The sequence below is a fragment of the Vicia villosa genome, linkage group LG7 (genome assembly GCF_029867415.1).
Source record: "Vicia villosa cultivar HV-30 ecotype Madison, WI linkage group LG7, Vvil1.0, whole genome shotgun sequence".
In the NCBI taxonomy this organism is placed as follows: domain Eukaryota; kingdom Viridiplantae; phylum Streptophyta; class Magnoliopsida; order Fabales; family Fabaceae; genus Vicia; species Vicia villosa.
In genome coordinates this window covers 103,367,987-103,428,934 of record NC_081186.1, presented here as the reverse complement: position 1 = coordinate 103,428,934, position 60,948 = coordinate 103,367,987, and the positions used below count along the sequence as shown (strand labels likewise).

Here is a 60,948-nt window from a genome sequence, read left to right as displayed (position 1 = left end):
CAGTTTCCGACGGGCACAGAACCAATCTCCGAAATCGATCGTATAAGCTCGCCTCAACCCTTTTCTCTGTTTCGACCTTACCCGCAAACCGACTAAATCCGACCCGCTTCCAGAATCTTCCATCGGATCGGACGGATTCCGTCGGGTGGTTGATTTATGTCCACCCCTAGATAGGATGTACGAATTCGAAAAATTAAACAACATCGAGAAGGAAGCGAATAAGGAAAAGTCAAAATTGGAACCACCAATAGATTTAGCCGGCAACAGTTCTTTTGATGTATTTTCTAGTTTCAAAGTGTAATATATACACTCTTTAACATTGCAATATAATCATTTTTTGTCAAGTATTAGTTTATGTGTTTATGCTTCTACTTATATTGCTACAACATTCTGTTTTGTTAAAAAAAATAACAAGGAAACTTCCGTAGATGTATCTACGGAAGACTCTAATTTTGAAAATTATGGGTTTTTTTCCGTAGGTACATCTACGGAAGCAAAATATTTGTGATCATTCTGTGGATATACCTACGGAACATTCTGTGACAGAGATTGTGTGCTACATAGTCACTAAGGGCTTCTATAAAGTTTGGGTTTCTAGGGTTGTATTACACACAAACATTACACACAAACACAAAAATGACATCCTCTAGGCCATGCTCATGGTAGCGAACATCATCTAAGCGTCCCGCTCCTGAACCAATTATTTTCAAAAGTGATGGACATGTTATTTTATCTCCTCTCAAATCCCCGGTACCGATGAAATTTTGGCATATCCATTCCTTGAACCAACTTAAAAGGGGTATGATGTTTTGGTTATAGGGGGAGTACAAAACTGGCGAAGTCATCAGAATGATTCATAGGCTTAGAACAAATACCTTGCTTGAGACCAGAGAAATGAAACATTGGTGGGATGAGGTGGAAAACGACACTGATGTCATTTAAATGATGCATGGATTAGATGATATCGTTTTGACTGTTGTAATTTCTTAAATTTCTCTATTTTCTATTAGAAATTTCGATGTAATACCGATTTTAATCAATGAATGTTTCTTTTATCGTTACAAATGTTGTTGTTCTGGTTTTCTGGGTCTGGGTTGATTCCGTGGATGCATCTATGGAAGTTTTCCATTTGTGCATCTACAAAACATTTTTACGTAAATGTAAAAAAATATGCTTCCGGAGATGCATATACGGAAGCTGGAGGGCGTTTTTGCCAATTCAGAGGTGCGTGAGAGATGTATAAGGTGAGATTAGATATACTCTACAAAATAACTAAAAATCAACAAATATTAACCAAAAAATTAAATCAAGGCACCTTAGAAATAATTGCAATACGAATAATTAAATTAATAGAAATGATGATGTGTCTTTTTTTAAATATGTGGCATTATTGATATGACATATTTATTTCCACCTAATTAATCATATTTTCCATGTCATTTAAATATATTTGTTTAATCTAAATTTATTAATTATATTTTCCATAACATTTAAAGATATTTTTCTTTATGAAGGAAGTCAACCAACATACTTGAAACAATTTAAAAGATGCAAGCTATGAGGTTGATAAAGGATTGCCAAAGCTTTCAGATAAAACTTCAGACATCAACAAAGGTTATTTAGACAAAGGCAAACACACAAACTATAGCAAAAGCCTAATGACATCTCAAGCAAGGTGTCAACATAATGAATACATCATACACATGCTTAGGGAAGTTATCCCTATTTAGTAAGTGAGTGCAACTTTTGTAAAAACAAAAGTTCTTTCTTTATATAGGTAGTTGGCTATAAGCACACACACATTTAAAACCTTTTTATTAAATTTTTTGAAAAGAATAAGCCTTGAGAAGTATGTATAGAAGTTTCTTAGAAAGTGATGGGAACATTCAAAAAGCCAGAAGGATTATTTTGACGGGATCTAATCGATTATCACAAAGTGTCAATCAATTAGGTTGTCGCGCATTTGAGGATAAAAGCAGTTTGAATGTACCCAAATGATTAACAACGACTACATATCACTTCTTACCTATTTTAGAAATCATAGCTATTACATTTAAATGATTACTCATTTTTTATTTAATGATTTTTCCTTTTTTGGAGGATTTGAATCCTATAGATAGAGGTCTCATTCCCCGGTTCCAATCATCCAAAATACGAAATATGTATTGACACATACACTTTCTCTTTTTAAGTTTTAATTTTCACTTTCTCTCACTAGCTCTCATAGCCAAATGTTTTTGTGAGGAAATATCTTTTCTAAGTGAGATGTTTATGTAATTTTGAATGGGTAGCAATGTATGAAGTTCTTCAAGGTTGTTATTGATGCACATTGATGAACATAATCCATTTTTAGGGAAAAATCATGTGGTTCGAAGCTAAACCCGTTAAAATCTTTGGTTGGGGATTGTGTGATTAGTTCCCATGTTCATCGAGGTTGAAGATTATTAACATTGATGTTCTTACCTTAAGGCTATTATAAAGCCTTATTTATTCAAAGATTGAATATCATCAATATTGATGAACTTACCAATATGTTAATGGTTAGCTCGTTTTAAAACCATAGGTTAGAAGACCAACTGTTAAAATCTCAAGAGGTTAATAGTTATCCTTTTAAACTATATTTAATTCAAATATTTTGCGGAGATAAGTTTAATCACTTCAATCTACAGTTGAGAAGGAAACTTGACCACTTTAGTATCACCAATGGAGAACACACAAACAATGATATTCTCCATCTTGTATTATCATGATTGTAGGACAACCACCATATCCTTGTATGCGGGTGTTCATGAGCTTCACCTACTAAAAGCTATCAAGTATATAATGGAAACTCTCAAGAATAGTTCTTGGGGAGAGGAGTAGGTCCTTTTGATTTGATTGAACCTTTTACCTTAACCTTTTACTTCCGTACTTTAGTTTTTGAAATATTTTGTCGCTAAGTTAAAGAAAAACCTTTTTGAAACTCTGATAGATCTTAGGTTTTAGAAAATGTTATCAAACTATGATTTTAATCTGGATTTTTTTTTTCAAAACCATGTTTTTCTGAACCACATAATTCACCATCTCTTGTGTGAAGTCTTAAGTCAAACATTAATGTCAAGTGTCTTGAAACTTTAATTATCCAACATTGATGGAGCGTCAACCAGGGAGCCAACTGGTGTGGCAGTTATAGTTTAGAAAATTCACTAGAACAAATCCACGAGCTTAGGATCACTTGAAAGCATGCCTAAAATCTTGAGAAGCACAGTCGTTCGGGTTTCGTCGATAAAGCCATAAAGAGTTTCAGGACTTAACAAATTCTCTAAAATCTAAGTGTCAAACAGAGATGACGTCGATGATACATTTGACAGTTATTTTCAAGAGTTCTTAGGAAAGCTAGAAGCGGTTATTCCAACGTGGGTTGCAAACAAGCATGAGATTGTGGGTGACACGTGTATGCGTTAGTGAGATCTTGAAGAATGAACGTGGGATGAAACTCAACAGTCTCATAGTTCTTAGAACCATCATCGACGATTACTTGCAAATAAAATAAATAGTAGATTCATACTCTGTAACAAGGGTCGCAAAATTCCATACATTATCTCCACACAATTGGAGTACCCGAGTCAAAGAGCTAAATAGTTTGCAAGAAATATGTATGTGTTTGCGTCCAGTCTTTTCATTGTTTTCTTGTTTCCTTAAATGAAGCATTTATTTTTTCCGTGTTGAGTTTCACATTTGTTTGTTATTACTACACTTTATCTCCTATTCTCCTTGCCGTTTATCAAAACTTGTCTTCATCCAAAATTTGTCTTTACGGCGTCGTTGTACGAACTGTTGCATTTAATTCACACGCACATGTTTTCATATAAATTATTTGAAGAAATTGCTTTAGAGATTTTCGAGTTAATCTTAATAACTTTATCAAACTCGTGACTGGTTACCAAAAACACTTGTAAATAGGGTGTCACACTTGGTGAGTGACGTGTAACCAACTGTTTCCGGTGAGAACTGATTGTGGCTACTCTTCCTATCCGTAACTGGGAAGACTCTACCTTAGCCGCCCTAACATGAACCCTCGTTGCCTCTCTATCGGTGGTCATAGAAGTAATAAATCCATCCTTTCCCTTGATCCTCATTGAAAAATTCAAAAAAATTAATGAACTACTGGCAATTTCAAAAATTACAATACCTTATTACTAATACCGATAATTTCAAAATGTCTAGTCCCGCGTTAAAATTTTACATTGTCGGCATTTTTAAAATTATGATATAAATGCATGAACTTATACCCACAATGATAAAATTCTTGATAAATATTCATGTATTTATACTTTTTTTTCAAAATTTCCGATATAAATGTATGATAACTATGATATTTTACCACGCATTTCGAAAATGCCGATAAAAATAAGAATTTTTAATTTTTATGAAAATACATATTTGAGGTATAAAATTTCTGGTAATACAATTTTTTTTAAATATCAAAGTTTTCGGTTTTGTGAAAAATAATACTCCATCCGTTTCAAAATGAGTGTCATTTTTGTAAATAAAATTTATTTTAAAATGAATGTTATTCCCACTTTTCAATGTAAAAATGATTAAGATTTTTTCAATTACTAGTATGTATACCCGTGCGAGGCACGGAATAAAACTTTTTATGCTAAAAAAATTACTATGTAATTATTTACGGTTTACAAATGAAGATATGATAACATAAAAGTTAGTGGATAAGCTATTAGTAGTACATATGAAATACTCCCTCTGTCCCAAAATAAGTGTCACATTTACTTTTTAGATTCATTGAATATTTAATGTATCTGGTCTCTATACAGACTAGATACATTAAATATTCAATGAACCTAAAAAGTAAATGTGACACTTATTTTGGGACGGAGGGAGTACATAATTTAACTATTTAACAATGATTATATATATATATATATATATATATATATATATATATATATATATATATATATATATATATATATATATATATATATATATATATATATATATATATATATATATATATATATATATAATTTCTATTGTAAAAAAAAAATTGATTGTACTGGAAATGATTGAACCATTATAAATAAGTGTACCAAAAAAATTAGGTGTATAATTTTTTTTAAATACTTGAGTATTTTGAGTTGAACAAATACTAAAAATAACTAATTGATTTAATAAAAATAACTAAAATCTAGCTATAGATTATAGTGTAAAAATGACAAATATAATAGAATTAGACTGGAACAAATACTTATAATCCAATATGCATCTGCTGCTTATCAGATAATGAATTATTTAACATTAAATAAAAAAATTAGCTGAGCACACTAATTATTTATAACTCATTTAATTCCAACTCATAAAATTAGCTGATAAAAAAACAATCAGATTTTAACTTATTTAGTACATAATCTCATTTTTTAAGTATACTTTGATATTTGAAAAAAAAATTCAAAACTATTTATTCCCAATTTTAGATCCCAGCTCTAAAGAACAATGTGTAGTAATCCAATACGAGCTTAAAAGGTGTAACCATATATTGATTCACATGAAACAATAGAATACAACTAACAAAGATAATGAATTTGTATTCTATATTCTGTAACTTAAAAGTTATTTTTGATTACTAAGTATTGTGTATTAATATTAGAGGGTGTATCTTAAGTGATTTGCAATTAGTTTCTTAAATTAAATACCAATTTTGTTGAACAATGTGATAGAAAACTAAATCTATTATGCAAAACATGAAAATAACTGTAAGAACCTAAATTGTAATAAACATGAAAATATATATTCATATAAGGAACATAATATTTGATTTGTAAAAGTTGAATTTCCCTTATACAATGAATTTGATAAAAAAATTTGGATCAACCGTTAAATTTCCCTTATACAATTAATTTGATAAACTTTTTGTCATAACATATAAATAATTATATAATTTTTAAAGCGAATTTATGATATTATAATACAAATTTTATATGTATTATTTTATTTAATTTTAATTGAAAATCCATATTTGAGGTATATACTAAAATTTTTAATTTTGTGAAAAATAATACTCCATCCGTTTCAAAATGAGTATCATTTTAGTGAATAAAATTTATTTTAAAATGAATCTTATTCCCACTTTTCAATGTAAAAATACTATTTTTTTAATTATGTCATTTAACTTTTACAATATTTCTACACATTTGAAAGGTTAATTTAGATAATTTCTAACTAGACCCCATGGATCTCTCACGCACGTACGAATTGAAAAAATTATCCTCCGTAGATGCATCTCCGGAAACACATTTTTTTTTGTTTAACGTTTTGTTCCGTAAATGCACATACGAATACTTCTATAGATGCATTTACGAAAGGATTTGATGTTATAATTCGTACCACACCCTTCTCCTCCCCATTCTTCACTTTTCTCTTCTTCAACTCTCATACTCTCTCAATCTCAAAAATCAAATTTCCCCAAAACTTGTTTTCTTTCTCTCGAGTTCGGCCGATAACGTCCACATCTACTATCAACACATTCTATCGAGTTCAAAACTCAATTTAATCGGTAAGTTTTCGACTTTTCGAGTTATTTAAGAGTATTTGTAATATAGAGTTAGAATTCGATTTTTAGGTGTAGCAATGTTTATATTGTTTTAGAAATATAGTTTAGAGACAATGGGGGTGATGTTTGATGTGCTAAATAACGTTCAAGCCACCAAAATGAGGGATTTTTAACTCTCTGCAATAGTGACCCGACGCCATTATTGGGTTTTGGAGGTTTCAGAAACTTCCGTAGATGTAACTATAAAATATAGAAAATTCATTTTTTTTTGTTTTTCTAATTTAATTATATCTAATTCTACTTTATTTGTATTACGCAGACATTATGGCCGACCAGGAGGATTGCACAGCATGCATCAACAACAAAACTTAAGTTCCATATTCAAACAAAACAAGACCTCTAAAAAAGCTTAGCCAACTTCAACAGTAAAACATAACTTCTTTGGCGTTATCCAAGATAACTGAACTCTCCCGGAGCATAGTCGACAAACATTACCATATGTTGTATGATGAAATTAGATATAATGCTGATCAACTACAAAGTTTTACTAATAACTTATTCTAAACGTAATTTAAAATAACTAAAACTTTGTAGCTGTTCTGCACTGAATCTATTTTCAACATACAATCCATTATGTTAGCTAGACTTTTTTGGGGGCCTTATTTTGTTTGATTATGGATTAGAACTATTAGTCTCGCCGCTCTCAGTTTGAGACACTTTTGATGTCTGTATTTTTATTAAATTGATGTAATTTTATTTTTATTATGTTTGACATTATTTGTAAGATTTATAAGATGTTTTATTTTCGTGTACTATATATACCATTACATTTACATTACATTATTATGATATATTATGGAAAAATAATGATTCTTAACTGTTTTAAGCAAATGACTACACCATTAGAAGCGGAATTTCACCACGAACTTGATTCTATACCAAGTTTTTAAAATATATCAGCAATTCTTATGTAAGTTCAACTACGAAATACTCTTTTTGGACATGTTCTGTAGATGTACTTACGGAAGAATTGCTAAACTGAAATTTATTGTATTATCCCACAGTTTACTATGGTTTTTTACGCTTTCGTAGATACATCTACGAAAAAACTAAATTTTTTTGATAAAAATATACTTCCAAATATAAATATACGAAAACAGAGAACATAAATAAAAATTCTCGAAGTGACTGAGAGAATCAATGGATGCATTTAGAAATTATCTTAATTTATTACTCCCTCCGTCTCATAATAAATGTCCTATTTGAGCAATGTGCGGTTTTTAAGAAAATGATTGGATGTGTTGGTTTTAGTAAAAAAGTTAATGTCATTTACTAGAATACCCCTATTAATAGTAGTTGAATAACATGAAAGTTACTAAATAGGGGTATAATAGTGGAAAAATAATAATGATTGATGCATTGAAATTGTAAATGGACAATTAATTTGAGACAAGAAGAAAATGCAAATGGGACACTTATTATGAGACGGAGGGAGTAAATTAAAAGTCTTACGACTAGACACAGAAAAAAAGAATTGAAAAAAAAAGAAAAACAAAATTGAAAAGAAAAAAAACAACATAGTGCTTCTGGATGATCATCACAATCCCCATCGTATCACTCATCAATTACATTTTGATTTCAAAGACACCAAAAAAAACATCATCGAAATCACAAGCCTTGTCCCCTTGTTTTGTTCCACACACAAACCTTAACCTCTCCAATTCCCTTCAATAACGCTTTGCAATTTCCTCTATCTGATCTCTCTCCAACATAGCGACAGAGATAGATAAAGAGGAAGAGAACGATGCTTAAAACTTCAGTTTTTCAAGTTTATCACTTTCTTTCAAATTCTCAAGGTATTTCACCTCTATTATGAAATTAACCTTCTGGGTCTTGTGCAAACTTAGTTATTATTTGTAGTTCATTGAAAAAAAAACATTTTTCTTCCATTACCTCTGGTTTTGTGTATTGCTGAAAAGTATGGATTTTTTGTTGCTGTGCCTTTGGGTGTAAATTATTGTTAATTGAATTTAGGGTTGATGGAAGTTTTGAGAGATTTTTGTTAAGTTTGCAATGTTTTCTGAGCACTGAAATTACATTTGGGTTTGAATGAATGAAAATTGGCTCTCACAATGCTACTGTTTTGAATTTATACTAGTGTGATAGGTTTGTTTTTTGTTTCTTGTGTGGTTAGAAATTAGTCTAACTAAATTAAGCTAAGAAATGCTATGAAGCTGACCTGTCTTAGCGGTTATCACGTATATAACACTTATACTTCAGATTGATGGCTTATCTGATCAGATGTCACATGTGACGGTGTTAGTGCTTCATAGTTTTTCCACAAACTTGTTAATGAGTTTTTCTTATTATTATTATTATTATTTGTTAACTCTAAAAGATGTAAGTTGATTAATTGTTGTATTGGTATTGATAGAAAGCGGATAATTTTAGATTTGTGGAGAGGGTTGTGATGCTGAATGTTGCAGCGAACCACTGGAGTAGGGATGAATTCTGCAATGGATGATATGAATTTGATTCAGCAAGCACAGAGGCATCACTTGGTTGTGAGGGAGATTGGTGAAGAGATTGATTTAGAAATTGGACCTGGGGAAGATGATCCTTCATTTGGCAATGCAACACTAATTGGTGCACCGTTGCGCGAATCTTCTGCAGAAGATCATGGTGAGAGCAAGCAGATGATGGTGGTTTCTCAGCTTTCTAATGACGTTCAAGACCTGTCTCAGACTCAACAGGTGAAAAGGAAGAAAAAGGTTGTTAAAAGATGGAGAGAGGAATGGGCAGACACTTACAAATGGGCCTATGTCGATGTCAAAGATGGGACACCCAGGATTTTCTGCTCTGTCTGCAGGGAATTTGGCAGGAAGCATCGAAGAAATCCTTATGGGAATGAGGGAAGTCGTAATATGCAGATGAGTGCGCTCGAGGAACACAATAATAGTTTGCTTCATAAAGAGGCTCTTCGTCTTCAATCGGCCTCCAAAGATAAAATTATGGCTGACAAGCCTGTATATGTAAAAGGTTGGCCATCTCCGCATACTACTATATTAACTGACATGTGCTAATATTGTTTTCAGTTTCATTAAAAACATTATCATACCTCTATGCCTATTTTCATTTCTTCTTGATTGAATTTCTGTTTTACACTTTAAAGAATAAATTTCTCGATGCTTAAATGTGCACTATTTGTTTTCTTGATAAAAAATGCTTGCATTCTTTTGGGTATTGCCTGACAAATTCCATAATTGAAGCCGTAATGTCAAAAACAGCGGGATCAATTCTTGAAGCCACGCTAAAAAGGGATCCTCATGAGGTTGAGTTCATTCAGGCAGTCCAGGAGGTAGTTCAAGCTCTTGAGAGAGTCATTGGGAAAAATTCTCAGTGAGTTTTGTTCAAATGGTTATTATTAACCTTATGTTTTCAAACTGTATTTTAAATTAATAATATCATTAATATTCCCATGTTTCAGTTATGTTAACATCATGGAGCGATTGTTGGAACCTGAACGAATGATTATTTTTCGAGTTCCATGGGTGGATGATAGGGGTGAGACACACGTTAATAGGGGGTTTCGAGTACAATTTAACCAGTCAATGGGTCCATGCAGGGGTGGCATTCGATTTCATCCGTCAGTGAATTTAAGTATTACCAAATTCCTTGGCTTTGAGCAGGTAATTACTAATAGCTTTGGTACTTCCTATTATTTTTACATCAATTTTATACAAGACTTCTTCTCTGCAGACGTTAAAGAATGCTCTATCACCTTACAAATTAGGAGGAGCAGCTGGTGGAAGTGATTTTGATCCAAAAGGCAAAAGTGAGAATGAGGTGAGTTATGAGTTTAATCTCATCTTGTGTAGTTTTATAAATTATAATTACTAAATATTAATTTGATATGGTGGCAGATTATGCGATTTTGCCAGAGTTTCATGTGTGAGATGTACCATTACCTTGGTCCTGACAAGGTAATTGAAACTTGAAAGTACAATTTTCCTTTATCTTTTTACCTATTCACGTTGAAGGCCCGTTCATCATATTATTCTTGCTTGGATGTATATTAGGACCTTCCGTCGGAGGAGATGGGCGTTGGTACTCGTGAGATGGGGTATCTTTTTGGACAGTATAGACGTCTAGTTGGTCATTTTCAGGTAATTAAAGCATTATTATATAGCAACTAACGATTTTCAGATGGTCACATTGTTATCCACGATACGGTGGAAAAAATTCAGGCATATTGGTATTCAAAGTCCACGAAAAAATATTTACTTTTGGGGGAATAAGAAAGTGATTATCTGGACTTTGAGTAGTTTCTAAAAATAGTTTGAATAGGAAGGTGATAATATTTTGGATTGAATTTTATCTCAGGAGTAACTTCATCAAAGAAGAAGGAACAATGAAATCCTTAGAAAGAGAGCAATTGACTTTTAAAACTCTCTTGAAATGTCTATGAATAGTGTGTCCAATGAGTGTTGAAAACGATCAACCGCAAATCTAATATGTTTCGTCTGTCAATGATGAGTAGAAATATGGCAAGCCGCTCTTGACAAATCAACAACCTAGAGTCTTCAAAATTTTCCTTTCTTTTAACAACTTGCAAAATTTAATAAACTGAGATGATCATTTGAAATGTGTCTAAACAATTTTTTCAATCTTGAAGTCCTCTAAATTGAGGTTTTGACGCCTAACTAAATTACAAACATCAATTGCACAACTTCAACTCTCGACCCCTCCTCCATCAATTGCACAACGTCAACTCTTGACCCCTCCTCCATCTATTACACAACTGAACCATTGACTATATAGTCAATTGCAACTGAGTAAACTTACGAAATATAATAAACCCAGAAAACACCGCCACACCTAAAAATTGCAATTGATAGATAAAAAGAGAAACAAACCAGAGAACTTGAAATCAAAGAACGGTGGGAACTGGAATGTTATGGAACATGTGCACAAAAGGAGGATTCGGGTCGATGGTGCTTGAGCGAAAGCGCAAGGGACGGCAAAGAATTAGGGACAGTAGCACGAGGAACAGGGAGGATGACCAGAAGCATTCACTGGGTTATAATGATAAGAAAATTCCTTGAATGGACGCGTTCAGTTGGAATAGAAAGATAGCGAATATTGGTATGCGTGAAATTTGAAACAGGAAACTTAAAATCTATATATATTTTTTGGGTTTAATGTAAAAGCTGATTTGAAATTGAGTAAAACACTATTTCAACTAGACCTTGCAACTATATTATGTTTCTTGCTCTACCATGATATCAAATTACATCCTATAAGGATGCAATACTACGAAGTGGACCTTCTACCTGCCTGTGGACCTGTGGACCCTTTATTTATCGGTGAACCTGTCCAATTAGCATAGGAATAAATAACCCACAACAAGAGTGTTATTATCCTTGTTTTATAAAGTAATCCTTTACCCAGTGCCCTCTTATATCCTTAAGAATGTGAAACACAACGTTCCAACTTTCACCACTTTGAGCATTTAAAAATTGACTAACCTTGCTAACAGCAAAAGTAATATTTGATCTGGTCACTGGGAGGTAATTAAGTTTGCCAACCAGATGTCGATATCTACTAGGAGTCTAATGCATTAATAAGAGTTAGTGTTTATTCTTCCATATCATAAACCTAATCACAATTCTCTGTCTTCATTCTTTCTCCTCCTTCATTCCTTATCTAAAGTCGTGTAGCTTCAACAAAAACATCAATAAATGTAAACCATAATGGCCAAAGGTATAAACAATTACTCCCTACATTCCAGTATGCGTGTCATCCTAGGTTATGCCACACAAATTGAGGAGAAGCTATAAATGAAAGAAATGGAACAAACTCTACTAAATCAACCTTATTATGCATTAGTGTATTCGCTATTATCATAAATACAAGGTGGTGAGTGGTTCACCTAGTACTAACTAGATGGTAAAATTAGAAAATCGTAATTTGTAATTACTATTATATTGAAAACTTAAAAATACTCTTTACTTTAGGACAAATTATTTTTGTGAATGTGATACTCATAATGGGATTGAGGAAGTATATAACTTGGATACATCTTACATTTCCAATACTTTGTATTTTTGTTATTATTTTTAGCATCTAATTCTAATCTGGTTTTTGTAGATATCTTAATTTTTTGAATTCAAATTTTAATTTTAATCATATAGCTGACTCTACTTTGTAGGATAAAGTCTGGTTGTCGTTGTAGATTTCTTAATTTTTTTTTTCCATATGCTATCTTTGCCTTTATGTACTTGGGTTATTGCTCTGCTATAAAGAAATGAATGTGCATATTATGCACATTACATATCGTGTATAGTACATTGGAACATATCTAATATGTTTAGAAACATGATATTTTGAGATACTGATTATGCTGGCATTTATTGAAGAAAGAAAAACTTTAATTGTCGGGTAATTTTCATACGCATACCTTACTTCTGCAGGGAACTTTTACAGGGCCAAGAATATTTTGGTCTGGCTCCAGTCTTCGACCTGAAGCTACTGGCTATGGGCTGGTAATTTCAACTTTTAACTGCTTCTTGTGGAAATGAGACGTGTAAATGAGTATATCTGTATGTGTATAAAATGTACTCCATGGTAGACTTTCATTTTCTTTCTCTTTTTTCTTTGATCGTTTTGTGGCAGGTCCTTTAAGTTTCCACGAGCCTGCATTTCTATATGCTAACTTTTCATTTCAGAATAAAGAGCGTACGACATGCATGTCTATTCTGACCAAGAATGTCACCACAAAGTTTTTTCTTAATCTGTTGTTTCGAGATTAAATTTATCAAATTTTTCATGCATCTGCAGGTTTTCTTTGCCCAACTCATGCTAGCTGACATGAATAAAGAACTCAAAGGATTAAGGTTTCTTTTTTAATTTAGACAATTTTATAAAGAAACTCGGAAGCTCCCGTTTTCCATATTTTTCTTTTTTTGGATTTTAGATTCTTTTTAAACCAGTTATCTAGTGTGAAATTTGATGTCTCCTAAATTTATTTCACATATTCGTGAATTGTGATCTTCGAATGCTCTTCTAATTTATAATTTCCTGCAGATGTGTAGTGAGTGGTTCTGGAAAGATTGCACTGCATGTTTTAGAGAAGCTAATTGCATATGGTGCTCTTCCCATTTCAGTATCAGGTAATTTTTCTTTCCTTTTTTGGATATATGAAAGTTATCGTTTTCTATCAATAACATTATTCATCATCATTAAGAATAGTTGTAAATAAATATAAGATTGTTAGTGACATCTTTTCAGAGAATGTGCATTTTTTTAACTAAAGCATTTATCAGATTCTAGGGGATATTTGGTTGATGAAGATGGATTTGACTACATGAAAGTACAATTTTTGAGAGACATCAAAGCTCAGCATAGAAGTTTGCGGTTCGTATCATTTCTGTCATTCATTTATGTTTCATGCGGGCAGTTATATATGATTTTATGGTCCTTCATAAATTGGCATATGTAGAGACTATTCAAAGACCTATGCTCGGTCCAAATATTATGATGAAGCAAAACCCTGGGTTGAAAGATATGATCTTGCATTTGCTTGTGCTACACAGAATGAGATTGATCAAGCTGATGCCATCAATTTGGTTAATTCAGGATGTCGCATACTAATAGAAGGTAGTTAGTAGTTATATTTATGAGATGTGATATGTATTCCGCTTTTTCTTTCTCGTCTTTCCACTAATGAAATCTACTTATAATTTGAATTCTAGGTTCAAACATGCCCTGTACCCCTGATGCAGTTCAAGTTCTGAGGAAAGCTAATGTTCTTGTTGCTCCTGCAATGGCTGCTGGTGCTGGAGGGGTGAGATGTTTGCTTAATTTTTCATGTGTAAATTGCACACATTCCTACTTTGTTTTTTTGCAATACACCTCTCACGCGTAACACTATTGAGCTTGGTGCGTGGATATGAATGGTGGTCGTCCTGGTTGATAATTGTCATTTCTAATTTTATTCTGTCTATTCTTACCACACATCCAATGCAACGTCTTCATCTCTGCTATTGTGCTACACTCTATTCTTGTATTGATTCTTAACCGCCCAACATTTTGTCTCGTACAACATCGCAGATCTTACCACAGTCCGATAAAATTTTCCCTTCAGCTTGAGCGATTCCTTTGTGTCAAATCCCTGAAATCCTCCATTTCAGCCACCTAGATTGAATTTGATAGTTTACATTCCCTTGTATTTCTCCATCGTTTTGTATTACTATAACTGATCCAAGATATTTAAACTGGCCCAAGATATTTAAACTGCGTGACTTGATAGGATAAATGGTCTCCAACTTTCAAGTCTAGGTTAAACACTTCTCTGTTTGCTGAACTTAAATTCCATATACTCCGTCTTACTTTTGATTAGGTGAGAATCATGTGTTTCTAAACCTCTTTTCATAATATATATAACTTCAAATTAAAATCATAATAACTAGTTTATTCCAGATTGATTAACATCATTTAGCTAATTTTCTGTTCAGTTAATAGCCTTAAGCGCGACATTTGGAAATTGAATAAACCTTTCTTGATCGTTTGTTCTCCTTGTTTGTAGGTTGTGGCTGGAGAACTTGAATTGAATCACGAGTGCAGTTTAATGAACTGGTCCCCCGAGGACTTTGAATCTAAATTACAGGTAGCTATCAAACCTCAAAAGTTTTCCTTTTAAGGTTGATAGGTTTGAGGTTATTGAGCATCAAATACTTTCTTCTTTTTTTCCTTTCTACTCAAATTAAATGAAACTTATTAGCTTCTGAACCCAAAACCTACCAACGCAGCGATTCTACCTTTCCTCAATGTGCAAATAAACAATATTATGTCAACTTCTACTGCTTTTTCTTTTGGCAGGAAGCAATGAAACAGACATATCAAAGAGCTATAAAAGCTGCAACTGATTTCGGTTACCAAAAGGAAAGCCCCGAGTAAGTGCTGTTTTTCAATAGAGCATAAAACCAATGAAAGCTCAGCTCCAACGATTAGTAGCTTTTCTTAAAACATATTCATGTTTTAATAATCACTCAATTTAATTGTCAGGGCTTTGGTACATGGAGCAGTTATCTCTGCCTTTCTTACTATTGCTCAAGCCATGACTGATCAAGGCTGTGTATGATAAACAAATTTGGATGCATCATGATGCTGTTATTTATCACCAAAGGTCAATGACACTATGTCACTAACTGAGAAATCATATTTTGTTGTATAATTTGTAATATAAAAATTGATTATGAAAAGGGTGAATCAAAATTTAGAGAACAAATTTGACAGTTTATCAATCCACTCCACTATATCCTCAAAAAATTCTACCGGAAGTTCACGGTAGTATATTTATTGAAAGTACGCATCTGGGAAATCCCCTGCGTTTTAGAGAGTGGATTGAGAAAATCTTGAGAAATTTGTACTGTACAATATTGTCGAGAAAAGGGAGAAATTGTCATTTTGTTGTTTAAACCATGGGTAAAGATTTGGATGTTGAGATTGAAAATAAAGTATTAGCATTTGAACATTATTGTTGTTGTTCAAAGTATCTCTTTTGAAGTTCTATCAATGATATATGTTATATATTTCAATGGTCATCTCCTTTCTCAAAATATGCAACCTTTTAATATTGCCATGAAAGTGTAAGGTGAATTGTGTAGTTTTTATATAATCCTCCTGAAAGTAGAGATGATTATGGATCTACTTATCAAAGTAGTTGTTGTTTAGGTTGCATAATGTTAGTAACAGGCCGTTTGTATGAAAGGGAAAAGGGAGAAGATTAGGTATTAGGTATGTTGGTTGGTTTGGGAGAGACTAGGCTCTCTACAATTCTTTCTTTTTTTACCAACTCTATAATTCTTAAAGGTTGGTTTATTTGTTAATCGTTGATTATAAATAATTTGTACTTTGGTATCGGTTCCTATAAAATGTATCAGAGCAGTTCTAATATGAAATAAGAAAATCGTAATAGGGGGAAATGGACACGCTACACAATTTGACGACGGTAAAGATGCTTATTGGTGATTGATTTGTATTGAGAAGCATTTTGATGTAGGGGAAACATCGGAAAGTGAGAGGTTGCTCGAGGGAGTGAAATTGAAAAGCAACAAGTGGCAAAAGCAAACTTTTGCAAATTTCATGGTAACAACGAACACTTTGATGAACATGGCGTGAGGATGGTGTTTGAATCAATGACAAGATTATCTAGAACAACTACCGGTGAGAGATGGGTTTCACTCAAGTTGGACACCCTAGCGCCACTGTCGTTGAAGCTGCCAGATACAAATGGGTCTTTGATGAAGGATGGATTGTCCTCTAGGTTGATTGAATCAATGTTGTTAATGCCTATTGCTGTTATGCTATGTTTTTAGGTTAAACAGACCACTCAAAACAAAGTGTATGTTTTTGGTATGTGATCTGACTTGATTAGAGTGGATCGTCACGGCTGGCTGAATCTGACTTGAAGGACAGAATTGGGGGGTACCTGCATGGTCCTCCGATGCCAAAGTAAGTAGCTATCAGAGAAAGGGGCAAACACAGGTTAGGAAGAAAGAATGAATACCTAACCCTCTAGTGAAAGAGGGTATTTATAGCCCACAATGTTGGGCCAAGATATCCTATTTGGGCCTACCTTGATTGGAGGTCCACATGCTAGGAATCTGTCAGAACTCCCTATGTTAGGGCTGAGTCAGCAGGCGACTCACGTTCTGGGTGAGCATGGCGTAGGGTTCGGAGGAGATTGACTGAATCCTTCGATGTGGTTTGACCACGTGGTCTTCGCGTGTATCGCTTTGTAACGGCTAGCGAGTTTGTGGGCCAAGTGAATTGGGCCGATTCGGCCAACCATGGATCTGGGTCTACTCTGCCCCAAAGTCAGCGAAATGGGTCTGCTCGGCCCAGTCCAGAACAGTATGGTTCCTATTGCGTGGTTCCTTGTTATTGGAGACTCTCAATATAATGGGAATTGTGAGGGTATAAGTCCGTGTTTTGTAAAATTATCTTATTATTTTACATGCTATAAAAACTTTGTCGTTGTGAGTGTAGACTCCCAATGTATGGGGGTTGCTTCTGACAAAGTAGACATCCTTGCTATTGAATACATTCAGGGACAGAGACAGAGCTAGAAAATTTGAATAGTGAAGTAATATTATATATATTTATGATTTTTTTAAAATTATTTTCAAATTAAAAAATATAATATGTATTTAAAATAGTTTATTAATATATATATATATATATATATATATATATATATATATATATATATATATATATATATATATATATATATATATATATATATATATATATATATATATATATATATATATATATATATATATATAATTGTACATATATGATTTAAAAATTAAACTAGTAAAAAAAAAAGTAAAATAGAAAAATATGTTATTAATGGTATGTTTAGTCTAAAAGTTAAATGAAAAAAAACAAAAAGAAAATTGGAGATATAATATGACTTTAATGGTTGCATATACGTACCTTACAGTTTTGCTTTATCTTATCCATATATGTTTTGCATTATTACAGTCATACACGGTCGCATATGACCAAATTGAAATACATAGGAGAATAATACATATAAAAAGTTAAGGGGGCACATGCTTACGTTGACAGCGTGGCTCCGTCCCTGGATACATCTTGTATTTGGATGTTGCATATGTTTTTATAAAAATTCGTAATTAAAATAGAATCAGTCATAAGATTTCACATTTAAGGATAGATGATTCAAAAAGAAAAATTAATCGATTTTATAGTTATATTTCCCAATCATCAACTTAGTTTTAGTTCTTACAAATTACCCCAAGTTATCGTTACTCATTCATTGCATTGAACTCACAAGTGCAACTATTTGTTCTCGTACAAGGTTAATATAATCCTTATAAATGTGATAGCTTAATTTGTTACAATATATAAATATAATTTTTGTTAGCACAATTATTATGACTTCTGCTTTTAGTCCAACAACCACAACACGAACTACATGTTCCTCTAAAGGAATTATATGCTCTTTATATTGTGGTGGACGTTATTCATGTGATGGAAGAGACAATTAAGCATTGATGGAACTAGTTGGTGCATGAGAAGTATGAATGAGGTTCAAAGATGGATAATCAATGAGAGTCCATTTCTTAAAAAAAAAACACAACTCTATCTTTTTGGGTCAGCCTATCGGATCGACCAAACAGTCTTTCGGACTGACCCATTTAAAATAAAATTTTAAAATAATTTTAATTAATTTTAGAGAAAAAATATTGTGTTAAGGTATAATTGCATAAGATTATTTCACTTGAAAAAGAAAAGTTAAAGAGGATGAATATATTTTTTAAGATGATATGGTTAAAAAAATACTTATGAGATAAAAAGAAATTTTAATAATTATTAGAGATAATATCCCGTTTCTCTTTATAAATCTTAATGGGGTTCGTATATATAGATGTTGATTTGATAAATATTTTAAATATCACTTAATTAAGTTTATTATTACTCTTTACTTATAGTAGTATTATGTATCTTTTATCCATTACATCATTTTTATAAATTTAAAAATATAATATTGAAATAAAGTACTGACTTGCTCATCAGACCACATAATTTATTAGTAACTGGGTCGGACTCATTTTTAGCTGCCCATGAAATAATCGGACCGACCTATTTCAGCCTCTTTATATGTTTTGGCCTCCCGGATTGAAGCGGAGTAGACTGGACCGACCCATTTGAGAGTTCTAAACAAAAGGATGGTCACATGACACGCCTTCTAAAATCATGTGTATTGGTCGTTAAGAATAGAATCTCTAGTTGAGGTTGGAACAGAAACAAACTTGTGAATAGAAAGAAGGTAAATTCTGGTAGAGAAATCATGTTGGAGCAAACTTTAACACGAAGGTGATGTGTGCCTTGACATAAGTTTGTTTGTTAAAATTAGGGTAAAGGTGGTTTCAAAGTTCATAAGCATGAGAACAACCAACATTGAGCATAAGGATTTCATTGGATAAGGTTAGTTAAAGGCAAAAATGAAACATCTTGAATTTGTGATGGATACATCGAACTTAATCTTTTGATGTCATAAATAGAAGCTTCGCTTAATATCTCTTAAATTTTTTAAAAATACTAATGATGGTAAGAAAAACATTACAACTTCAGCTATTTTTTCCTTAATTAAATAGGACCTTTTATTTGTTATAAATTATATAACACTATAATTTTTTTTTTTAAATTGAAACAAACAGGCTGTATTTGATTTCTTTAACTTTAACTGATTTTAAAACTAGTTAATTTTTCTAACTAGCTTTGATGATGGGATATCATCAAATTTAAATTCTCAACACCCCTACCAATTAGCAGGGTCTATCTTTATATTTAGTTTAAAAAAAAATATAAATCCCAAGTCTATTAAAGGTCCGTTTGTTTATGATTTCTTTTTAAAATAATTTTTATATTGTTATATAATTTTGTGTAAAACATTTATAAAGAAAATTTTCATAAATCTTCAAATGAAAATTTAGTTTGAAAATTATTCTTAAAATGTTATTTTAACTATTTATACTTTTCTTGAAAAAAAAATTTAGATATTAAAATTTCAAAAAATCACTTAATATTAAACCTATTTTAAATAGATTTTCATAAAAGTCATTTTTTAAAATTAATTTTTTGAAATAATTGTGATTTTAATTATGTTTTGATCCACAATAATATATGTTTTATAGGATGTCAAAATTAGTGTTTTAATTTTTAAAAAATCAAATATAAAAATACTTGTAATATTTTGAAAAACAATTTTATAAAATCTATTTTAAAAAATACGTACAAAGAAACAAAATCTATTTTTTAAAAGCCGAAATAAACGGTCCTAAATTCTAGGAGAGTATGATACGCTAAAAAATTAGATAAAAACATGGGAAAGATTCTTGGCTTATTATTAACTGCTACTTTGGCGTGGATGCAGATAAAACAAACTAGTCTAATTTCTCTCACTTTAAATTTTGGCGTGGATGCAGATAAAACAAACTAGTCTAATTTCTCTCACTTTAAATTTAGTTCAATAGTTTATACATTCATTAGTTATTGTGTTCCTATATTTTAGAGCGGATAATTATAACAAAAATGTTCCTCAATACATTGTCACTCCAAGAACAATATTAGCTAAATACTCTTTATCAAAAACAAATCCCACGTGATGGAAACTCCCTCAAACCCAGAAATACACATGTAATTTAACTTGCTCGCATGGATGAGTCAGAACAAAAACAGTAGCTTCTTATCAGAACCAAAACACTGTATTCTTAATGGACTAAGTTTACCATTAACTCGGTGAGTTGATTTTAACTAATTCCTAACCTACTTTAACTAACTTCAATCGCCTCACATTCTCTGTTTAATCCTAACCTCATTATACCCTACTGAAGCTTCTCGTAGAAGCTTCGATTGGTTGAGCTTTACCAAATCAATATCCCTCCATTCCATCACCCTCACGCAAACGGTAACAGAAAAATTCAAATAAAAAAAAGTAGAAGAAGAAAAAGAAGAATAAAAAACAAGAAAGAAAAATTTAGATATCTCAGGTAAAATGTAAGAAAGAAGAATGATACACTCAAACTTTAATAGGAAACAACGAGAATATTAAAACTTTTTCAGTTGTTTAATAATTCAATTAATAGAGTATGGATTTCATTAATTATATGTTGTCGATTGTGTTTGTATTAGCGGGAGCCGCGAGATAACCGTTATTTCACATATAATAATTATAAATATATATATATAAGTTGAAATTAAACAAATAACTCAAAATCCATAAAATACTCATAAAAAATTAATTGAAAGGACTCTCAATTCAATTTTTTTTTTAAAAACCTAAAATTATTCTTAAAATGTTTAAATTTAAAGGGGTAATTTCGATTTTTCAGAGGAGAAAGGGATAGCCGGCAAAAAACTGCTCCACCCCGCTACCTAGAAATTTCTCCTATAGCGGCCGCTATACTACTTTGCACCGCTAAGAGGCCTTCCTCTGCTCCGCTATGTTATAGCGCTGTTATTTACTACTCTGGTTTGAATTAAGAACAAATAGCGAAAAGCCAAGGCATACTCGATTTATCAAGGAGTTATTTAGTGGGAAGTTGTTGGAAGAAATTCATATTCAGAAAAGTTGAATAAAAAAACATGCATTTCTTCATGAAAACGTCAAAACCCTAATTGTTGAGAATGAACATGTGCCTTGGAATAGGGTTTTCTATGGTAATGTTGCGAGGCCAAGAGCAATTATGACACTTTGGCTTGCTTGTCATGGTATGTTATCCATTAAAGATAGACTGCGTTTGATTGGCTTATTGGATAATAGCACTTGTTGTTTTTTTTCTAGGGAGGAGACCATCAACCGTGTGTTTTATGGTTGCACTGAACTGGAAAATATTTGGAGCAAAGTTCTTGAGTGGATCCAAGTGAGCCATGAACCCAAGGAATGAAAAGATAAATTGTAATGGATTATTATGCATACTAAAGGAATAGGATGGAAAGCATTTATCTTAAAGATGGTTGTAACCGAGACAATATATGGGACTTGGAAGTGTCAAAATGATAAATGTTTTGGAAATAGTATAGATAATACAAAGAGAGTGGATAATATTATAGATATGATAGTTTATAGTGGGTGGTATAATGAGAAACTAAGAATACAGATAGCAAGGTTGATGATGTAGTAAGTATTTTATTTGTTTGTATTGTCGGATTGGTGGGCTGGATCCAAGAGATCGCCTTGTATTATTTAGTTTTTTGAACTAATACAAAGTTATTTTTATTCCAAAAATTGAACAGGAAGACTATCATTAAAGGTTTGTTCCTAATCATTGAAAGTCTTTATTATTGTTTTGTTATTGTTAAAACCATGAATTCGTTAAGGTTTCTTATAAATGATTTTATCTTAAACATGTGATATAGATAATTCTCCGTGTCTTCTTATGTAATGAACTTATGTTTATTATTATATATTTTTATTTGAGTTTAATGCTTTTTCCCGTCTAGGCATTTGACATAATTGATTTATATGACAATTGAGACTTTTAGCAGTCAATTGTTCATCTAATTGGTTAAACTATGGGGTTGTAGTGATCATTTGTGTTGCGACGTGAATAGGCTCATCCATTAGTCTAATTGTACGTGTTATTAAATATTTATTATAGTGGAGAATTGCATCGATAGAGCGTATCTCCTTGTTATTGGAAACTCTTAACATAATGGGAATTGTGAGGTTATAAATTCGAAAATTTCTTTAGCCACCTCCCTATGGGGGTCACCCCCAGTGAAAATTCCAAAATACCCCTGCTTCGGAAATGAACTTCCGAAGCGCTTTTTTTTTTTTTTTAAATTTCCATAATTCGGAAGTGCATCTCCGAAAACACCTCATGGGGGGTGTCTTCGAAGATGAACTTCCGAAAACACCTCATGGGGGGTGAATTCGGAAGTTCATTTCCGAATTATGCAGAAACTGTGTTTTTTTTTTTATGTTTTATCTAAAACATTCTCGCATTTTCAACGGCTCTCGCTCCTGTTGAAAAAAAAACAAATAAACGACATATATTAAATAAGCGACATATATTAAGTGCTTGACATACCGAATAATGGAAATTAACTTTATAACTTAAATTCTACAACCATAATTAAGTGCTAAGCACATAAATGTAAAACCAGCAAATTATTTTAACACGTGATTAGATAAACCAGTCTAAAACTGTTGACATCAATTGTGAGGAAAAAAAAAGCATATTCAAACAGAAAAACCAGTAAGCAGCGGCAATAGAGTTAGCCAGAAGAGAAGGCAGAGTTGAGGAACATCTCATCTTCATGCTCAATATGTAGATTCTTGGATTCCATTAGAAAATCAATTTCTTCGCTTTTAAATTTCAGAAAGAAACCGAATGTGATTAGTTCAGCGAGTGCAGGAACATGATCATGATTCTTGCGTAAAACGCCTTCAGATATTGCTTCAGAGAAATTTGAAGCATGTTTCATTTCATCGCCGCGAACACTATCCATCTTCTGGATTATAAACATAGAACTTTGACTTTCCCAGCGCACCCCTTTGTTTGATTTTTTTGTAATGACGTCCCCTGATGATAATGATAAACTATAGCTTACATTGATTGGCTCCTTTGTCTCGCGGAAACTCAAGTTGACAAGACTTTGAACAGCTTCATGTCTCTTACTTTGTTCCATTTTCAGGCTACAACATGCAAGAAAACCAAGAATAAGCTTAACCAACCCCCTTAAGTTGAGAATATTATTTGGATCAACATGCTCGAGTTCAACATCATCATTCACAACAGATGATTCTTCTTTGGATAGTGATTCAGAGATATTTCTAGCACCAACTTTTCTGTAAATATCAGATAGTTTACTCTTGAACAATGGTGTCATGTTATGCTTAGGATACCATACAAAAACTTTCTCGCTCTCAAAAAGCTTCTTCATATGAAGGTTATCTGGAATAAAAACATCTTCCTTATCGGCCAGAAGTATATCATTATTTCCTGATGTCGTAGGTAGTTTCTTTAAACTGTCAGCTCGAGTACCGCTCGCCATCGCTTAACGACGAGGGAGGATTGATGATCACACCTTTTGAGATCAAGAACGACGAAGATTTAGTGGTTATGTGGACAACGTTCGACCGATTTTCTTCGAAAGGCCCGATCGAGTTGGACGCCAAACTTCAAAGATCGGCGGACGACGTTATCAAAATGTTGACTCATCCCCACCTACCCGTGTTCAACAATATGTAACTTTAATTTTCAGTAATATTATCGTTGTAATCTTCACCCGATTAAATAAAGCGAATCGTTGTTGTTTTTCATTTTTCTTCTGTCCAGACATAAATTCGGAGGTTCATTTCCGAAACACCACATTTTCTGAAATTGTAACTTTATTTCGGAGATGCATCTCCGAAATTAATATTTTATATTAAAAAAAACACGTTTTCGGAAGTTCATTTCCGAAAACACCTTTTTTTCAAAAAAAGTACCGTTTCGAAAATGAACTTCCGAAACAAGGGGTAATGTTGTAAATTCACCAGGGGTGGGCAAGAAGGTTAGGAGGTGGGTGAAGAAATTCTCATAAATTCTTGCTTTGTAAAATTGTCTATTTATTTTACGTGCCATAAAAACTTTGTCGTTGTGAGTGGAGACTCCCAATATATGGGAGTTGCTTCTGACATAGCAGGTCTACTTGCGATTGGATGGACTTTGCAAAGGTTGTAATTATGTATTTTATAAAAGTTCGTAATTAAAATAGAATCGTTATAGAATCAGTCGTAAGAATTCTCACATCTAAAGGTAGATGATTCAAAAGAAAAACTTAATCGATTTTATAGTTATATTTTCCAATCATCAGCTTAGTTTTAATTCTTACAAATTACAGCAAACTAATCAATTGTGCTTTGTACAACCCCGTGTTATCGTTGCTCATTCATTGCACTGAATTCACAAGTGCAACTATTTGTTCTTGTACAAGGTTCATATAATCCTTATAAATGCGATGGTACAAGGTTAATATAATCCTTATAAATGTGATGATTTAATTTGTTACAATATAATTTTTGTTGGACAATTACTATGACTTTTGTTTTTAGTCCAATTACCAAACGTGAACTACATGTTCCTCTAAAGGAATTATATGCTCTTTATATTGAAGTGGACGTTATTCATGTGATGGAGGTGAAATTTGAGCATTGATGGAACTAGTTGGTGCATGAGAAGTATGAACGAGGTTCAAAGATGGATAATCAATGAGAGTCCATTTCTTAAACTTGTCCAAACGAAGTTCATATGCAAGGATGAGCAATTATGCTTCATCAAAAAACATAATAATATCAAACATGCTCTCAATAACTGAAATAACAGAAGGATGGTCACATGACAAGCCTTCTAAAATCATGTGTAATGGTTGATAAGAATAGAATCTCTAGTTGAGGTTGGAACATAAACAAACTTGTGAATGCCAAGGTAAATTCTAGTTGAGAAAGCATGTTGGAGCAAAGTTCAACACGAAGGTGATGTGTGCCTTGACGCAAGTTTGTTGGTTAAAATTAGGGTAAAGGTGGTTTCAATGTTCATAAGCATGAGAACAACAACAGGGAGCACAAGGTTTTCATTGGATATGGTTAGTTAAAGGCAAAAATGAAACATCCGACTACATGAATTTGTGATGGATACACCGGACTTCATTTTTTTTATGTCATAAATAGAAATTTGCTTCGCTTAATATCTCTTAAATTTTTTGAAAATGCTAATGATGATAAGAAAAACATCACAACTTCAGCTATTTTTTTCCTCAATTAAATAGGACTCTTTTATTTGTTTTAAAAAATTAATTTTTTCTTTGTTTTTAAAAAAAATATATAACACTATAAATATTATTTTTATAAGGGTGGGTTTAATGCCACATAATAATTTAATATTTCCTTAATTTTTATTTAATTAAAATTAATTTATTTTTTTACCTTTTTTTCAATGTTATATTTTTTTACGTCTTTATATTAATTTTATTATTATTTTAAATTAACCAAAATATTACCATTTGGGCCTAAACCCATTTTTAATAAGTTTTCTTTTCAATTGGCCCATTTGGTGTCAGCCATTTTCATTTCAATTCAATCCATAACATGTGTGTTTGGTATCTAAATAGTGTTATTGTCTTTACACCAATGGATGTGGGACTTCTACACTTCCAAAACCATCTTCTCTTCTAAAGAGTGTTATTCATTTTCAATGGATCATGACTGAATTCATAACATTATCAACATTTTTTTATGCTAAATTACCACCACAAAGAATCATGAAACAAACTAAAAGCATTACAATGTACACAAAAATCCATTGCCCTAGTACCACCATAAATACTCAACTGCACCTCTTGCAAAAGTTCGTACATACTCTACAGCAACCTTGCATAAGTGGGGTTTCTAGAGTGTGCAAATCAATCTCACTATTAACTCAGTCGTGGTTCACGATTGAGTTAATAGTGAGATTACATTAGAAAACTTGTGTGGATTATAGTATCTTACAGAAATTTCTAACTTAACTTTAAGACCTTCATCGGTTGTTACTTTCTTTGTCAATGAGATTGCAAGCCATGTTTATGACACGCTGTGGGATGAGTTTGGGGCATCTAAACTCAACTACTATGCTTTTGAACACTTCCATATCTTGCAACTTATATTTTCCACCAACTATTCATCATCTTCAATTTACTACACTACCTGCAGTTTGAATCTACTGTTCATAATCTTCACCTATTGTTCATCATCATGATCACTTTACTGTTACCACAAGACAATCATAATGCATCATAGGAAATGTTAACAATTCCATGTTATCACCTCACATGTGTTTAACAACCATACATGTGTTGGGAAGTTGTTGTTGAAGTGAGAGCTGCAACGGGCTTTGCAGCTGGAAGAGTCTCACGTCGTTTGTCATGAAAAAGATTGTAGTATTTATATATCAATCTCAATAATAAGCTAATGAATTGAAAATTGAATGAATAAATAGGCTTGAATCAAATAAATTGGACTTAGGTCTAAATTCAAATTTTGATAATTTAAAATAATAATTCATAAAAAATATTAATGAAAATTAAAATAATAATTCTTCAATAAATATTAACTATAAAAATATAATATAATATATAATTAACAAGATTAAATAAATAAATAAAAATTTAAAAAACCACATGGAACATGACAAAGTTTAAAATAACTAAAAAAATATTTAAAAAAAGTCACGTGGGACATCACCTATAAAGATTGGTCAACGCAACATGACAAATGGGATCTGCAAATGTAATACTTGTGTTACGAGGAGAATGGGTTTATTTTTCTAACTAGCTTTGATGATGGGAGACTCTTCCAGCTGCAAAGCCCGTTGCAGCTCTCACTTCAACAAATTTAAATTCTAAACACCCCTACCAACAGTGGCGGAACATAGTAGAGACTAGGGGGTGCCACGGCCACCCCAAGTTTTTTTTTTAATTTTTTTCATAATATGAAAATACTAAACTACTCCTATTTAAAATAAATAATAACAACTTTGCCATCAAATCCTTTTACTCTTTAGTTACCAACAACCCTAATATTTCTCTAACAATCAAAATATTCTCCTTTTCAAAAAAATTTACGGTGAACTCATTCAACCACCACCTACCTTTTTTCATTCCAGCATTTTCTCCAATAGTAGCTCTTCTTCATCTAACAACTTGCTACCACTTGATTGAGTAAGATTAATTTATTTGTTTGTTATGTTTTTGAAAAAAATAAATTTATCCTCTAGGTTAGGTTTGTCTTATGATTGTGATAAATTCATATTGATTTGATTTGTTTTATTACTAATTATTTGGTTTGTCTTACTAAGTTGTGTAATATTGTATTGTAAATTTAGAATTTGAATTGTGATTTTGTTGTGTTATGATTTTGACTTGGGATTGATTTGGGATTGATTCTCACAAAGATTTTGTTGGATTATGATTTTGAATTGGAATTTAATTTGGGATTGATTCTCACTAAGATTGATTTTGGATTTTGTTGTGTTGTGTTAATTTATTTAATTGATTATGCAGCACACAAAAGTGATAATGAAGAGTAGAAAAATTGATTCTTTTTTCAAAAGGGAAGAAAGAGATGAAGAGGATTTCACACCTATCCCCGAACCTCAAAGAGTTCTTGAGAATCCAAGAATTGAAGAAAGCGTTAATAGAGTTTGTTCGGATGACATTGAGAGTTCTTTAGAACGCGATCCTGGAAAACGTCCTTCAATGTGGGAATATAATGTAAATCAAAAAGATGAAATACGAAGAGCTTATTTAAAATGGGGTCCATATCAAATGAATTTAGAGCAATATCCATTATCTGGTAAAGAAGATCATCAAAGACGCTTTCAACACGCTTGGTTTAGCCTTTTTCCTTCATGGTTAGAATATTCACCTTCAGAAGATGCTGCTTATTGCTTACCATGCTATCTTTTTAGCAAAAGACCAAGTGGGCGTCCTGGTTCCGATGTCTTCATTTCTACATGTTTTAGAGGTTGGAAGAAAGTTAGAAATGGAAAGAATTGTGCATTTCTTAAACACATAGGGAAAGATCCTTGTTCACCACATGACAATGCTATGAAAGCTTGTCAAGACTTGTTGAATCAAGATGGTCACATTAGGAATATTGTTCAAGCTCAAAGTTCAATTGATATAATGAAGAATCGCATACGTCTCAAGACTTCAATTGACACTATTCGTTGGTTAACTTTTCAAGCGTGTGTTTTTAGAGGTCATGATGAAAGTACAACATCATTAAACCAAGGTAATTTTCTTGAATTGATAAAACTCTTAGCATGTTATAATGATGAAGTTGCAAAAGTTGTGTTGGAAAATGCTCCATCTAATAGCAAGTATACTTCACATCTAATTCAAAAAGAGATCTTGCACATTCTTTCAGGTAGGGTGAAAAAGTATATCCGTGAAGAAATTGGTGATTCCAAATTTTGTATAATAGTAGATGAAGCGCGTGATGAATCTAAAAAAGAGCAAATGTCTCTTGTTTTGAGATTTGTTGATAAAGATGGTTTTATACAAGAGAGATTTTTTGGCCTTGCACATGTTAATGACACTACATCTTTAACTCTTAAGCAAAAAGTTTGTGATATACTTTCTCTGCATAATCTTGATGTCTCTAACATTCGTGGTCAAGGGTATGATGGTGCTAGCAATATGAGAGGAGAGTGGAACGGTTTACAAGCACTCTTTATGAAGGATTGTCCTTATGCATATTATGTTCATTGTTTTGCTCATCGGTTACAACTTGCTTTGGTTACTGCATCAAGAGAAGTTAAACCAATTCATCAATTCGTTGAGAAGTTGACTTTAATTGTCAATGTTGTTTGTTCTTCTACAAAGCGCCATGACGAGTTACAAACTTCCCAATTAGATGAAATTGAACATTTATTAGAGATTGGTGAGATTGTAACGGGTAAAGGTGAAAATCAAATTGGTACTTTGAAGCGAGCAGGGGATACTCGTTGGGGATCACATTTCTCTTCTATTTTTAGCTTGATAAATATGTATGAAGCAACTTGTTATGTTTCAAGAAAATTTGCAAAGGAAGGATTAAGTTATGCTTCACGTGGAGATGCAGATAGTGCTTACAATTATTTGAAGTCATTTGATTTCATATTCATATTGCATTTGATGAAAGAAATTATGGGGATCACAAATGTTCTTTGTCAAGCTTTACAACAACAATCTCAGGATGTAGTTAATGCTATGCATTTGGTTTGTTCAACAAAAACTCTTATTCAAGAATTAAGAGAAATTGGTTGGAATGAATTGTTTGCTACTGTGAAGTCTTTCTGTGAAAAACATGATATTGAGATTTCTGATCTTAATGGTGTGCATCAACAACAAGATTTGGTTGTTCTCGTCTTGAAGAAAATCAGGTAACCATTGAGCATTATTTTAGAGTTGAAATATTTTTCACTACCATTGACAAACAATTGCAAGAGTTGAATAACAGATTTAGTGAGCAAGCGATTGATTTGTTAACTTTAAGTTGCGCTTTGGCTCCAACAGATAATTACAAGGCTTTTAATCTTGATACCATTTGCACTCTAGTTGAAAAATATTATCCTATGGACTTCAATGAGCAAGAGAAGACTAATTTGAAATTTCAACTTCGGCATTTTATTATTGACGCTCGTCAAGCATCAAGTTTGAATAATTTGTCAACTATTCAAGAATTATGTTCATCTTTGATTGCAACTGAAAAGAAGGAAATTTATTATTTGATTGATAGACTGCTCCGCCTTATCATGACTCTCCCTGTATCTACCGCAACTACATAAAGATCTTTTTCGGCAATGAAAATTATCAAGACAAGGTTGAGAAACAAAATAAAAGCTGATTTTCTAGGAGATAGCATGACGGTTATCATTGAAAGAGAAATTGCTGCAAGTATTGACTCTGAGACTATCATTGATGATTTCAAGCTACTCAAAATTCGTAGAGCATTTTTATGTAATTCTTTAACTATTTCATGTTTAACTTTGTGTTTATTACAATTTAGATATTTTATATACATTATGGTATGAATATTTTATTTTATATACATTATAATATAAATATTTTATTTATAATTCATAGTTTAATTTGGTGGCCACCTCAAACTTTTTAGCCTAGTTCCGCCACTGCCTACCAATTAGCAGAGTCTATCTTTATATTTAGTTTTAAAAAAAAAAAAAAAAAAACAACAAATCATAAGTCTATTAAGTCCTAGGAGAGCTTCAAGATAAAAACATGGGAAGATTCTTGACTTATTATTACCTGCTACTTTGGCAGGGATGCACGATAAAACAAACTAGTTTAATTTCTCTCACTTTAAATTTAGTTCAATAGTTTGTACATCCATTTCAATAGTTTGTACATCCATTAGTTATTGTGTTCCTATGTTTTATAGCCAATAACTACAACAAAAATGTTCGTCAATACATTGTCACTCCAAGAACATCGGCTAAATACTCTTTCCTTAATGATAACAAAAACAAATCCCCACGTGATGGAAACTCCCTCAAAGCCAGAAAACCACGTCTTAGAAAAAAACTACACATGTAATTTAGCTCGCTTGCATGGATGAGTCAGACTTTTCAGCTAGATAATGCTCAAGCATATCCTCTTCATCATCTGCTAAAAACAGAAACATTTATTTTATTATTATGCATAAACTTTTGAGACAACAATATAGTTGAGGATAGAGACAGAGAACATAAGAGACCTTCAAAATCCTCGTCATCGTCAAAGTCAATATCTTCTTCATCCTCCTCATCCAATTCCTCGGTGACAACAGCAGCACCTTTCTGTGAACAAACAAAAATCATCTTTATTATCTATACAAAACAATAATAAAACCTTTTACACATTAGGTTAACTAGTATCATGACTAATATTAGGAAAGAGTATTAAAACTTTCAAGCTTTCGTAGGAAAGGACGAGAATATAAAAACTTTTTCAGTTGTTTTATAATTAAATAAATTAATAGTATGGGTTTCATTAATTATGTTGTCGATTGTGTTTGTATCAGCGGAACAATGTATAGCGGCTGGATGACCGCTATTTCACATATAATAATTATAAACATATATTTACGTTGAAATTAAACAAATAATTCAAAACCCATAAAATACTCATAAATCAAATAATGGAAAAGAGTCTCAATTCATTTTTTTTATTGAAAAACCCAAAATTATCCTTAAACTGTTTAAATATAACAGGGTAATTTTGATTTTTCAGAGGAGAAAGGGATAGCGGGCCAGAAACAGCTCCACTCCGCTATCTAGTAATTTCCCCTATAGCGGCCGCTATAACGCTTTGCACCGCTAAGGCCTAAGAGGCCTGCCTCCGCTCTGCTACGTTATAGCGCCGCTACTTACTACTCTGGTTTGTATTAAGAACAAATAGGGAAAGGCCAAGGCATAGTCGGTTTATTAAGGAGTTATTTAGTGGGGAGAGAACTAAGCTTTCTAACTTTGGTAGAGTCTTTGTATTTCCAATTCCTGCGTAATATTTCAATTTTAAACCAATGTGTATGTATTCTCTGAATGGGAGCAACTCTAGAGAGATTTCTCAAGAAAAGTCTCTTGTAAGAACCAGTTTCTATCATCCAGTATCTCAGCATCGATTTTGGAATTGTGGTACATCATGCTGGAAATGGAGTTTTTATGAAGAATCATAGTGGGTACCATGCATTGAGGAACATTCCCAAATGAGGGAAACATCATAGGAAGAGAAACTGACAAAGTTAAAGTTACTCTGAGGTCGTGTTCCCTAATGGTAGCACTGGTATAATTGAAGTCATTAACAAGTTAATTGGCACACGTTCTTGCTTGCATTTATTTGGCATTTTAAGCTGGAATATTGGGACGTCTTTCCTATACCATATGAAGAAGAGCAGCCAACCGAAACAGAGTTGCAGAGGACTCAAGATTCATGTGATCTACAACATGGGACTGATGAAGGAAAACAAGTTCCAATTGAGACCTTAGAAGAGAAGGATAGTGAAGGAAAAGGAAAATAAAAGGTCCGTTGAAGAACCGAAAATATACAAAAGAAGGGGGGATGAAGATCATAAGAGAAATTTCAGAGTGTATATACTGAACTGCAATTGAATTCCAGAGTCCATTCTCCGCCATCGTTCTAGGCTCTTGTCTCTGGAGCACTGACAACTGTTGTGAAGGTACGAGGTAATTTGGTGGACACAAGGCCTACTACTATCATTATTTGCTTTTGGACAAAAATACCATTCAAAACAGAGTAAGTGATCCAGTCAAAGTTCTCATGTTCACACCTTGCTCTGTCACTCTAATTCTAACTAAGGGACCCCGGTGAACAATAATGCAATCCTTCACCCTAATGATAAGGTTAAACTATTGGGGAGAGGAGGGTATTGTTAGACCTCTCATTAAGAGACACTATAATATGTGGAGCCGAGAAATGAATATTAAAAATATCTATGGTCAGTTGGTTGCAGTTGTGTGAAAGGGTCAGGCATAGCAATTATCTACAAGTTATTGAGTGGTTATTGGGTGGGAGAGTTCAATCTCTCGAAAATGAAAACCTGGAACGATATGTGTTCTATGCCAGATCTCATTAACTTTACTGTATCTATTGTATATTGTGTATGTGTGCGCGCGCAACATTCTGGTTGTAAACTGATTTCCAGAATTATTATCAGTAAAGCATGTATTAATTAATTAATATATGTTTGGTACCAGTTTCTACTAACTAGTATACTACAATACCCGAAAAATTGATGGTTTTGACAAGGATAATGGAACCACACATCGAGGCTTCAGAGCATGGTTTTGAAGAGTTGCTTGTTATCAGACAGATGCTGGATTAGAATATGGAAGAACATGTGGAGGGCTTGACTATGCGAAGACGTTTACAAACCTTGGCTGAAAAGGTGGAATTCCTGTGAGCATAAATCCAAATGACAACATAGAGGAAGGGCAGTGTGGCACTGGGCACAAAATTTGATTTCATAAACAATGAAGAAATATGGAGGAAATTGAAAATTCCATAATTTGAAGCCACTTGGGAATCGGTTTTGCAGCTAATTATGGAGCAACTTCTTTCATTTCACTCTGAGGACAAGGTGATTCTTTTGTGGGGGTAGGGGGGAGTATTGTCAGATCTTCAGATTAATGTGTGTTTGTTTCCGCGTCAAGAATGACTGAAAACGCGCGTCTACCAAAAGCTAGGAATCCCAGCTTCTGTATTTTCACGGCAGAAAGCATTCTAGACGTACGTTTACCATTCCAAAAGTGAATCCAAACAGCTTCTTAGTAATCTCTTCCTTCTGTCGCTATAATTAATTATAAGTAAAATAAATTATTTTTAAGGTGATTAAAATATTCGGTTAAATGCCATTAATTTTCTATATTTCAAATTTACTAAATTATCCTTTTATGATATTTTGAGGTGAAAATCCACTCAACTACATGCACTAAATGTTTTTGAATTAAATCAAGGGTATATTAAAAATAATAGCATTAAATAGAACTAAATGAAGGGAATATTAGAAATAATAGTGTTTTTTTTTACACTAGAAATAGTGAGCAAGATTTGAAAAAGAAAATTCTTATAACAGTGACCAGAGGTAGTAAATATTATTTGGCAGTTATGTATGAGGCATTAGTTATATTATAATGCAATTATTGAACAAATAGGAAAAGTCAGAAGGAAATTATTTTGGGAATGGACATTGATTAGAAGAGGCAAAGCTCTCTAACTCTTGGAAGGGAGATACCAAGCTCTCGAACATCTTAGTGGGCAAATGTTGTTACTATTTTCCGCAGTCTCTATTCTGCTTCTGTCAAAATTGTGAGCGTTTGTGTGTCTGTAATTTGTATTACAACTTCCTCTGTTTTGAGAATCATTCTCCAGAGGTTAAAATAATAAACTGTGTTTGTCCCTCAATTTTCTGAATCAAAGATACCAGTTTCAATTTTGTCGGGAAAAAGAGATACCAGTTTCTATCAACATGAAGTTTAAGAAATAGGAAAAACTAATCTTGAATGTGGTTAGTTAATTTATTAAGTGTTTTAAGTGAGACAGGTCCTAACGAATGCAAAAGCTAGGACGCATTTTGACAAGTGAACCAATGGTTTAATTTTGATATTTTTTAGCTCGCAGATGACATGTCATTCCTAATAATTATCTCAATTGTTAATGTCTCATTTTGGAGGCACCGCGGAGATTTTTTTACAACTATAAATTAATTCAATGTTTAACGTATATTTTAGTCACAGGTAGCAAACTGTATGCTTTAAATTTGTAGCATATAAATTAAATTTGTAGTAAGGACAGGAAAGTACCATCCTTCCGGTTTCAAACCACTGTCTACCACTAAGTTTCTTTTCCTTCGGAGTAGCAAGCACGGACTCTGGCATTAGCCTGCAATCATGACAAATTGGTTTGTTATCAGAGGGAAAATTGTTACTGCAGGCTATCAACCTTTAATCACTTCATTTGTTAAAAACATGAACTTGGGTTGGAGATTGTAGTAATCCTTTTAAATATCACTGATTGTTCTACTATTTGCTGAGAATGCAACTTAGAAATTTACAAACTCCCACCCATTTTCTTTTCAATTCTCCCTGACATGTGTAAGCCCTTAAAATCCCTATCCCTACTGATAATCAGGTGTCACAAATGCTTGGTATTTAAGAATTTGTGGAAATAAAGAGATTTAGATAGCGTGCCATACAAGAAGAGCAACTATAAGGGGGGCTTACTTGGCTCGTTCAAGTGCTAGTTCAGCTTCAAACCTTTCCCTCCATGCCAAAAATGTTTCAACAGTAACTGGTTCTCCATGGGGTATCACTATCTAAAAATGTTGAAGATAAAAAATTTGTTAGCCAGCTTTTTCAATGTAACTTTTCAGACTTAAATGTGAAAAATCATTAGAAAAAAAAATATTATAGAAGAAAACATATCTTCATTTTAAATTTACTCCAGGTAAGATTAATAAAAGGCATAAAAAATTACTATTACGATTACCACCAATATCCCGAACTATAGAATTATACTTTGAAACATACAAGTAGACATGTAAAAATGATGCTCGTATATCATGTCCAATAAAATGGATAAATTTTGAATGCACCACACACACACCACCCCAGCTTCAGAGGATTACACCCATTTGAGGTGCAATCCAACCCCCGAAAACCCCTAACCACACCTTACATATATTATCCGATTATTAACTTTCTGTTAAAGGTAACAATCAGTGTAGTCTTTGAAAACAAAGTTGGATCGAACACGGGTATGCAAATATCTGAGCAAAAAAGATTACTTCCATTGACCAAAGCATAAAACCTAGACACGCCAAGGTGCAGCTATCATAAAGATGACGTAACATTCAGTATCAGTAATCTTGCTAGCATTACTCAGTACTCGCTAACCAATAAACTTTGGATATGAAGTTTAATAAGGGGATAACATTGCAGCTCCTCCTCCTAAGACTTTAACTAGTCTAGGCATATCAGCTTAAGTATCCTGCCACATCAATCAACCTTAATCCTTCTAATGTGTATGAATATGAAGTTTCCCGAGTTTTTTTATACTCTTTAGTCATAAATATGGCTATACATAATGAATATGGCTATACATAATGAATACTATCTTATTCCAACAGTTTTATCATGTTCACTTGTCCATGCTTTACTGCTACCTAAGAAATGCTCAGAATTCTTAAAACAAAAACAATTGCTTTATACTTGAAATTCGAAGGCATTTAAATACCAAAAAGAATATAAAAAATATCATTATATATAGTAGATATTCTTACATCTTCTTTGGCTGCCTCCTCTGCTTCAGCAATCGCACCATCTGGGTCCTCGCCAAACCGCTCAGCCAACCACTCTTTAGCTGAGGAAACGAGTGTGTAGATCATAGCCATGCCAAGATTTTCGGATGCCTGTGGGACACAAGCTTCGCGTCAAAATTTCCATAGCCTCACCAGTATGCACAACAAATCTTGAGTTCCATACCCAATTACTCGTCAGCCATTGTGCAACATGAAAATGCATATGCATAACAAGTGGAAACTTAATATTCAGAATACCCATTACAAAGTCTTTCAATTTGGATGACAATCAATGCAAGTTACTATATTCATAATGGCCTTAAGAAGTTTTTTAATTTGGACTACAACCAGAACAAGTATAGAACAAAGACCAGTTCAGCTCAAGCAATATGCAGAAAAACTGCATACGGTTAAAGACCACCACCTCTTGTTGAAGTTTTTCTTTCAAAATCTTTAAATCTTCAGACGGTATTCCTTGCAAACTGTTTTGTATAGGGAAATATAAAAGCGTCAGTATACAATAAATGAAACAAAAATGTATGCACTACACTTGCGTAAGTTGGATAACAAACAATAACGTAAGAGTATATAAATACTGACCTGCTCACGTTTAAAAGTGGAGGTTCGTCAGGATACTTTTCTGTGTGAGCGAAGATCAAAGCCAGTTGAGCTGAAACAAAGAATATCAACCATGTCCTTTGTATATTAAACATCAGAAGACTTTGGTAAATATAAAGGTTCAACAAAATTGAAAGACGAGATGGAAAAGAAAACAATATATCAAAGAGGAAGAAACCTGGATTAGTAATTGACCCATCCTCCTCTTCCTCCTGTACAATTTCATAACACAGACAAATATAAGGGTCACTTTTTTGCAAATCCAAGTGAGGAGAAAGATGTCTCAGCTGCCTTAGCACATTACATCAGTCAAAGAAAAGGCAAAAGTAATGGAAATGAAACCAACTTCTATATCCACTACCGTTGAACTCTAGTAAAATGTGTACAACAAGTTACTTTTAACCGGACGAAGACAAAAATATAACTCCGAATGATTTCAGTCAAATTCAACCACTACATACAACCGAAAAATGATCTATTCTTATTTTCATTTTTGAATAAAGAAGACAGAGGTAAATTATGCACAAGTAATCAAAACATATTAATAACAACGAGATAACCCAAACACTGACTGATTTCATAGTATATAAGCTACAAAAGACCAACAGTTGAGATTATCCTTGATATAAAGCCAGTTTGGAAAAATATTACAAGAATCGTGACATTACACATTAGTCAAAATTAGGTCATGCATCTCAACTTTTTTAAAAGCTGTACCATTCAATTCAACTTCTCCGTAAACATCTACATCTTTATAAGCACCTTTTTCATAAGTGAAAAAGTATAACTTAATTTAACTTAGAAGCTCCCACTAGGTAAAAAAAAAAGACAATTCAAACTCTACCATAGACTTCAACAAAAATAACATAATTTTTTCTTTGGATAGGAGGGGTCAGCTACATGACTAAATCTTAATCATATCAAAGGATGCCATTGTATTCTTCCATAAATCTATTCCTCGAATTCGACCACGGAAAAAATATAAACATAACAGCTAGCAATTTTTCAATTTGTAAGTATTAAAAAAGTGAGAACATTAAGTAGTCAATCCCAGAGAGCAGCGAGGAGCGGCAGACCCCAAAAGTGGGATAGTGGGAGTGGGATGACCACTCTATTTGATCATTTTTTGGACAAATTACATATAATAATTACAAACATATATTAATTTAATGTAAAACCAAACAAATAACTCAACTCATAAAATATCCATAAATCAAAGTGCACATGACTTTTGAAGTGCATAAACATCTATGAAAGAAGGTTAAAACCAATTATCCTTAAAACCTTGTAAATTTAAGGGATAATTTTGGTTTTTTTAGAGAGGAAAAGGATTGCGGGCCAGAAACCGCTCCGGACTGGGAACCACTCTGCTCCACTATTTATCCTATAGCGGATTAGCGGCTGCTATAGTGTTCTACACCGCTAAGGCTCTGTCCTTTGGGGATGGGCTCCGCTCCGCTTCGCTATAGTGGGATAGCACCGCTGTTGACTACTATATGATCTTTAAAAATGTACATTTTACAAGAACTAAAAACCTATTTAACTCAAAATGAAACTACATAAAGAGAAGGAAGTGACATTTTACCTGAGCAGTGACCTTAATCTGGAAGCACCTATTGGAAGTGCTTAACCCACTTTCACCAGAGTGTATTTCTATCAAACAGAAACAAAAATCAAGCCATCTATCTAAATTTCAAAACCAAATTCCGAATAAAAATAGCTTTTTTATTCAGATAAAACACATAAAAATACAGAAATTGGCATAAGAAAACCTTTGAATTCATCCATAAGTATAGCTTCTAGTGCTTCAATCTCCATTTCCTGTTCCTGCACATAGTCTGTGTGTGATGATAAAATCAAATAAGGGGTTAGTTAAACGGCGTCGTTTTAATGGAATTGGATGAAAAGAAGATAGAACGAAAAGCATATAGTAGAGTGGAATACCTGTCATGGTGAGTTGGTTGGATTGAGGAAAATGGGTGTGAAGTGAAGAAGAAGACCTAATTCACTGAAACACGCTCCCTTCCCAATTCTCTCTATTTTCTTTCATCCATGGACAAATCACGCTTTAATTTTATTTTTAATTTTACTTTTATTTTAAAAATAAATAATAATAATAATAATAATAATAATAATAATAATAATAATAATAATAATAATAATAATAATAATAATAATAATAATAATAATATAATTAGTTTTATAAATTTTATAAATTAAAAATATTATTTTAGAACTCAAGACTTCTGGTTAAACTCGAAGAGACTCTATCATTTCATCCAAATTTTTTTGAGTGTATAATGTATTTATTAATAATCGATAATACATCCCTGAAAACAATTTGGTTGGTACCATGAATCAATACATTGATGAAACAAAGATTCTAGAGTTAATCGTCGGTAGAATCCTCAAGGAATAAGCGAAATTCACAAATTTTTAGGGTGGTCTCCTAAATACCTTTCATATGAGAGCATGACACCAATTAATAATAGAATTGGTTTTTGATGAAAAATTGAGAAATGAGGTAGTACTTGTATATATGTAGAGGGTCCACAAGAGATGTTATAGGAAGTTAACTAAAGGGCAATGACTAGAGCCGTCAAAATGGGCCGAAGCCCATGGGCCGGCCCGCGGGGCCCGAAAAATATTAGGGCTTGGGCCTAATTTTTTGAGCCCATTTTGTTTCGGGCCTTTTTGAGCCAGGCCCGAAAAATCCAGGCCCGAAAAAGCCCAGCCCTAAATGGGCCAGCCCGTATGGGCTCCGGGTAGCCAATGGGCCCGATAAATAGTAAAATTTAATATTTAATTAATAAAATTTAATATTTAATACTAATTAAAAAATTCAAATTTTTGTATTTCTTTAAAATATATTTTATAATAGTAAAATATAAAAACAAATTTTAATATTTTTTAAAAAATTAAGCTTAGTATAATATTTTTTTAAAATTAAAGAGAATATTTAATATATTTTTTGGAAATGGGCTTTTTGGGCCCAGCCCGAAAAAGCCCGAGGCCCGAACAGGGCTGGGCCTGGGTAGTAAAAACGGAGCCCATATAAAAATGGGCTTTTTGGGCCCGGCCCAAAAAAGCCCGAGGCCCGCTAGGGCCGGCCCGTTTAGGGCCGGGTAGCCCGTTTTGACAGCTCTAGCAATGACGCAACATATTGCTCGTGTTGGTTTCCTAACCTCCTATTTGTCGGAATGAGCGCATGTTTGTTAGAACAAATGTCAATCATTTGGTTATAATGCTTATTTTCCATATCACTCGTCATTCTGAGAAAGTGTGGGGTGACGTGTCCATATTCATAAAGGTATGAGAGAGAGAGAGAGAGAGAGAGAGAGTCAAATGGAGGTAGTCACACTCTCTTAAGAAACATGGAAAGGAATTGTTAACTTTCCACACTTCTTTGAATGTGCAGTACTTCCTTAGAGTTTAAGATCTAGACTTAAGGGATTCCTATAAATACTCCAACCATAAGGTTGAGAATAACAATCAATCTAAACTAAAAACACCAATATACAAAGCTTCTCACCTCCTTGTGTAAGTTAACTCTGACAACCTTAAAGAAACACTTTCTTATCTATTTATCTATATATGTAAGTTGAAAAAAAGAAGCACTTTCTTAAATCCCTCCATGGACTAAAGACACCATAAGTTTCCTTTTAATCAAAATAGATCTCTCTCTCTCTCTCTCTCTCTCTCTCTCTCTCTCTCTCTCCACTATTGTACCCACTCACATTCAGGTGTTGTACCCTCTATGAGTGTACGCTCACTACACAATTCTCTATCAACATTTCGGCATATTTTGCTTTGTTATGAAAGTAGAAAATTTCTTCCAAGTTAAAAAAGATCAAATTTAAAATTTAGATAATACGATTTCATTCGAAGAGTTATCAATGTATTACCTTAATGAAGGCGTTGAATCAATTATTACAGAAAGAGAATTCAAATAAATTTGATGACATGTATGAAACGACACTTATTAAGAAACGTCAATCTCTAAAATTATCTTTGTATCTTGAATTAGTCATGAACTTGAGAGAAACCCTAAAAAATCATTTATTTAACTCATAACCATTGTGGACCTCCGTTTTATCGGGCCATACCTCTGAGCGGGAGAGATACGTGAACTGACTCTTTTTTATCGCTTATGCTTTCGCATTTTTTTGAAATTCACAGAGTCGCCACCGACCTTTTATTTTATCCAATTAAGGAAAGGTTTATAAAAGAAACAGAAAAAAGACCTTTAAGAAATTCTGGGTAAGGGGGTAGGTTATACAAAGGGAAGGTGTTAGCACCCTTTGTATCCATGGTTATCCATGGGCTCTTAAGTTTGCTTAGCTCACTTGTTTTTTCGATCACTTTTCAATTGCTTTAGAATGCTCATATGTGGTTTCAAATACCTTTGTAAATTGAATTTTGTAATGATCCGTGTGCGGATGTATACAAAATGCTTGTTTATCTTTCGAAAGATGTTTTGAAAAGAACGTTAACTTTGTAATGATCCGTGTTTGGATGTATACAAAGTATTGTCTTTTTTTGGAAAGTTTTTGAAAAACAACAGTGTATGAGAATTTTGTTTCTTTTGATTTGAGCAAGCAAACTAGGAGGTCTACCCTGAGTTGTAAGGTCTTTATCCTATTTCCTTTAAAAATCTATCCTTTCACCGGATACAAACAAAAGGTTGGATTTTGTACTTGAAACAGTAGAATTTTGACTTTGATTTTGAAAAGAATGAGAAGGGATTACCTTAAGAGGTGCAAGTGTGATTGTGATTGTATTCAGATATTTTATCTTTGAAGTTAGTGATCTAACGGTTCAATTTTATCTTTGACATACACGCAGTTTATATATGCGGGAAATTAAAATGCGGAAATGTAAAGTGCGGAAAGTAAATCTACGCTATTACATCGATTGTGCAGGAAATGTAAACTAGCCTATTTACATGAATTTGACATCCTATACATTTATCTAGGAATTTAAATTGCAATAAGATAAATAGAGAAATGCATGTGTTTTTTTTGGATTTTTTTATGATTGATTTTAATTATAATCAATGCATGATTAATTAAATTAAAATGAAGAAAAAAGAATGAAAATAAATTTAAACCTAGAAATTAAGTTTAAAATATGTACAAAATATTTTTCAATTAATTTTAAAGCAAGACTAATTTTTTTGGAATTTTTGAAATTGATTTGAAATTGATTAAGTTAATTAAAACATAATTATGTAAATAATTATACAAATAATTAAAACTTAAAGAGAAAGTTATCCTAAATATGTACAAAATTAGTTTATAATATATAAACAATATTTTATATCAAGAACAATTTTTTTATGATTTTTTGATTGGTTAGAATAATTAAAAAGCAAATATATAAATATATACTAATTAATTATGCAAAATATTGAAATTATGAAGAAAAATAAAATATTTTTATTTCAGAAAATAATATATTATTTTAGAAGTCTAAAAATATTTTTTGTTTATTTTTTGGATTTTTAAAACTATTTTTAATTAATTTTGTAAAGAAATTAAAATAGAAATAAAAATATAAAAGGATACTGATCAGGTGCGGTTAATCTGAGAGTCCATGGTATGAGGATTTATTCTGAGGCGTTGGATGGTTCATTAAATGAGATCAGATGGTCCAGAAATTGAGGCACGTGGTGATCAGTACACCTGCAAAGCACAAAATTAGAGGAAATTTTAAAAAAACACGCGCGCATGCCAGCCAATAGGGTGAGGACACGCATCGTCTTCAACCTCCAGACAACACTTATAACAGCGCTTTTGTAAAAAAGCGCTATAATACATGATGTTTAAACCTGCAAAATAGCGAATAGGGTCAAACGTAAAAATAAATTTGGCGCGACCTATCCATTCAACTCGTCTGATCCATGCGAACTCAATGGTACCACTTAGATCCTCTAATTTTGCCTATTTCAGAAAGCCCTAATTTTTAGATTATGAACCCTAAAATGGTAACTTCGTATGTAAGCGTCTAAAACTCAATTAAAGTTCCAGAAATGATCTACACACCACACCAAGTTCAAATATATGTCTACATCGTGCTAGATATGCTTGTGTTATGAGATACAAGTCAGTTTTAGTTTGGACAAATCGTGACCTGTGTAGCTCGATTCAGTGAGGTTTAAGACTTGCAATTGATTGGAATAGTTTCAGTGAAGCTCAGAGATGATGTTTGAATGCTTAGTTTGTATTGAAATTGACTGAAATTAAAAATTCGAATTTGAATTTTCTTTGAAAAATTTAAGTGGTTACAAGCATGGTATAAGCATAAGAATGACTCTCATTTCTGTCTCCCCTGTTACTGAAGTTCTATAGCTCTTATATAGACATTGAAGTGCTTAAGAACTAAGCTAAAAAGTATCTAGTTGCCTTTGTGGAATTCTTGATTTTTTTTATATTAAAATCCTTTGAATTATTGACCAAGTCTTCTTCTCTTCAATGCTCTTGCCTTGCTCTTCAATTCTTTGCAGAAAATCAGAGATTCCTTGGGTGAGTCATGCTTGGATTGTAAGCTACCCATTATCCATTCATTTTTCCTTTTAATTTAATCTTAAAATAAGATAAAATTATGCCAAAAAATGGATAAAAATGATATGGGACTTGTCTTGGTCGTGGGAGGCCCATAATATTATGGAAATGATGTTTGAACCATGAAAACTTGGCCCCATTTGGAAAAAATACATTTTTGAGCAATGTTGATTTCATGCATTTTCCCAAAATTTAGCCAACTTCAACAAGGTGTAAATCCCTCAATTTTTGTCATATGAAGGAGATCTTGCACTTTTTGGAAACCTCAAAGAGTCCTCAATGACCATGGGATCAATGGCATTTGAAAGATAATTGAATTTCCTTCAAAATGAGCATTGGTTTGAATTTTTTGGATGAAGGATGAGAGAGTTATGACCAGTCAAAGTTGAGTTGACTTTTCAGGTAAAAACCCTAATTTTGAATCTTAGGGTTTTGTTGATTTTTTATTTTTCCTTGATGAATTATGATCATCCAATGATCAAATGATGAATCCTTTGACAAAATATGGACTTTGACAAAAAATTTCATTTTTGACTGTCTGTTGACTTTTTTGGTCAAACGGGTCGTCTGTTGACTGTTTAAGCTGCTGACGGTGCGTCTGAGTGAATTGAAGTCTGAAAATTTGTGTAATGGTACTTTGAGATATATGGATGTGCATGAAATCCATTTGAGGTCTCAAAAACTTGTTTCTCCTGTAAAAACAAGAAAACCCTAGTCAGGGACTGTTTGTGTAGGAGACAGTTAAACGTACCTGATTTTTGTGCAGTGTTGAGTCTCTGCTAATCGCGTGATATTCAGAAGACTTCTAGAACAAAAATCTTGGAATTTTGAATTGTGAAAGATTGATTTGATTGATGGTACAAAACACTGAGAATTGTACTGCCAGCAGTTTGGCTGTCAACTGACTGTTCAGGTATTGACGTAGCTGTTAGAGTGAAAATCAACAGTCAAAGTTAATTTTCTTTTTTGTTGTTTTTGTTTTTGTTTTATGTGAAAAATGAAAGTTTATTTACATGACTTGTTAAAAAACACAGACATAATAAATAACTAATATTTACTGTACGCGGGCAAAATTACCTATAATAACCCTGAAAATCATTTAATGCACAGAAAAATGAATTTTTGACTGGCAGAAAACACACAAAATATTATCTGAGTAATTAAGCAATATTATGACAAATAGTACAACATTTAACACTGACAGTATAAATATTACATACTATATTGAACAGTACGAATAAACGGTACATTTAAGAAATAAGAAATACGGCAAATTTTAAAAATGACGATTGATAACCCATGCTACAAATAGTAACATGCAGATGATTGGGAGCATAAGCATCCCAGGTCCACAGTGTTCCGGGCTATGCAGACAGAAGAAAGACATGATCACCGTAGCAATGGTGATGACCATAAGAAGACACGTTTCCCACCGCTTCGCCATTTTGTCGGGGAAGAAGAAAGGATGGATTATGAAGTAGAAATTTGAGAGATGAATTAGAATTTGATGTGAGATTTTATGAAAGAATGAGAGGTATTTATAGAGTGGAAAGAAGGATAGAGACGTTGGGGAATGATATGATTCCGTACAAAAGAAAAAATTTGAGTGGAAGTAAGATTTGAAAGAAAGTGTATGATAGTGTTGGGAAGAAGAGAGATGTAGAGAATAAAGTTAGGATTTGATTTTTGAAAAAGAGATTTGAAAAGATTTTTGAAAATAATGGAATATAGTACAAAAATTAGTGGGAAACAAAAGATAATAATAATCTACTTGTTACCAGTACAGTCTGAGTTTCCTGATTCTGCGCCTGCAAAAGATTTATCTCTGTACCAATTGTGTCAGTACTATTTATCTGTAAATAAATAAATAGCATGTGTGAAGTAATAAACAATATTTGGCGTTTGCGTAAGAATGAATTCAACTGCAAGCCAAATTACTGTATAAGAAAAATTCTAAAAACTAAGTATTTCATATGTCAGGATATTTGTTGAAATAAAAATCCATGATTATATGAGACTCTTAATTTTCAGATTGGAGTTTTCTTGAAAAAAGATGCGGGCAAATTTTGGGGTATAACAGTTGCCCCTATTCAATCTTCTTAAACCTGAAGAGATTGTCTGAAATCTGAAGGTAGAAGATGATTGAATATTTAGATGCCCTGAAAATTTGCACTTACCTTGATCAGAAGAGATGCTGGAAGTTGCATTTGAATGTCGTTTGCGAAATGTTGTTGGCAGATTGAAACATTACCTGAGATGGGCTTTCAGATGCCACCTGGTGAATGGGTTGATGGTTTGTTCATCAGAATGAATCCATTGATTATATCTTGATGAAGGATTTGAAAGTCTTTGTGTTGACTGTTTCGGAACCGTCCAAGGTTACCGCTTTAAGTCTAGGAGGATAATCGTTACGGAACTTGTCCAAAGTTTTTCCGATTTAGATTTTGGAAGTTGATCATTGTGGAACCGTCTGAGGTATCGCTTTAGATCTACAATGTTAGATCGTTCTGGAACCGTCTGAGGTATCGTTTTAGATCTGCAATCGTTCTAGAACCGTCTGAGGTATCGCTTTAGATCTGCAATGTTAGATCGTTCTGGAACCGTCTGAGGTATCGCTTTAGATCTGCAATGTTAGATCGTTCTGGAACCGTCTGAGGTATCAACTTTAGATCTGCAATGTTAGATCGTTCTGGAACCGTCTGAGGTATCGCTTTGATCTGTGATGTTAGATCGTTCTGGAACCGTCTGAGGTATCGACTTAGATCTGCGATGTTAGATCGTTCTGGAACCGTCTGAGGTATCAACTTTGATCTGTGAGGTTTGTTTTTGAGTTGATAAGTGATCAGAATGAATCTTCAGCTTGATTATATCTGAGAGAACCGTTCATGGAATTCAGGTGAACACTGCATGTGATTGAGAACATCTTTGTTGAAGATATCCGTCTACCTGAAAAATCAAGTTATTGATATGCAATATGCATGCAATGTGAGCTAAAGGAGAAATAGGCATGTTATGTTGTGTATGAATATGCGTATGAATATGCGCATGATGCATGATGTATGATGTATGATGTATGATGTATGATGTATGAATGTGAATATGAATGTGTGATGTATGAATATGAATGTGTGATATATGAATATATGAATGTCAAGCTTCTTTTTGGGAAAATAAATTTCCGTCAGTCATCTGGATATGACTATATTTTGATTGTCTTGTTTGAGTACCATCGGCTGGGGAAATTCTTTGAGAACCATAGTACTCTGTTGAAGGATCTTTGACTATCACTTGGGAATGAAAGGTAGTTGGAAGTTCTGATGCCCTTTCAAATGGGAATGAGGAAGATGCATAATCCTCCGATGCACTATCTGACCAAGTCCGGGTGCGGGGATCACACCTTCTGAAGATAGTAATCTGGAACAACCCTGCTGGGGGATAAGACTTCTTTTGAAGAAAAAATCTTTTTGAGGAATTTGCTGAGAAATGCGATTCTCTTAGGGATTTTCTTCTGATGGAATGATGTCCAAATAATTGGGACATTTCCTGAATGCTATTCCTGTTTTTCCTGGTAAACATCAATCATATTCAAATGCACATGTTCATTCAAAATTATCATTGGGACGTTTACGTATTTAAAACAGAAAAAGTGAAAAATAGTGATTTTTGAGCCTAAGCTGCATTGATTTTTGAAAAAGAGCCATGATAGGCTGATTAGCACAGGGAGACAACAATCCTAGAAGTAGGAAATTGTCATAAAGTTTTGGAAAGTATTTATAAAGATAAATAGCTATGTGAAAATGATCCAGTCAAGTTTCAACTCTGCTATTGTCAATCTGTCTTCGAGCATCGCATCCCTCACTTGTTGGAAGAAAGTGATTGGACTGATCGGTGTCTTTGAGGCGTTGAATCTTGACGGTGAGTAGGCAGCTGAACGGAACATAGTTGTATGCTTCATTCCCTAACTTTTGCCTAGGCTGCCCTTTCATGTTTTCAGCCTACCGGGATAGTATTTGTTTAGTCTCTAATTTTTGCCTGGACCGCCCTTTCGGGTTTTCAATCCACCGAGACGCTCATTTTTTTGCCTAAGTTGCCCTTTCAGGTTTTCAACTTAGCGAGCTGTTTTTTTCTTTTTTAAGCGAAGTATTTTTTGACTATGTCAGCATTCACAGGGTGTGGGAAATCCTCGCCATCCATGGTGGTAAGCAACATGGCGCCGCCGGAGAATATTTTCTTGATTATGAATGGTCCCTCGTAGGTGGGAGTCCATTTGCCTCTGGGATCACCTTGTGGTAAGATGATGCGTTTGACAACCAAACCACCAGTTTGGTATGCTTGACTTTTGACTTTTTTGTTGAAGGCTTTGATCATATGCTTTTGGTATAGCTGACCATGACAAATAGCTGCGAGCCTTTTCTCATCAATCAAGTTTATCTGGTCCAACCGTGTTTGAATCCAATCGTCTTCGTCTAGATTGGCTTCTTTCATAATCCTTAGGGAAGGAATCTGAATTTCAATTGGAAGAACTGCCTCCATACCATAGACTAAGGAGAATGGAGTTGCCCCTGTTGAAGTACGCACAGATGTGCGATAACCATGAAGAGCAAAAGGCAACATCTCATGCCAGTCTTTGTAGGTTACTGTCATTTTTTGTATGATTTTCTTGATGTTCTTGTTGGCAGCTTCCACCGCGCCATTCATCTTTGGTCGATATGGAGAAGAATTATGATGTTTGATCTTGAACTGTGTGCAAAGTTCAGTAATCATTCTGTTGTTTAGATTTGTGCCATTGTCCGTGATAATCCGTTCAGGGATGTCGTACTGACAAATGAGATTGTATTTGATGAACCGGGCCACCACATTCTTGGTAACAGAAGCAAATGAAGCTGCTTCTACCCACTTTGTGAAGTAGTCAATAGCGACCAGGATAAAGCGATGTCCGTTGGAGGCAGTAGGTTTGATTTCTCCAATCATATCAATACCCCACATTGCAAAAGGCCAAGGAGCCGTCAGGACGCTTAATGGAACTGGAGGTACATGTACTTTGTCAGCGTATATCTGGCATTTGTGACATGTTCGGGAGTGATGATGGCAGTCTGTTTCCATGGTAGACCAGTAATAACCTGCTCTAAGGATCTTTTTAGCCATTGTATGTCCACTGGAATGAGTACCGAAGGTACCATTGTGTATTTCTTCCATGATCTGTTCTGCTTCCTTCTTGTTTACACAACAAAGTAAAGTCGAGTCATGGTTGCGTTTGTATAAGGTTCCATTGCTTAGAAAGAATTTGGCAGCAAATCTCCTTAGAAACTTTCTGTCGTTAATGGATGCCCCTTCAGGGTACTCCTGAGCTTCGAGATATCTTTTTACTTCATGGAACCATGGTTTTTCCTCGGTTCCCTCGGTATTGATCTCATTGCAATAGGATGGTTCATCTTGCCTGTAAATGGTGATTATAGGCGCCTCGTTGTCCCACCTGACTTTGAACATGGATGACATGGTAGCTAAAGCATCAGCTAGTTGATTTTCCTCGCGTGGGATGTGTTCGAAAGTGATTTCTTCGAAGTAAGGAATCAAACTCAGCACATATTCTTTGTAAGGAATTAGATTCGGATGCTTCGTGTCCCATTCCCCTTTGACTTGGTAGATTACCAAGGCCGAGTCTCCGTAGACTTCCAGGAATTTGATTCTTAGATTGATTGCAGCTTTAAGACCCAGAATACATGCTTCGTATTCGGCTATATTGTTAGTGCAATTGAAGCATAACCTGGCAGTGAATGGCGTATGACCTCCTGCGGGGGAAATGATCATAGCTCCGATGCCATTGCCAAGTGCATTGGAAGCTCCGTCAAAAACCATAGTCCACCGGGATCCTGGCTCGGGCCCTTCTTCTGGTCCTGGTTGTTTGTAGTCATTGACTAGCATAATGTCATCGTCTGGGAAGTCAAAGTTCAATGCTTGATAATTATCCACTGCTTGATGAGCCAGATGATCAGCTACCACACTTCCTTTGATTGCTTTTTGTGAAGTGTATTGAATGTCATATTCTGTTAAGATCATTTGCCACCTCGCTATTCTTCCAGAGAGAGCAGGTTTTTCGAACACGTATTTGATGGGATCCATCTTAGAGATTAGGAAAGTGGTGTGATTTAGCATGTACTGTCTTAGTCGGCGAGCTGCCCAAGCTAAGGCACAACAAGTTTTTTCGAGTAGTGAGTATCTTGTTTCACACTCGGTAAACTTTTTGCTAAGATAGTAGATTACGTGCTCCTTTCGGCCGGATTCGTCATGTTGTCCTAGTACACACCCCATTGAGTCTTCTAACACAGTTAGGTACATTATTAGAGGTCTGCCTTCCACAGGTGGCAACAAGATTGGAGGTTTTTGGAGATATTCTTTGATTTTGTCAAAGGCTAACTGGCATTTGTCATTCCACCTTTCCACTTGATCTTTCTTCAACAGTTTGAAGATCGGCACACAAGTAGTAGTCATGTGGGCAATAAATCGGGCGATGTAATTTAGACGTCCCAAGAATCCTCTGACTTGTTTCTCGGTACGAGGTATAGGCATTTCTTGAATGGCTTTAACCTTAGCGGGATCAACCTCAATACTTTTGCTGCTGACGATGAAACCTAAGAGTTTGCCGGATCTTACTCCAAAGGTACACTTATTTGGGTTCAGTCGCAACTTGTATTTCTTGAGTCTGTCAAACAACTTGTGTAAATGACCCAGATGTTCTTCCTCGGTGTTGGATTTTGCAATCATGTCATCGACATACACCTCTATTTCTTGATAAATCATATCATGAAATAGCACTACCATTGCACGTTGATAGGTTGCTCCTGCGTTTTTCAGACCAAAGGGCATTACTTTGTAACAAAAGGTTCCCCAGGGTGTTGTGAAGGTTGTTTTTTCCATGTCTTCGGGTGCCATCTTGATTTGATTGTACCCTGAGAATCCGTCCATAAAAGAGAATACCTTGCATTGTGCGGTATTGTCAACCAGTACATCGATGTGTGGTAAAGGGAAATCATCTTTGGGGCTTGCCCGGTTCAGATCTCTGTAGTCCACGCACATTCTGACTTTCCCGTATTTTTTAGGTACAGGCACGATGTTAGCTATCCAAGGAGGATAATTTACAACTTTTAGGAATCCGGCATTGAACTGTTTTTCAACCTCGTCTTTGATCTTTTTTGACATATCAGGCCTACTCCTTCGTAATTTCTGTTTGACTGGAATGCTACCTTCTTTGATTGGCAGGTGATGAACTACAATGTCCGTGTCAAGGCCTGGCATATCTTCATAGGACCAGGCGAATATCTCGACGTAGTCTCGCAGCATTTGAATCAGTCTTTGCTTGATGTTGTGTTCTAAATCAGCCCCTATTTTGACTTCTTTCTTTTCTTCGTTGCTGCCCAAGTTGATGACCTCAATTGGCTCCTCGTGAGGCTGTATGGCCTGGTCTTCTTGTTCTAGCAGCCTTGCAATTTCTCTTGGCACTTCACAATCTTCCTCACTTTCGTCCTCAGTTTGGTAGATCGGACTTTCAAAGTCATGACGGGCAATAGCAGAATCGTTGTTGACTGGATCCAGAGTGTATGTGAATCTGCATGTTAGTTATGTGAGTGTGTGTGAAGAAAAAAACATAGCTATTTGAAAGCGAAGAAAGAAGGAAAAAGGATCACAAAATTTAAATATGCAAGCGTCCCATGATTTTATTGAATGCACATGATCATGATATGATAAGCCCTTATAGAAGGACTGGTGTGTTAAGGCACACGGCTTTCAAGCTCATGGTTCGATTGTTCAGGAACCATTTTTATCTTTTCACAATATACACAAAGAAAACAGGAAATGACATTTACTCCTGGTCAAAGGAGATCACATCCTCAGCTTTCCAGTTGTTCAATCCACTGTTGTGAGTAGGGAGTATCCAGCTGTTCCAGTTGCAGTTGTCTTCTTCATCTTCCACAACATTGATTTCATTAGTGGGAAAATGAGCCGGTGATCCTTCGGGATAAGGGATATACTCTGCTGGATACGAGAGCCCAGGCTGAGATATCTCTGTTGGCTGAGCAAGATGCTCAATAAGGCCGTCCCATGAAGTCGGGATGATGTTTTGAATAGAGACTTGTGCATCTTGATGAGGAGTGTATTCTGACAGAAAGCAACCTTCGTTATTTGGTATTTCCCTGGCTTCTTCAAAAGCGAAATTGTCATCGCAATGTTCATCCCATCCAGTTGGGACAATGTCCTTCATAGCAATTTGTGAGTTCGGAGGAGCGGAATATTTCACCATATAGTCATATTTGCCGCTGGGTTCTCCTAGCGTGTCCCATACTTCTTTGGGTGGATTTTGATATTGCTCAGTGACGGGACTTGTGAAACTTTCGTCATTTCCAATTTGATCACCCCATCCAGTCGGGGTAAGGTCTTCCATAGCAATATAAGAATTCTGAGGTGCGGCATACTGATAATTATACCCGCCACTTGGTTCTCCCACAGCATCCCACATTCCCATGGAAATGGGTGGAATCTCATCTGGATATGGCTGGATGATATGGTTCAAGAACACTCCTTCATCTTCAATAGCGTTTACTTCTTGGCTGACGAAGTGTGACATTAATCCTCCAGAACGAGGACTTTGATCATTCTTTTGACCTTCACTATCATAGCCCAGGCCTAGCTTGTCAGACTTGTAGGGTATATCGGGAAGCTGTCCCCATACTGTGCAATCACCCTGTTCAATCATGGCTTTGGCATCTTTGAAAGAAGCCATAGTTGTAGTTGGAGTAGCGAGAATATGCTTGGTGGTAGAAACATCTGGGGAGACTACCTCAAATGATTGGCATGGAGTTTCAATGAATTCGTCCTCCAACTCAACATACTTGGAATTGCTTAGGTGACTAACCACATATTCCTTTTTGCCATAGACTGTGACAATCTTTCCTTTTACTGGATATTTTAACTTCTGATGCAGGGTAGAAGTTACAGCGTTTGCCCCATGTATCCAAGGGCGTCCAAGTAAACAGGAGTAGGCTGGGTGAATTTCCATTACGTAAAAGATATAATCAAAGATTTGAGAACCCACTCTGATTGGGAGATTCACTTTTCCGTATACCGTTCTTGTTGACCCGTCGAAGGCTCTTACCACAACATCACTTGGTTGTAACACAATTCCTTCGAAGTCAAGCTTTTCTAGTACTGTTTTTGGTAACACGTTCAAAGAAGAACCGTTATCTACTAGCACATGAGATAGAGTAGTGCCATTACATTCAATGGAGATATGTAGGGCTTTGTTGTGATTTTTTCCAGCAGGGGTTAGATCCACATCAGAGAAACCGAGACCATTGTTCACGGTTAGATTGGCAACACAATTCTCAAATTGGTCGACTGAGATCTCTTGAGGCACATGCGCAGCTTTAAGGAACTTCATCAGAGCTTTGGCATGAGATTCTGAATATTTTAGCAGAGATAGCATTGAGATTTTTGAAGCGGTGTGCCCCAGTTGCTCAACAATATTGTAATCACTCTTGCAGATGATTTTCAATATTTCCTTCATTTCTTGCTTTGATGGATCCTCAGCAGTGATCTCCACCGGGGTTTGAACTTGTTCAACTTGTGGCTCTTTGCCTCGAGCGCTATCATCTTGATTAGGAACTGGGACTCGGACTGGACCAGCAGCAACATTTGGAGAAATTTCTGGTGAAAAGATTCTTCCACTTCTCGTGATCTTGCTGGTACCCACAATATTACCCAGAGTTGGAGTAGTTAACTTTGCGGCCTCTTCAGTCGAGGTACCCTGCTTAACTCCATGAACGTAAACATTAGTGTCGTATCCCCATGGGACAACTTTGTCTGAGGAGTATGGAAATAAAGTTGGACTAGCAATGACTACTGATGCCACTTTGAGTGTAGCAGAAATTTTGAATGGAGCCTTGGCAGAGATTTTGAATGGTAAGCTGGAGATCACTGAGGCATGTTGATTCTGGTGAAGTTTCTTCTTGGTGCATCTGGTCGATGCGTGTATTTTGGCTGTTGATCTTTTTGAGGTGCAGATGCGGAGATCAGAACTGCCCCTACAGATTGATGCTGCTCACTTTTGTGACTTTTCTGAATTTGCGTTGCATTGACCTCATTTCTCCCGCTGATGGGCCTTTTTGTAGTACCAGAGGAGGAACCTATTTGAATTTTTCCATTTTGAATGCCACTTTCGACACGTTCTCCGGTCAGTATCAGGTCAGTGAAACCTGATGATGAGCTTCCCAGCAAATGGCTATAGAAAGGGCCAGTTAAAGTGCCCATGAACATGTCGACTAGTTCGCGATCAGATAAGGGTGGTTGAACCCTTCCAGCCATATCTCTCCACTTTTGTGCATATCCTTTGAAACTTTCTTTTGGTCCCATAGACATGCCCCTTAGTTGAGTACGGGTTGGTGCAAGATCAGCATTGTATTGGTACTGTTTGTAAAAAGCAGCAGCTAATTCTTCCCAAGTATGAACCTTGGTATTTTCCAGTTGGTAATACCACTCGAGTTGTGTACCCGACAGACTTTCTTTGAAGAAGTGAATCCACAATTTGTTATCTGTTGTATGAGGTTGTATCTTCCTCACATAGGATCTCAGATGTAGTTTCGGGCAAGAAACTCCATCATATTTTGCAAAGACAGGAACTTTGAATTTTGGAGGGATAACAACATCCGAGATGAGCCCCAGATCATTGAAATCTAAACCAGGTACTTTTTGTATCTCCATAGCTTTCATACGGTCTTCCAGCTGTTGGTATTTGTCATCATCCGGTTCGTCCCCAGAATGATCGTCTTCTTCATTTGAAGAGAGAGAGGGTTTAGCAGAACCCTGGTTGCTTTGATTGTCTTCTTGTTCATCATCATCGACTGTTTCAGGGATCGGTAGCTTTTTGAACTTTTTGACTGGGATTTTGATCTTCCTTTTCAAGTGACTCAAGCCTACAGATCCTTTGGGCTTCTTTTTCTTCTTGATTATCAGGGCTTTCAGTTCTTGTTGCCCCTTTGCCAGTTCCAGAATTGCCACTTGAACTTGGGCATTCTGTGCTTCGAGATTCTTGATGCTTGTCTCAGATTTCATCTCTTCTGACTGAAATAAACAGCGAGGAGATGAGAAATCCGTCATGAGAACCTGTTACGCAATGTGTATGACTGGATGCAATGTGTATGCAATGTATGTGAATGCAATGTATGTGAATGCAATGTGTGAAATGTATATGCAATGCATGAAATGAAATGTGTGTGCAATGTTTTCAAGGATCTTAGAGTTTAGATTTGTTAAAGAAGAAACAAACGTTAGTTAACCAATTTATTCTTTTTTTCTTTCTTTGCCTCATTTGGGCTTACAAGACAGAAATAAAATAAATGATCCTTCAGGTCTCCCGTGGACGCTTTCTCTTTGCCCCCAGGAATGTGTTGATCTGCTTCTCTTCTTGAAGTTGTCCGGTGAGCTCCAATATCCTTCTCTCATAGTCTTGACAGTGTGCTTTGAAGGTGTCTCTTTCCTCTTTGAGTTGAACCCAAGATTTTTGCAACTCTTCTAGGTCAGTTGGCATATCCGGGTGTAGAATAACTTGAGGTTCGTATCCTTCGATCTCTGGTTCAATAGTCACAGGTAGAATAGCGGGATATGGCATAAGGAGTTTTTGAGCATGAGTGCGGACCCATCTGAGGTAAGGTTCCATAGGGATAGAATTCCATTGCCCCAAAGTTTTGCTTTCTATTCTATAGACACTGTCCCATGCATGTATGAACCTTCGTCGGTGTCTATGAGAATCATTCTCGTAATCAAACACAATGCCACGGATAATCATGTCATGAGGACCGTTGCTCCTTGAATATCGGAATTGGCGTAGAGCTAAAGAGGGATTGTAAGTGATGCCTCCTTTGATGCCAAGGAGTGGCACATTAGGGTACTCTCCACAATGATCAATGATAGTAATGTCTCTTTGAAAGAAGTTGTTCCACCGGATATCTGAATGAGACAAAGACATAATCCTGCGAGACCATTGCATTCTTTGTTCATTTCTCAACACTGATCGGGGAAGATGAAATGTAAACCACCTAGCCAGTAGTGGTATACAGCACATGAGAGTTCCTCGTTTCTTCATGGTACGAGTGTGTAGAGAATGTAGAATGTCTCCCAGCAATGTTGGTACCGGGTTACGGATTAGGAAAAGGTTGATGATGTGTACACTTATGAACTGGTCGAGATTTGGGAATAAAACCAACCCATAGATCAAAAGGGCCATAACCTCCTCAAAAGCTGGATAAATTTTCTTTTCTAGCAGTAGTCGAGCCTTTTCCAATAAGAACTTGGCAAGCAAACCCTTAACTCCACTCTTTGTTTCCCAATTGGACTCGATTTCTGATTTTCGTAGATGTAAAGCAGCAGCAATGACTTCAGGTTTTGGAATCCTTTCTAAACCAGTGAAAGGTAATTGATTTCGAACAGGCAATCCAATTAGTTCAGAGAATTCTTCCAAAGTGGGTACCAACTGGTAATCAGGAAAGGTAAAGCAATGATGTTCAGGGTCAAAGAACTGGAACAGAACCCGTATCATGTCTTCTTCAAATTTCTAGGTAACCAAATGGAGTAGGTGACCATGCCTTTCGGTGAATTGAACATTCCTGGGGAATTCTGACACTAAGTCTTTTAGTTCAGATGGTACCGTTGAGATGTTGATTCAGATGTAATCTCGGGTGGCGGGAGCCATTACCTGCAAAAACAAAGGTAAACTCTTTGATCCTTGAAGTGTTTTGTGAGAAAATGATATGCTTATGATGCAAACATGTGGCACACAAAAACAAATTAAACAATAGCCTTAGGTTTAAAGGCTTGCATGGAGCTGATAGGTGATACCCTCCTCACTGAAGTTGAGTTGGTTAAAACCTGTCCTAGAATAGTATTCGGGTTCTATGATCCTTGGAAGTAACATCTCAATACGGCGCTCGAGCGGCCGATCAAAATATTCCTCGAGGATAACTAACTTCGATCAATTTCAAAGCTAGCCACATAATAGGCCATAAGTCAAGTTCAACTAAAAAGGTTCTAAGACAAATTAGTGTTTAATGACATTTCGGAAGCCTAATATACTCCTTGATCGTTTCCAAGGGACATCAGTATAAACCAAAGTATCGCACTAACGATGACTACCAGATCAACCGTATCGGTACATGCCGTACAGTTTCCTTGGTTTATTGTCATATACTTAAGGTATCTCTAGATTCGGGTTAGAATCTTTCACACAAGCAAAATACCCAAAAAAACCTTTGAAAAATAGAGCAATCAAGTCAAACAATTGAAAACATCGAAGTAACCTAATCTCTTAAGGTAACCCCTTTTGAAAACATTTTGTTTTTTGAAAGTATCTCCCCAGCAGAGTCGCCAGTTCTGTGGACCTCCGTTTTATCGGGCCATACCTCTGAGCGGGAGAGATACGTGAACTGACTCTTTTGTATCGCTTATGCTTTCGCATTTTTTTGAAATTCACAGAGTCGCCACCGACCTTTTATTTTATCCAATTAAGGAAAGGTTTATAAAAGAAACAGAAAAAAGACCTTTAAGAAATTCTGGGTAAGGGGGTAGGTTATACAAAGGGAAGGTGTTAGCACCCTTTGTATCCATGGTTATCCATGGGCTCTTAAGTTTGCTTAGCTCACTTGTTTTTTCGATCACTTTTCAATTGCTTTAGAAAGCTCATATGTGGTTTCAAATACCTTTGTAAATTGAATTTTGTAATGATCCGTGTGCGGATGTATACAAAATGCTTGTTTATCTTTCGAAAGATGTTTTGAAAAGAACGTTAACTTTGTAATGATCCGTGTTTGGATGTATACAAAGTATTGTCTTTTTTTGGAAAGTTTTTGAAAAACAACAGTGTATGAGAATTTTGTTTGTTTTGATTTGAGCAAGCAAACTAGGAGGTCTACCCTGAGTTGTAAGGTTTTTATCCTATTTCCTTTAAAAATCTATCCTTTCACCGGATACAAACAAAAGGTTCGATTTTGTACTTGAAACAGTAGAATTTTGACTTTGATTTTGAAAAGAATGAGAAGGGATTACCTTAAGAGGTGCAAGTGTGATTTTGATTGTATTCAGATATTTTATCTTTGAAGTTAGTGATCTAACGGTTCAATTTTATCTTTGACATACACGCAGTTTATATATGCGGGAAATTAAAATGCGGAAATGTAAAGTGCGGAAAGTAAATCTACGCTATTACATCGATTGTGTAGGAAATGTAAACTAGCCTATTTATATGAATTTGACATCCTATACATTTATCTAGGAATTTAAATTGCAATAAGATAAATAGAGAAATGCATGTGTTTTTTTTGGATTTTTTTATGATTGATTTTAATTATAATTAATGCATGATTAATTAAATTAAAATGAAGAAAAAAGAATGAAAATAAATTTAAACCTAGAAATTAAGTTTAAAATATGTACAAAATATTTTTCAATTAATTTTAAAGCAAAACTAATTTTTTTGGAATTTTTGAAATTGATTTGAAATTGATTAAGTTAATTAAAACATAATTATGCAAATAATTATACAAATAATTAAAACTTAAAGAGAAAATTATCCTAAATATGTACAAAATTAGTTTATAATATATAAACAATATTTTATATCAAGAACAATTTTTTTATGATTTTTTGATTGGTTAGAATAATTAAAAAGCAAATATATAAATATATACTAATTAATTATGCAAAATATTGAAATTATGAAGAAAAATAAAATATTTTTATTTCAGAAAATAATATATTATTTTAGAAGTCTAAAAATATTTTTTGTGTATTTTTTGGATTTTTAAAACTATTTTTAATTAATTTTGTAAAGAAATTAAAATAGAAATAAAAATATAAAAGGATACTGATCAGGTGTTGTTAATCTGAGAGTCCATGGTATGAGGATTTATTCTGAGGCGTTGGATGGTTCATTAAATGAGATCAGATGGTCCAGAAATTGAGGCACGTGGTGATCAGTACACCTGCAAAGCACAAAATTAGAGGAAATTTTAAAAAAACACGCGCGCATGCCAGCCAATAGGGTGAGGACACGCATCGTCTTCAACCTCCAGACAACACTTATAACAGCACTTTTGTAAAAAAGCGCTATAATACATGATGTTTAAACCTGCAAAATAGCGAATAGGGTCAAACGTAAAAATAAATTTGGCGCGACCTATCCATTCAACTCGTCTGATCCATGCGAACTCAATGGTACCACTTAGATCCTCTAATTTTGCCTATTTCAGAAAGCCCTAATTTTTAGATTATGAACCCTAAAATGGTAACTTCGTATGTAAGTGTCTAAAACTCAATTAAAGTTCCAGAAATGATCTACACACCACACCAAGTTCAAATGTATGTCTACATCGTGCTAGATATGCTTGTGTTATGAGATACAAGTCAGTTTTAGTTTGGACAAATCGTGACCTGTGTAGCTCGATTCAGTGAGGTTTAAGACTTGCAATTGATTGGAATAGTTTCAGTGAAGCTCAGAGATGATGTTTGAATGCTTAGTTTGTATTGAAATTGACTGAAATTAAAAATTCGAATTTGAATTTTCTTTGAAAAATTTAATGGTTACAAGCATGGTATAAGCATAAGAATGGCTCTAATTTCTGTCTCCCCTGTTACTGAAGTTCTATAGCTCTTATATAGACATTGAAGTGCTTAAGAACTAAGCTAAAAAGCATCTAGTTGCCTTTGTGGAATTCTAGATTTTTTTATATTAAAATCCTTTGAATTATTGACCAAGTCTTATTCTCTTCAATGCTCTTGCCTTGCTCTTCAATTCTCTGCAGAAAATCAGAGATTCCTTGGGTGAGTCATGCTTGGATTGTAAGCTACCCATTATCCATTCATTTTTCCTTTTAATTTAATCTTGGTCATGGGAGGCCCATAATATTATGGAAATGATGTTTGAACCATGAAAACTTGGCCCCATTTGGAAAAAATACATTTTTGAGCAATGTTGATTTCATGCATTTTCCCAAAATTTAGCCAACTTCAACAAGGTGTAAATCCCTCAATTTTTGTCATATGAAGGAGATATTGCACTTTTTGGAAACCTAAAAGAGTCCTCTAACCAATGTCTTTGGTCTCATGTCAAAATGATTTTTGATGCTCCTTGTGTGTCCTTTTGAAAAAAGTGTCTTTTTGTTGACTTTGAAAGTGACCTGTAATGTCTTTGATCATATATTATCTGAGTAATTAAGCAATATTATGACAAATAGTACAACATTTAACACTGACAGTATAAATATTACATACTATATTGAACAGTACGAATAAACGGTACATTTAAGAAATAAGAAATACGGCAAATTTTAAAAATGACGATTGATAACCCATGCTACAAATAGTAACATGCAGATGATTGGGAGCATAAGCATCCCAGGTCCACAGTGTTCCGGGCTATGCAGACAGAAGAAAGACATGATCACCGTAGCAATGGTGATGACCATAAGAAGACACGTTTCCCACCGCTTCGCCATTTTGTCGGGGAAGAAGAAAGGATGGATTATGAAGTAGAAATTTGAGAGATGAATTAGAATTTGATGTGAGATTTTATGAAAGAATGAGAGGTATTTATAGAGTGGAAAGAAGGATAGAGACGTTGGGGAATGATATGATTCCGTACAAAAGAAAAAATTTGAGTGGAAGTAAGATTTGAAAGAAAGTGTATGATAGTGTTGGGAAGAAGAGAGATGTAGAGAATAAAGTTAGGATTTGATTTTTGAAAAAGAGATTTGAAAAGATTTTTGAAAATAATGGAATATAATACAAAAATTAGTGGGAAACAAAAGATAATAATAATCTACTTGTTACCAGTACAGTCTGAGTTTCCTGATTCTGCGCCTGCAAAAGATTTATCTCTGTACCAATTGTGTCAGTACTATTTATCTGTAAATAAATAAATAGCATGTGTGAAGTAATAAACAATATTTGGCGTTTGCGTAAGAATGAATTCAACTGCAAGCCAAATTACTGTATAAGAAAAATTCTAAAAATTAAGTATTTCATATGTCAGGATATTTGTTGAAATAAAAATCCATGATTATATGAGACTCTTAATTTTCAGATTGGAGTTTTCTTGAAAAAAGATGCGGGCAAATTTTGGGGTATAACAACCATCTTATATTTTTGGAGACTCTGGGTAGGCTTTTCACAATTCAACCATAACAAAACAATTAGATTCAACCATCTTATACTTTTGGAGGCTCTGTGTAGGCTGACTTTGTAGAATAACTATTAAACAA

At 34.2% G+C, this 60,948-nt stretch overlaps 3 protein-coding genes across 6 annotated transcripts; 2 read left to right on the top strand and 1 right to left on the bottom strand.

Annotated features, from left to right (window-relative positions):
- Positions 1 to 8,139: 8,139 nt before the first annotated feature.
- On the top strand, positions 8,140 to 16,088 carry LOC131616294 (uncharacterized). 3 transcript variants are annotated; one of them, XM_058887586.1, is made up of 16 exons: positions 8,140 to 8,406; positions 9,002 to 9,589; positions 9,820 to 9,949; positions 10,038 to 10,239; positions 10,310 to 10,396; positions 10,474 to 10,533; positions 10,630 to 10,716; positions 13,024 to 13,095; positions 13,391 to 13,446; positions 13,637 to 13,722; positions 13,876 to 13,966; positions 14,052 to 14,209; positions 14,305 to 14,396; positions 15,138 to 15,218; positions 15,431 to 15,504; positions 15,617 to 16,088. In XM_058887586.1, exons 2-16 carry the CDS (start codon positions 9,028 to 9,030, stop codon positions 15,690 to 15,692), a joined length of 1,914 nt encoding a protein of 637 aa, XP_058743569.1. In that variant the 5' UTR covers positions 8,140 to 8,406; positions 9,002 to 9,027; the 3' UTR covers positions 15,693 to 16,088. The 3 variants fall into 3 exon arrangements, with proteins under 3 accessions (XP_058743569.1, XP_058743570.1, XP_058743568.1); XM_058887587.1 differs by having other exon boundaries at positions 8,985 to 9,589; positions 9,838 to 9,949; XM_058887585.1 differs by having other exon boundaries at positions 8,141 to 8,406; positions 8,985 to 9,589.
- An 11,619-nt stretch (positions 16,089 to 27,707) lies between these two features.
- Positions 27,708 to 30,678, top strand: LOC131616292 (uncharacterized). Its single transcript, XM_058887582.1, has 2 exons — positions 27,708 to 27,832; positions 28,175 to 30,678. The coding sequence occupies exon 2, from the start codon at positions 28,190 to 28,192 to the stop codon at positions 30,041 to 30,043; it is 1,854 nt and encodes a 617-aa protein (XP_058743565.1). The 5' UTR covers positions 27,708 to 27,832; positions 28,175 to 28,189; the 3' UTR covers positions 30,044 to 30,678.
- Positions 30,679 to 30,957: 279 nt separating this feature from the next.
- LOC131616293 (uncharacterized) lies at positions 30,958 to 39,160 on the bottom strand. 2 transcript variants are annotated; one of them, XM_058887583.1, is made up of 11 exons: positions 39,030 to 39,160; positions 38,858 to 38,923; positions 38,671 to 38,738; positions 37,264 to 37,297; positions 37,068 to 37,137; positions 36,892 to 36,949; positions 36,450 to 36,578; positions 35,392 to 35,483; positions 34,972 to 35,050; positions 31,371 to 31,452; positions 30,958 to 31,282 (listed from the first exon to the last, which is right to left on the bottom strand). In XM_058887583.1, exons 1-11 carry the CDS (start codon positions 39,034 to 39,036, stop codon positions 31,212 to 31,214), a joined length of 756 nt encoding a protein of 251 aa, XP_058743566.1. In that variant the 5' UTR covers positions 39,037 to 39,160; the 3' UTR covers positions 30,958 to 31,211. The 2 variants fall into 2 exon arrangements, with proteins under 2 accessions (XP_058743566.1, XP_058743567.1); XM_058887584.1 differs by having other exon boundaries at positions 30,958 to 31,279.
- Between the last annotated feature and the right edge of the window lie 21,788 nt (positions 39,161 to 60,948).

What these genes read in the sequence shown, in the direction of transcription:
- LOC131616292 (XM_058887582.1), top strand. Translation starts at nt 28,190, where the DNA reads ATGAAGAGTAGAAAAATTGATTCTTTTTTCAAAAGGGAAGAAAGAGAT.
- LOC131616294 (XM_058887586.1), top strand. Translation starts at nt 9,028, where the DNA reads ATGTTGCAGCGAACCACTGGAGTAGGGATGAATTCTGCAATGGATGAT. An exon ending in TGGCTGCTGGTGCTGGAGGG is followed by an intron (nt 14,397 to 15,137) that starts GTGAGATGTTTG and finishes CCTTGTTTGTAG; the next exon opens with GTTGTGGCTGGAGAACTTGA. An exon ending in TACCAAAAGGAAAGCCCCGA is followed by an intron (nt 15,505 to 15,616) that starts GTAAGTGCTGTT and finishes TTTAATTGTCAG; the next exon opens with GGCTTTGGTACATGGAGCAG.
- LOC131616293 (XM_058887583.1), bottom strand. An exon ending in AGATTAAGGTCACTGCTCAG is followed by an intron (nt 37,298 to 38,670) that starts GTAAAATGTCAC and finishes GAAATTGTACAG; the next exon opens with GAGGAAGAGGAGGATGGGTC. An exon ending in CGATGACGAGGATTTTGAAG is followed by an intron (nt 31,283 to 31,370) that starts GTCTCTTATGTT and finishes TTCTGTTTTTAG; the next exon opens with CAGATGATGAAGAGGATATG.